This window comes from Heloderma suspectum, chromosome 6 (assembly GCF_057233095.1).
Source record: "Heloderma suspectum isolate Gila_16-S chromosome 6, 16-S_ref, whole genome shotgun sequence".
Lineage (NCBI taxonomy): Eukaryota > Metazoa > Chordata > Lepidosauria > Squamata > Helodermatidae > Heloderma > Heloderma suspectum.
In genome coordinates this window covers 82,473,039-82,544,540 of record NC_139463.1, presented here as the reverse complement: position 1 = coordinate 82,544,540, position 71,502 = coordinate 82,473,039, and the positions used below count along the sequence as shown (strand labels likewise).

Genomic DNA, 71,502 nt, shown 5'->3' with positions numbered 1-71,502 from the left:
ACGTAGACTAAGACATGCCAAAATCAGGAACGCAAATGGCGGTGGCCATGGTGCAAATGGCCATTTGCATACGTGCGTTGTTGTTTTTTTTTAAGTCAGACGTGATAGCCTACGTAAACATTTACGTAGCCTATCACGGCTGACTGCAGGGATGCAAACGCCGCCATTTGCATCCCTGCTAGCCAGCGGCTGGATGCCCAGCTGCTGGCGGAGCCGGCCAGCGGCTCCGCAGAATCCTTGCGGAGCGGAGCCGGCCGGCCAGGATTCCGGGGGGAGGGACAGATCACCTCCCCCCCACCATCAACATAATCCACGAACAGGTAAGTGACTTTCGTACATCCCTACCTGAATTTGATGCGGTTCTCTTCCAGGGCACTTCCCACTATTTGTGAGCTCTATTTAGGGATGTACGAAAAGGACTTACCTTGTCCCCAGCTTTTTTCGTGGTGGGGGGGAGGCGCTTCACTTCTCCCCCGAAGTTCAGGCGAGGGGGGGAGGCATCCCACCTCGCCTGGCCAAAATTCAGGCCAGGGGGGGAGGCACCCCGCCTTGCCCGGCCGAAATTCAGGCCAGGGAGAAGCGCCCCGTCTCCCCGGCCGCGAAACAAAAAGTGAGAAAAAAAAAAACCCATGATAGGCTATGTGACGATTAACGTAGCCTATCACGGCTGACTTTGGAAATCTCGCCGTGATAGGCTATGTTAATCGTTACGTAGCCTATCACGGTGTTTTGTGTTTTTTTTACTTTATTTTGTAATGGCGGCAGCAGCGGCCGGTCGGAAGACCGGCCGCTGCTCCCGCCCCCACCGAACCGCCGCCGATCGCCGCCAGGACCCACCGCCGAGAGGGACATTCGCAGGAGGTAAGTCCCATCCTGGGGGGGTGGCGGAGAATTTCACCGCCAATTTCGGGGGGCCGAATGCATTGCCATTCGGCCTCACCGAGATTCGTGGAGAAATTCTCAGAAATTATCCGCCATCCCTAGCTATTGCGTTCTTTTCCATGATGACAAAAGTCTGGCATTTTCCCTCCTCCCACCATGGAGTAAATGTAAATGAGAGGGTATACTGTTTAAAGTCTCTTTATTGCAAATTAAACAACACCGCCTCCTAGTGGATTTGTAATGAAATACATAGACCTTTTCCAGAAGTTTAGTGTGTGTGTGTTGTTGTTTTTAAAAAACCATGTGGAAAGGACTTGATCTAATCCCACAAAGATTTCGGAAGCAGAAGCCCCAGTAAATGGCAGGATGTTTAGCCTTGTGTGATGAAGCCCTGAGTCCATGATATGTGGAAACAGAGGATTACAAACAAGAACACAGGAAGGAAGATTACATTCTATACATGTTAGCTGCCTTGGGTTCCTTGCAAGAGGACAAACGGTGGGATAGAAATGCAATAAATACATACATGCATGCATGCATGCATGCATACATATATATCTGAATATTGAGGTGGTCTTTGACCGTAATAAAGTTTCATTCTATTCTATTCTATTCATATCTGAATAAGATTTTTGGCTCTGTGAGTGCAGGCACAAATCAGAAGCATTCACACTTAGCTGTTTCAGATAAGTTGCAATTTTACAAGTCAGCTGTTCAACAGAGATGAGATTAAATCCATCCCTATGCTCTTGTACAGCTGATCAGTACAAAGCCCTGGTTGGATTGATGGTGGTGGTAGTGTATGTGTGTGCATTGCTCCTCATCCGGCTGGGCAGATACCTGCTTCTGTACACATATGTCTCATATCTGGACTGGGATGAAGATTGTTCTTCATTTATGAAAATACAGCTTCTTGTTAAACCAAGTAGTAGACAGTTCTCACAAAATGATCCCATATTTCTCAGAAAACAATACAGCATTACGTTTTCCTGGTCTAAGCCAACACTTCCTCATTCTGGATGGGGCTGATAGGAGCTGAAGACCAAAACACCTGATGGGCACCAGGTTGGGGAAGGCTGGTCTAAAAGGATACTTCTACTTAGAACACACTGGACCTTTCCAAAAGACTAGGTTATGATGCTATTGACTAGCTTAAAGTCTCTGAAACACTTCTGGGAATGTTACCTGTCTGGGAAAGCTCTTGGGGTAGAATTCCCAAAGACATATTGTGTATACATATGAAAAACAAATTGGAAGGCCATGCACAACACACAGACAATACTAACAACATGCAAGAGGAAGATTTCTCTTACAGGTATGGAAAAGACTGTTTTATGGGTGAGTGAACAAATCTTCGAGGGCCAAAATGTTAGCTGATATTGAAGAAATGACTCAAAGAGTAAAATACACTAATAAATCTCCCCCTGATTGTGGTATAATTAAATAATGACTTATAAATGAAGTGAGCTTCACTGTCCTTCAGTGTACCTGCAGTTTTCATTCATAAATTGTAAATGGGAACTCAAGAGTATCAATGGGATAGAACTCATGACTAACCTGTCCCAATGATTTCAATGGGACCTATGTTTCACTAGCTGAGGCTGTAGTCCTTTATACTCTTCCCTGGGAGAATTTTTCATTCATCTCAATGAGACTTACTTCTCAGTAGACATGTATAGGATTGCACTGTTGGTCTGGATCCTATCCAAGGTGTTTTAGAGGACAATGAAATTGTCCCCTTATTTTATAAATTGTTCTTTATTTAATTGTCACCTAACATACTGGTTTTACAGCTCTCTGTTCTAACAATTACAGTGCTGTTTGCTTGTGAATGTCTTAATTAGTGTTAATCCATGAGATCCCAGAGAAGGTAGGAAAGGAACAGCAATCCGAAGTTTTGTCCGTATCTGATTTAATTCTTTATTGATGTCATGTGTGTGTGTGTGTGTGTGTGTGTTGCATTGCCACACATGAGGAAGGCATGTGATTTGAACAACTAATTCCAATTATTCTATGTGTTTGTAGTGTGTTTGTCCTTATATTATAGGCGTCCTTATGCAATTGTTTACTGATCAAATAGCCAAAGGCTTTAGGCAGGCAACTATATATTAAAAAGAAATATGAACTATCTAGTTAGGAACCCATTGAAGAGGTAAATATCATATTTGCTAATCCCATACAATATACTTGCTGATGCCTAATGTCCATCCCCCAACATCCAACACAGAGAAAATAGAGCTTCTAAGTGAGTCAGGGGGTGAGTCCACACTTTGGGCTGCTTCACACTGAACTTTTAGCCTGTGATTAACATTGCTCCTTCACAGAGGTTTGTGGGCTCTTTACATGATGGAGTGATCATTCAAGGCATCTCCTGCACTAAATGCCCTTTGTTCCATTTTGAAATCAATCACAGATAATGAGCTATCAAATTACCATGTTGTGTTCCACTTCAGTTTCCTCTGTGAAAAGAGTAAAAGCGGCAAGAAGAGGAGTGAGATCTATGAAAGATAATGGAAGACTCAGGTACGAGGAGAAGGAGGGGGAAGATGGAAAGGGAGTCGTTGTGATCCTGCATTTAAAACAGAAGCAGAAAGCCCTGTTTTAAATACAGGATTTTAGGCTGGTGTAGAGATGCCCTTTGTAAGACAGACACAATGGCTGCAAGAACACTGGTGTGTGTGTGTGTGTGTTCAGGGAGGAGGGGATTCATCAGTGGACATGTAAAAACACCAGTGTCTTTAAACACCAGTATACACGTGTACCCCTTCATGGAGTACTGCCTTGTTGTGGCGAAGGGGCTTGCGTAACTCAGTGAAGCCATAAGCTATGCCATGTAGGGCCACCCAAGATGGACAGGTCATGGCAGAGAGTTCAGACAAAATGTGGTCCACTGGAGAAGGAAATGGCAACCCACTCCAGTATTCTTGCCAAGAAAACCCCATGGAACGTATCACAAGGCTAACAACGTAAGGCTGTGAGAGCTGGACTATACGGAAGGCTGAGTGCTGAAGAATTGATGCCTTCAAACTGTGGTGCTGGAGAAGACTCTTACGAGTCCCCTGGACTGCAAGGAGGTCAAATCAGTCAATCCTAAAGAAAATCAACCCTGAGTGCTCATTGGAAGGACAGATACTGAAGCTGAAGCTCAAATATTTTGGCCACCTAATATGAAGAGAAAACTCACTGGGAAAGACCCTGATGCTGGGAAAGATTGAAGGCAAAAGGGGATGGCAGAGGATGAGATGGCTAGATAGCATCACCGATGCAATGAATATTGAATATGAACTTGAGCACACTCCGGGAGAGAGCGGAGGACAGGAAGGCCTGGTGTGCTATGGTCCATGAGGTCACCAAGAGTCGGACATGACTTAACGACTGAACAACAATACACATGTAAGAATCCCAAGCTCAATTAGGATTTTCAAGGTGTGTGGACACAGGTGTGTAAAGCCTCAGAATCTTACCTCATCTCATCTCTTTATTTGTATGTCTTTATTTCTACAACATTGTACCAACATACAACATAGCAAATCAACGGTAGTAAATTATAGTTTGCAACATATCAAACAACAATAAACAAACCAATATTCAAAAGATACAATATAAGGAGTTACAGATAACAACGTTGGCAGATAAATTAGTACATAACCAATAAACCAGTACAAATAAACTAAACGAATTCACCAACCAAATGCTAAACAGGAAAGAGAATAAAATACAACATAAATCTTTAATAAAACACATTTCCCTACAAGGATAAATAAATCCCCATTCCACACAAGGATTTTCCATAAATAGCCTACATACAGTGGTTGGTAGCCACACCTCTCACTTGCAGCAGCCTTCCTCCCAGCTCTCACCATGGTCTCCTTTCATAGTCCTTTCTCCATTTCTCACCTGGGGAGATAAAAACATATACTCATCTGTCCACCAAGCACCCCTTCCAGCACTTATCTTCAGACAGCAAGCTTTGTCAGGCTCCAAGATGATGGGTGGGGTGAAGCAGGTGGAAATCATCAGCCCCTTGGTGTTAGTCCCTCTAACATGAAATGTTAGTTCACATTTTGTCCACATTTGACACAGACTACACTCATGTGCCACCAGTATGCCCACATTATGGTGTCATAGCGTAAAGCAGCCTTCTCCAACGTGACCTTCCCCACACCCCAATGGTTTGAATTACAACTGACGATTAACCGTGCCAGCTGTGGCTGCTTGGAGTTATAGTCCAAAACATCTGGAGGGCACCACAAGGAGGAAGGCTGGTATAAGGTATTAGGGTTTTTTTATTTATATAGATATGCATAGACAATCAAAATCCATAACAATAAGTACTATCTACAAATATCTACACATGATATTAGTGATATAAATATTTCCAAATGTGCAGTCTTTGCAGGAGGGAAGCTTTTCTACTCTTTAATGCATGTCAAACCTTTCTCTGCTCTGTTTTTTGTTTGTTTTTGTTTGGTTGGTATTTTACTGCAAAATGCTTATATAAGAATTCTTTGGAAACACTGTGGTCAGAGGCAGGATACTTTTATATTTTAAATACTGGAAGCAAACAATGGTACAGGGTGATGGCTGTTGACTTTATCCCTTGTTTGTAACATTAATGGAGGTATGTGTATGGCCAAAGTTGGAAACAAGATACTGGAAGAAATGCACCATTGTTCTGATCTAGGATGGATCTTCTTATATTGTCATCAATTTATTGGTTTGTCCATAATCTGCTGATGCATAGCACAATTTTGATATATTTTCTTGGATGAGACTTTTGATTAACTTATTTTTTGGCCTACAGAAAATTTCATCGTGTTTGGAATCAGACATGAAGGCACAAAACCAAACTGAGATTTCAGAATTCATCATTCTTGGCTTTAAAAATCTGCAGGAGATACATTTCTTGCTCTTCAGTGGGTTCTTGACAATCTATTTATTCACAGTTCTATGGAATACCTTCATTATTATCATGGCAATGGTGGACCAGATGCTCAGAACACCCATGTATTTCTTTCTTGGGAACCTCTCCTTCCTTGACATCTGCTACACTACCACCACTATTCCCCAGATGCTGGATTTCCTTCTCAGAGAGAGAAGTAGCATCTCTTATGTAGGCTGTGTGCTCCAGCTATATTTTTTCTTCTCCTTTGTAGGCGCTGAATGCCTCCTTCTGGCAGTGATGGCTTTTGACCGCTATGTTGCCATTTGCAACCCTCTGCGCTATTCTCTAATCATCAGAAGAGATGTTTGTCTCCAGCTAGCTATTGCATCCTGGGCTGGTGGTTTCCTCAACTCTGCAGTACACACACATTTTGCCTTCCAGTTACCTTTCTGTGGAGATAACCACCTAGATGCTTTCTACTGTGATATCCCACCACTGCTGAAGCTCTCATGTGGAGACATTTCACTCAATCAAAGGCTCTTGCTATCCATTGGCTTGATCATAGCTTGGACACCCCTTTTCTGCATTCTTCTTTCATACACTTACATTATTTCAACTGTCTTGAAGATACATTCTGCAGAAGGGAGGCAAAAAGCTTTCTCCACCTGCTCTTCCCATCTTACTGTGGTTCTTCTCTATTATGGCAGTTGCATTTTCACATACCTGAGACCCATTCCCTCCCAGTCATCAGTGAACGGAAAGTTGATTCCACTGATGTACAGTATCTTGACTCCACTGCTGAATCCTGTTATATATACCTTGCGCAACAAGGATGTGAAGAAAGCTTGGAGAAACATGATGGGAAAAATTTGAATATTCTATGCAATATTCAGTTTTTGGCTGCATCCTAATGTAATCATAAACGAGTTTCATTCCATCCAAAGTTTGTTTTATTTATTTATTTATTTATTTATTTATTTATACACTAGTGTTCGGTCTCAAGGTCTTAATGTATTTTGCATTTAAAATAACATTGTAATGTGTTTCTTAAAACAAATACAAAATATTGAGTTGTCAAAGTCATGTTCATACAAAATGTACAGCTGTCAAAGTTCTCCAGGGCATTTGTTGTCCTGGTCTTATACTACATATTGTATAGTAGCTCATTATCCAGAAACAGTATGATATGAGTGTATACAATTCATTATTTATGTGCTGACTTCCAAAGAGAGCAGCTCAAACTGTGGGTGTCCCCCGACAAATACACTTGTCTTGAATAGGCTGGCCACATTTCAAGTTATGTCTAACCCACTTCAGTCTGTGCCTGACTCAAAATAAGATTTGCACCCCACCTCTGCCTCTTCCCTGTCCTTTCTGCCAGCCCCCACCTTCTTCCAGGCAGAAATAACTTTACCTTGGGGAAAGGTAACTCTTTGTAAACTGCCCAGAGTGCCCTGAGAAATATAATAAATGTATACATATACACACACAAAGGGCAATGGAGGGTTCAGTTAATTTTTACAAAACCTTAAGGGTTCAATAAATTTCCATACATCCTTAACAAAAGGTAATATAGCCAGTTGGGGACAACTATGGCCTCCAACAGGAAGTGGACAGGAAGATCCATGATCAGATCTTCTCCTCCACAGTTCTAGTTCTGTCTGCAGATGCCATCTGGGAGCCATAGGATTGCTGTCTAAACCTGTCATTTGAATACCATTAATTAAGGAGTCTGGCAAGCCTTTCTTAGAATCAAGCTACACAATTACAATTTACGTCCGTGCCACTAGTGAAAAGGCTTCTTCCTTCCTTCCTTCCTTCCTTCCTTCCTTCCTTCCTTCCTTCCTTCCTTTCTTTTTTGCATAGCCATCAATGAGCATCATTGGGAAGGATATGAAGCAGGGCCTCAAATCGTTTTCCGAGTGAGTAGATAGGTTCATATGGGGGAATCCAAATGGGTAGGGATGGCGGAGAATTTCTCCCCGAAACTTCGGGGGGCCAAGCGCCAACGTGTTCGGCCCCCCGAACAAGTTTCGGGGAGAAATTCTCCGCACCCCCCCACCCCCCGCACCCCCCCCCCCGGGATGGGACTTACCTGTGCCGAATGTCCCTCCTGGCGGCGGGTCCGGCCGGCGGCTCAGTGGGTGTTCGTCCGGGGCGGGAGCGGCAGCCGGTCTTTTGACCGGCTGCCACCCCCGCCATTCCAATAAAAGAAAAAAAAAACGCCCCCGTGATAGGCTACGTGATGATTAACGTAGCCTATCACGGCTAGATCTGCAAAGTCAGCCGTGATAGGCTACGTAAATTGTCACGTAGCCTATCACGGGTGACTTAAAAAAAAAAAAAAAGCACGTATGGATAATGGCGGCCCCCATAGGGAGCCGCCATTCCCATTCCTTATTTGATCGCTGTAGTCTACGTAAAGATTTACGTAGACTATGGCGAAAATAAGGGCAATGCAAATAGCGTTGCCCTTATTTTTGCCGTAGTCTACATAAATCTTTACGTAGACTACAGCGACCAAATAAGGAACGCGAATGGCGGCTCCCTATGGGGGCCGCCATTAGCCGTACGTGCTTTTGTTTTTTGTTTTTAAAGTCACCCGTGATAGGCTACGTGATGATTAATGTAGCCTATCACGGCTGACTTTGCAGATCTAGCCGTGATAGGCTACGTTAATCGTCACGTAGCCTATCACGGGGGTGGTTTTTTTTTTTAAAAAAAAAAACTTTGGAGTTCACGGCCGGGCGAGGCGAGGCGCCTCCTCCCCGGTCTGAATTTCGGCTGGGTGAGGCGGGAAGCCTCCCCCCCGGCCTGAATTTCAGCCGGGCAAGGCGGGAAGCCTCCCCCCCCGACCTGAACTTCACGGTGGGAGCAGCGAAGCGCCTCCCCCCCACCGCGAACAAGCTTCAAGGACAGGTAAGTGACTTTCGTCCACCCCTACAAATGGGATTACTGTAACTCACTTTTAGAGGGATGCCCATAAGTTTGGTTCTGAAGCTGCAGTTGGTGCAGACTGCCTGAGTCTGTTGATAATGAGATCGGTTGCATATTGCGCTACTGACGATGCCCAAGATTTGGGAGGTCTGGTCCATCGTGACTTAAAAGAGGGCCTTTGGTATCATAGCGCTCACTCTTTGGAGCTCTCTACCACTACAAATTCTGGGTTTTCGATGCCAACTGAAACCTTTTCCACCTTTTCCACCTTTTCCAACATGTATTCCCAGGAATGTAATCTTGTCCTATGTATGAATACTTGTTTTCTGCATCACTTAGATTTTTTTTAATGTAAATGATTCATAAAGGCAGTTAAATAAAATTAAAATTAAATAAATAAACTCCAAAGGCTGCTGCTGCTTAAGATGCTGAGAGAACATCATGGTGTGTCTCATTTAGGCTTTGTTGCTGGGGCAATGTTTCGCTTTAGATCAGATGTATTATTTCCGCTGCTATTTAGATTGCTTTTTGTGTTTCTCTTTTGTTAGCCCTTAATATGAATTATTATTGGATTGCTTAATCTCAGTGTACATTTATTGAGAGATGTTTAGCCTATTTGTATGACTATTTCAATTTTGTTATGACTTGAAATTGTTAATCAATTATCTGGAAATATAGCTGCTTTTTATTATATATTTTTTTCTGATGTTGCTGCAAGCTGTTTAGGGCATGTTTACTATGGAAAAGTAATATAAATAAACTTACGATGATTGATCTTTAGCATGGGTTGCTGGCACCTATTCAAGCAAGATCAGCATGCCAGTAAAGTGTTAGCCAGGGAAATGGATCTCTGATGCATGTGAAGTGACCCATGTGCAACACCTTCTCCACCACCCCCATGCCCAGCATCATGATTGAACTGGCCCTATGTTTCAGTTGATAGGCAGCTACAATGTATAATCTACAGACCTACCTTGGCAGCAATCCCATGGGTTGGTAGGTGTGCATGCACACATAAAGTTTAGAAGCTGGGCAGATTTTCTAAGAGCCAGCTGGGAAGGAATGAGAGAAGGAGACCCAAGTGCACAGTGAAAGCAAAGAGGTTATCCTTGCTGGTGTCTTCTGGTCTCTGCACCACCACCACCACTTTCATCCAGGTAGTGCTTAGCTGAGATGTGTCAGTGCTCAAAACTACCTGGAAGTCATACAATTGGAGCAGAGAGCCATTTCTACAGTGAATCACTTCTGGCTTCAGTAACAGAGGAGGCAAGGTCCCACACCCAGAAGCCCAGAGGAACAGAGGAGAAACCTGTATGCTGCACCCTTCAGCAAATCATGTTCCACATAGGGATGTTGGAGAAATCCTCCACGGACCCCAATAAGGCTGGATTCTACTGAATCTGCCCCCCCCCAAGTTTGTGGAGGATTGGCTCTCTTACCTCCGCCTCCCTGAAAAGTCCTTGCCAGCTGCATTCTGCCCACTTCCGGCTCTGAGACCCCAGCAATATGGCTGCCATCGCCGTATCGCTGGCTGGACTGACAGACTGCGGACGCAAATGGCGTCTGCTATGCCATTACCATCCCTGGTCTTTGACGTGATAGGCTACATAAAGATTTACGTAGCCTATCACGTCAAAGAGCAGGGACGCGAATGGCGTGTGCTATGCCAGATGCCATTTGCGTCCACTGTACGTCAGTCCAGCCAGTGATACGGCGATGGCAGCCATATCGCTGGGGCTTTGCAGCCTGCCGGCAGCTCCACAGAATCACCGTGGTGCGTAGCCTGCCGGCGAGGATTCCGGGGGGAGGGAAGGATCACCTGCCCCCCTGCAGACCCCCCCTGCCAGAACAGCAGGTAAGTAATTCATATATCCCTGGTTCCAGGAAATAGATAGATAGATAGATAGATAGATAGATAGATAGATAGATGAGAGAGAGAGAGAGAGATGGCAGTGACTACTGCCATCTAAGTTGTTCAAATTGTTTTTAGTTATATGTTGTTTGTGTATATTGTCTGTGTGCTTTTATATAAACAACTTTTAAACTTTTAATATTGTATTTTAATATTGTATTTTAATGTTTTAACTTCTGTAAACTGCCCAGAGAGCGTTGGCTATGGGGTGGTATAGAAATGTAATAAATAAATAAATAATGAGCATCTCATATTTTGCACCCCTGGTCAATCTGTAGGCCATTACTGTTCACCTGGAAATGAATCTAACAGGGAGAACTAATTGGTGACATCGGGATGTCGCTTCTCACCCATGTACTCTTTGTTTTTGAAATTGTGACATCCTCTGAGGAAGAAGTTCCCATAGGGGTGCTAGCAGCATACATAAGGATACAGAATGCCACCATTAGTAGTCACCATAAAATGAATGGTACCAGCATGAAGATTCAAATTTCTGTCTCCGGTAAGGAAGGGACTATTTTATGGACTGGTGAATATGGTCCAACTGGAGATTGGTGATAAATTCGTTCAACTGGGGTTTTGTTTTTGTTTTTTTAATAGATTTGCCTTTAAGGAAGCTGATACAGAGTTGCATTATAGAATCAGCATTTTTGTGAGCTTTGTGATGCAGCTCATCCTGGAAAAAAATATGCACAAATTGCACATATTAGGAAAATGTCTGCACAATTTACATGCATTTGAGGAAAGGGTGCAGAAAACTACATTACAGCAATGTAAAGTAATTGGGGGAGATGCAGACATTTAAAAAGGTGAAGAAAAATGTGCACATTAGGAAAAACCTGTACACAAATGTACGAATTTCCATGCAGACCTTATACAGAAATGGAATGGAATGAGCTTAACCTTAAGTATCCGAGAATCTCAGTGAGATCAAGATTGGCATTTCCATCTATTCCTATGTTCAATATTCTGCAATATTTGCTCCTGTGAGAAAAGGTTAAGAAATTTACTTTAGGAATATCACTCAGACTTATAGTATCTGCCTATTGGGTAGGAAGGAACATAAGAAGAGCCATGCTCGATCAAAACTAGTGCATTCCATCCACATAATCATAAAACTATGCATAGTGTGGAGAATGTGGATAGGGAGACATTTTTCTCCCTCTCTCAAAATACTAGAACCTCGGGTCATCCCATGAAGCTGACTGGGGGGGGGAGATTTAGATGAAAGGAAGTCATTGGATGAAAGGAAGTACTTCTACACCCAGCACAAAGTTAAACTATGGGATTCACTACCACAAGACATAGTGATGGCCACCCATTTGGAAGGCTTTAAAAGGGGGTTAGACAAATTCGTGCAGGAGAAGGCTATCAATGGCTATTCATCCTGATGGCTATACTGATACATGCAGTATCAGAGACTATATGCCTATGGGTGGGAGGGTGCTGTTGCATTCATGTCCTGATTGTGGGTTTCCCGTGGGCTACTGGTTGGCCACTGTGTGAACAGAATGCTGGACTACATGGATCCTTGGTCTGATCCAGCAGGGCTCTTCTTATATTATTAACCAGCTTCGTGTGGGAAGTCCACAACTAAAACATGAGTGCAATAGCATCCTCCTGGTTGTGTTATCCAGCAACTGGCATACATAGGAAGCTGGCATACATAGGAAGCCTCCAATACTGGTTGGAACATATAGCTATCATAACTACTAACCATTGATAAACTTATCCTCCATGAGTTTGTCTAAACCCTTTTTAAAGCCATCCAAATTGGTGGCCATCACTACATCTTGTGGTAGCAAAATCCATACAATGTACTGTGTGAAGAAGTACTTCCTTCTGTCTGTATTGTATCTCCCACCAATCAGTTTCATGGACTGACACTGGGTTCTAGTATTATAAGAAAGGTAAAAAAATGTATATCTCTATTGTGTCTCTCATTGTTGTTGTTGTTCAGTCGTTCAGTCGTGTCCGACTCTTCGTGACCCCATGGACCATAGCACGCCAGGCCTTCCTGTCCTGCGCTCTCTCCCGGAGTGTGCTCAAGTTCATATTCATTGCATCCGTGATGCTATCTAGCCATCTCATCCTCTGCCGTCCCCTTCTCCTTTTGCCTTCAGTCTTTCCCAGCATCAGGGTCTTTTCCAGGGAGTTTTCTCTTCGCATTAGGTGGCCAAAATATTGGAGCTTCAGCTTCATTATCTGTCCTTCCAATGAGCACTCAGGGTTGATTTCCTTTAGGATGGACTGATTTGACCTCCTTGCAGTCCAGGGGACTCGTAAGAGTCTTCTCCAGCACCACAGTTCGAAAGCATCAATTCTTCGGCGCTCAGCCTTCCTTATAGTCCAGCTCTCACAGCCATACATTACTACTGGGAAAACCATAGCTTTGATTAGACAGACCTTTGTCGGCAAGGTGATGTCTCTGCTTCTTACTATGCTGTCTAGGTTGGCCATAGCTTTCCTCCCAAGGAGCAAGCGTCTTTTAATTTCATGGCTACAGTCACCGTCTGCGGTGATCTTGGAGCCCAAGAAAGTAAAATCTGTCACTGCTTCCATTTCTTCCCCTTCTATATGCCAGGAAGTGATGGGGCCAGATGCCATGATCTTAGTTTTTGTAATGTTGAGTTTCAAACCAGCTTTTGCACTCTCCTCTTTCACCCTCAACAAGAGGCTCTTGAGATCCTCTTCGCTTTCTGCCATTAGGGTATCATCTGCATATCGGAGGTTGTTGATAATTCTCCCGGCAATCTTAATTCCGACCTCTGATTCATCCAACCCAGCATTTCTCATGATGTACTCTGCATATAAGTTAAATAAGCAGGGTGACAATATGCAGCCTTGTCGTACTCCTTTCCCAATTTGGAACCAATCGGTTGTTCCATGTCTGGTTCTTACTGTTGCTTCTTGACCCTCGTACAGGTTTCTCAGGAGACAGGTAAGGTGGTCTGGTACTCCCATCACTTTCAGAATTTGCCACAGTTTGTTGTGATCCACACAATCAAAGGCTTTAGCGTAGTCAATGAAGCAGAAATAGACGTTTTTCTGGAATTCTCTTGCTTTCTCCATGATGCAGCGAATGTTGGCGATTTGATCTCTAGTTCCTCTGCCTCTTCGAAACCCAGCTTGTACTTCCGGTAGTTCTCGGTTCGCATACTGCTGAAGCCTAGCTTGTAGGATTTTGAGCATCACCTTGCTGGCATGTGAAATGAGCGCAATGGTGCGGTAGTTTGAACACTCTTTGGCGTTGCCCTTCTTTGGAATTGGAATGTAAACTGACCTTTTCCAGTCTTGTGGCCATTGTTGAGTGTTCCAAATTTGTTGGCATATTGAATGCAGCACTTTAACAGCATCATCTTTTAGGATTTTAAATAGCTCGGCTGGAATACTGTCATCTCCGCTAGCTTTGTTGTTACTAATGCTTCCTAAGGCCCACTTGACTTCACTCTCTAGGATGTCCGGCTCAAGTTCAGTGACCGCACTATCATGGCTATCAGGGACATTCAGATCTTTCCTGTATAGTTCTTCTGTGTATTCTTGCCACCTCTTCTTAATCTCATCTGCTTCTGTTAGGTCCCTGCCTTCTTTGTCCTTTATCATGCCCGTCTTTGCACAAAACGTTCCCTTGAGATCTCCAATTTTCTTGAAGAGATCTCTAGTCTTTCCCATTCTGTTGTTTTCCTCGATTTCTTTGCATTGTTCATTTAAGAAGGCCTTCTTGTCTCTCCTTGCTATTCTCTGGAACTCTGCATTCAGTTGGGTATATCTTCCCCTTTCTCCCTTGCTTTTCGCTTCCCTTCTTTCCTCAGCTACTTGTAAAGCCTCCTCAGACAGCCACTTGGCTTTCTTGCATTTCTTTTTCTTTGGGATGGATTTCGTTGCTGCCTCCTGAACAATGTTACGGACCTCCGTCCATAGTTCCTCAGGCACTCTGTCTATCAGGTCTAATCCCTGAAATCTATTCCTCACCTCCACTGTATATTCATCAGGGATATGATTGAGGTCATACCTGAACGGTTTAGTGGTTTTCCCTACGTTCTTCAATTTCAGCCGAAATTTTGCAAGAAGCAGCTCATGATCTGAGCCACAGTCAGCTCCAGGTCTTGTTTTTACTGACTGTATGGAGCTTCTCCATCTTTGGCTGCAAAGGACATAATCAATCTGATTTCGATATTGACCATCTGGTGACGTCCATGTGTAGAGTCGCCTCTTGTGCTGTTGGAAAAGAGTGTTTGCCATGATCAGCATGTTCTCTTGGCAAAACTTGATTAGCTTTTGTCCTGCTTCATTTTGTACACCAAGGCCATGCCTGCCTGTTATCCCGGTGATTTCTTGACTTCCTACTTTAGCATTCCAATCCCCTATGATGAAGAGGACATCTTTTTTTGGTGTTAGTTCTAGAAGGTGTTGTAGGTCTTCATAGAACCGATCAACCTCAGCTTCTTCGGCCTCAGTGGTTGGGGCATAGACTTGAATTACTGTGATGTTGAATGGTTTGCCTTGGATTCGTACTGAGATCATTCTATCATTTTTAAGATTGTACCCCAGTACTGCTTTTCCCACCCTTTTGTTGACTATGAGTGCTACTCCATTTCTTCTAAGGGATTCTTGCCCACAATAGTAGATATGATGGTCACCTGAATTAAATTCACCCATGCCTGTCCATTTTAGTTCGCTGATTCCCAAGATGTCGATGTTCAATCTTGCCATCTCATGTTTGACCACCTCCAGCTTACCTTGATTCATTGATATGACATTCCAGGTTCCTAACCAATATTGTTCTTTACAGCATCGGATTTTCTTTTCACCGCCAGACACATCCACAGCTGAGTGTCCTTTCGGGTTTGGCCCAGCCGCTTCACTCTTTCTGGCGCTACTTGGAAATACCCTCTGTCTCTCATTACTCATGTTTTTTTCTGAGCTAAAGAGTCTCCCAGAACTGTAGCTTTTCCTCATAGGGGAGTTTCTCCAGTCCCTTTGCTCCACCTTTTCCAACAACTCTACAATATACTTTTTAGGTATGGTGACCAGAACTGTACTCCAAGTGTGGAAGCACACACACTTGGTATCAGAGATAACAATCTAGTTTCTTGGTATTCATCGTATTGTTAATGGTTGTACTAGACAGATAGCATATGCTATTTTCATAAACTACTTGGAATTGATTATTAATGCTACCTATGCTATTCTGTTTTATATGTTATCTTTATATATTATCAATAATGTTTGTATCATATATACGCTTTATTCTAATGATCTCTATATAAGGTGTAATAATGATGTATGTTGTTATTTTGAGGAAATGTATTTGGACTAAGTATAGTACTTACGATAGCACATTTGTTTGGGCAATGAGATTGTTTTTCAGTCGTTAAGTCATGTCTGACTCCTCGTGACCCCATGGACCATAGCACACCAGACGTTCCTGTCCTCTGCTTTCTCCCAGAGCGTGCTCAAGTTCATATTCATTGCCTTGGTTATGCTATCTAGCCATCTCATCCTCTGCCGTCCCCTTCTCCTTTTGCCTTCAATCTTTCCCAGCATCAGGGTCTTTTCCAGAGAGTTTTCTCTTCGCATTAAGTGGCCAAAATATTTGAGCTTCAGCTTCAGTATCTGTCCTTCCAATGAGCACTCAGGGTTGATTTCCTTTAGGATGGACTGATCTGAACTTCTTGCAGTCACGGGGACATGTAAGAGTCTTCTCCAGCACCACAGTTCAAAAGCATCAATTCTTCGGCGCTCAGTATGGTCCAGCTCTCACAGCCATACATTACTACTGGGAAAACCATAGCTTTGATTATACTAACTTTGTCGGCAAGGTGATGTCTAGGTTTGCCATAGCTTTCCTCCCAAGGAGCAAGCATCTTTTAATTTCATGGCTAAAGTCACCATCTGCGGTGATCTTGAAGCCCAAGAAAATAAAATCTGTCACTGCTTCCATTTCTTCCCCTTCTATATGCCAGGAAGTGATGGGGCCAGATGCCATGATCTTAGTTTTTTTTAATGTTGAGTTTCAAACCAGCTTTTGCATCCTTCTCTTTCACCCTCAAAAAGAGGATATTTAGATCCTCTTCACTTTCTGCCATTGGGGTGGTATCATCTGCGTATCTGAGGTTGTGATAATTTGCCCAGCAATCTTAATTCTGACCTGTGATTCATCCAACCCGGCATTGTACTCTGCATATCAGTTAAATAAGCAGGGTGACAATATGCAGCCTTGTCATACTCCTTTCCCAATTTTGAACCACTCGGTTGTTCCATGTCTGGTTCTTACTGTTGCTTCTTGACCCTCATACTGGTTTCTCAGGAGACAGGTAAGGTGGTCTGGTACCCCCATCTCTTTCAGAATTTTCCACAGTTTGTTGTGATCCACACAATCAAAGGTTTTGGAGTAGTCAATGAAATAGCAGAAATAGACATTTTTCTGGAATTCTCTTGCTTTCTCCATGATCCAGCAAAAGTTGGCGATTTGATCTCTAGTTCCTCTGCCTCTTTGAAAGCCAGCTTGTACTTCCGGTAGTTCATGGTTCACATATTGCTGAAGTCTAGCTTGTAGGATTTTGAGCATCACCTTGCTGGCATGTGAAATGAGCGCAATTGTATGGTAGTTTAAACACTCTTTGGCATTGCCCTTCTTTGGGATTGGAATGCATACTGACCTTTTCCAGTCTTGTGGCCACTGTTGAGTGTTCCAGATTTGTTGGCATATTGGTGCAGCACTTTAACAGCATCATCTTCTAGGATTTTAAATAGCTCAGCTGGAAGACTGTCATCTCCGCTAGCTTTGTTGTTACTAATGCTTCCTAAGGCCCACTTGACTTCACTCTCTAGGATGTCCGGCTCAAGTTCAGTGACCGCACTATCATGGCTATCTGGGACATTCAGATCTTTCCTGTATAGTTCTTCTGTGTATTCTTTCCACCTCTTCTTAATCTCATCTGCTTCTGTGAGGTCCCTGCCTTCTTTGTCCTTTATCATGCCCGTCTTTGCACAAAACGTTCCCTTGAGATCTCCAATTTTCTTGAAGAGATCTCTAGTCTTTCCCATTCTATTGTTTTCCTCGATTTCTTTGCATTGTTAATTTAAAAAGGCCTTCTTGTCTCTCCTTGCTATTCTCTGGAACTCTGCATTCAGTTGGATATATCTTCCCCTTTCTCCCTTGCTTTTCGCTCCCCTTCTTTCCTCAGCTACTTGTAAAGCCTCATCAGACAGCCACTCTGCTTTCTTGCATTTCTTTTTCTTTGGGATGGATTGAGTTGCTGCCTCCTGAACAATGTTACGGACCTCCCTCCATAGTTCCTCAGGCACTCTATCAGGTCTAATCTCTTAAATCTGTTCCTCATCTCCACTGTATATTCATCAGGGATATGATTTAGGTCATACCAGAATGGTTTAGTGGTTTTCCCTACGTTCTTCAATTTAAGCTGAAATTTTGCAACAAGATGCTCATGATCTGAGCCACAGTCAGCTCCAGGTCTTGTTTTTACTGACTGTACAGAGCTTCTCCATCTTTGGCTGCAAAGTACATAATCAATCTGATTTCGATATTGACCATCTGGTGATGTCCATGTGTAGAGTCGCTTCTTGTGCTGTTGGAAAAGAGTGTTTGCTGTGATCAGCATGTTCTCTTGGCAAAACTCTAGGGATGTCAGAGAATTTCGCCATAAATCTCGGGGAGGCCGAATGCCAGCACATTCTCCCCCCTGAAATCGGTGGCGAAATGGTCTGCTCCCCCCAGCACATTCAGCCCCCCAAATTTGATGGCAAAATGATCTGCCCGCCCCGCCCCCCTGGGATGGGACTTACCTTGTGCGAATGTCCCTGGTGGTGGTGGCTCCGGCAGCGGTTCGGCCGATGCCATTTCCAGTAAAAAAAAAAAAAGTGATAGGCTACATAAAGATTTATGAAGCCTATCACGGCTAGATTTTTAAAAAATACCGTGATAGGCTACACAAATATTTATGTAGCCTATCACGGCTGAGTAAAACACACACACACACAAAAACACGTGTACGCAAATGGCGGCGCCCATGGGCACCGCCATTTGCGTTCCTTATTTTGGCTAAGGATGGATGAAATTCCCTTACCTGGTCCCGCAGCTGTTTTCGGTGGGGGGGGGAGGCACTCCATTTCTCACCCTGAAATTCTTGGCGGGCGAGGAGGCACCCTGCCCCTCCCGGCTGAAATTCTGGTCAGGGGGGAGCGCCCCGTCTCCCCAACCGTGAAATAAAAAAGTAAATTGTAAAAAAAAAAAAAAAAGTAATATGCTATGTAACGATTTACGTAGCCTATCACGGCTAGATTTTAAAAGTCAGCCATGATAGGCTATGTAAATCTTTACATAGCCTATCATGGCTGACTTTGAAAAAAAAAATAAGCGCGTACGCAAATGGCGGCACCCATGGGTGCCACCATTTGCGTTCCTTATTTTGGGCACGGGTAGTCTACATAAAAATTTATGTAGACTACCCCTGCCCAAATAAGGAATGCAAATGGCAGCACCCATGGGTGCCACCATTTGCGTACGCGCTTTTTTTTTCTCAAAGTCAGCCGTGATAGACTATGTAAAGATTTACGTAGCCTATCATGGCTGACTTTGAAAATCTAGCCGTGATAGGCTACATAAATAGTTACGTAGCCTATCACTTTTTTTTTTTTTTAACTTTACTGGGAAATGGCAGCAGCGGCAGCCGGTCGGAAGACCGGCCACCGAAACGCCGCCGAAACGCCCCCGGGACCTGCCGCCGAGAGGGACATTCGACAGAGGTAAGTCCCATCCCGGGGGGGGTGGGGGGGGTTTCAGAGAATTTCCCCACCAATTTCTGGGGGCCGCCGCCATTTGCATTCCTGGCCAGCCAGGATTCACGGCAGGAGGGACGGGACGCCTCCACCCCGGCCAGAATTTCGTGGGGAGGGACTGAGCACCTCCCCCCACCATGAATCAAATTTCGGGCAAGGTAAGTGACTTTCTTACATCCTTACAAAACTCTATTAGCTTTTGTCCTACTTCCTTTTGTACACCAAGGCCATGCTTGCCTGTTATTCTGGTTATTTCTTGACTTCCTACTTTGGCGTTCCAATCCTCTATGTTGAAAAGGACATCTTTTTTTGGTGTTAGTTCTAGAAGGTGTTGTAGGTCTTCATAGAACCCATCAACCTCAGCTTCTTCAGCCTCAGTGGTTGGGGCATAGACTTGAATTACTGTGACGTTGAATGGTTTGCCTGGATTCATACTGAGATCATTCTATCGTTTTTGAGGTTGTACCCCAGTACTGCTTCTCCCACCCTTTTGTTGACTATGAGTTCTACTCCATTTCTTCTAAGGGATTCTTGCCCACAGTAGTAGATATAATGGTCACCTGAATTAAATTCACTCATGCTTGTCCATTTTCATTCGCTGATTCCCAAGATGTTGATGTTCAATCTTGCCATCTCATGTTTGACCACCTCCTCCAGCTTACCTTGATTCATTGATCTGACATTCCAGGTTCCTAAACAATATTGTTCTTTACAGCATCGGATTTTCTTTTCACCACCAGACACATCCACAGCTGAGTGTCCTTTCGGCTTTTGCCCAGCCGCTTCACTCTTTCTGGTGCTACTTGGATATTCCCTCTGCTCTTCCCCGGTATATTGGACACCTTCCGACCTGAGGGGCTCATCTTCCTGCTTCATATCTTTTAGCCTTGTGATACATTCCATGGGGTTTTCTTGGCAAGAATACTGGAGTGGGTTGCCATTTCCTTCTCCAGTGGACTACATTTGGCCATGACCTGTCTGTCTTGGGTGGCCCTGCACGGCATAGCTTATGGCTTCACTGAGTTACGCAAGCCCCTTCTCCACAACAAGGCAGTGATCCATGAAGGGGTCAATGAGATTATATGTTGTTTAATATGCATGTGAGTATGTGATGTTTCTTTACCATTTATGATCTGAATATTAAAAATAAAATAAAAAATGTTCTAGAAATTAAAGCCAATGCAACACTACTTGATTTTTTCCCCCTGTACAGAAATACTATCATCTTTATGGTTGAGACATGGATTTGCAAAACCAGACTGAATTGACTGAGTTTATTCTTCTGGGCTTCTCAACTCTGGAGGACATCCATAATATACTCCTTGGAGGGTTCTTGATTATCTATTTATTCACTTTGCTGTGGAATACTTTCATCATCATCATTGCTACACTGGACAAAAGGCTCAGAACCCCCATGTATTTCTTCCTTGGCAACCTCTCTTTTCTTGATATCTGCTACACTACCACAACGATCCCCCAGATGCTGGATCATCTGGTCTCAGAGAGAAGCAACATTTCCTACATGGGCTGTGTGTTCCAGCTATATTTGTTCTTCTCCTTTTTGGGCACAGAATGCCTCCTTCTGGCAGTGATGGCATTTGACCGCTATGTTGCCATATGCAACCCTCTGCGCTACACACTCATTGTCAGCAGAAATATTTGCCTCCAACTAGCCACAGCATGCTGGGCTGGTGGTTTCCTCAACTCCGCTGTACACACAGTCTATGCATTCCGGCTGCCTTTCTGTGGTGACAACCGAATTGATGCGTTCTACTGTGACATTCCACCATTGCTGAAGCTGTCATGTGGGGACATCTCCCTAAATCAAATGCTCTTGCTTTATATTGGCTTGCTCATGGCTTGGACACCACTTTTAAGCATCCTTCTTTCATACATTTACATCATTTCTACTATTTTAAGAACATGTTCTTCAGAAGGGAGACAGAAGGCTTTCTCCACCTGCTCTTCCCATCTCACTGTGGTTCTTCTGTACTATGGTAGTGCCATCTTTACCTACTCAAGACCTGTTTCCACTCATTCATCAATTAATGCAAGGCTGGTCCCATTGATGTATAGTATCTTGACACCACTTTTAAATCCTATTATATATACTTTACGCAACAAGGATGTGAAGAAAGCTTGGCAAAGCTTGATAGGGAAAGCATAAATCTTGTAATTAATGTCCGAGTTCTTCTTATATAACACCTTGTATTCTAGGGCCTGGTTCATATAATCATGTTCATCACATGAAGAGGAGTCCAAGATTAAGTGATATTTCTTAATGTGTTAGTGAGCTAGCACTAATATAACATTACAGATATAACTTCTAAGTCACCTCGTGTCACCTCAGATACAATAGTTTGCAATGCAGTCAGTTCCTTTATTTGGCTATCTATTATCTAGTTTTAAGTAATGTAGTAATTATAATTTTCTCTGGGAGAGAGCAGAGGACAGGAAGGCCTGGTGTGCTATGGTCCATGGGGTCAGGAAGAGTTGGACACAACTTAACGACTGAACAACAACAACAAGTGATAGTTTTAAGAGTTGTATATCCATGGATGCATATACATATATACCCTCATTAATCAAAGTGAAGTTTTATTTCTTTTTTATATTGCCTTCTTTCTTTCCCTCCACTCAGGGTAGAGAGTCTAATCATATATATCACTTAAAGGTTGCATCCAGTGCTAGTCTAACTTAAGCAGAGCCCATGCCAAGGCTTGGTTGGGCACCTGCCAAGGGCCCATATCCCAGCAGAGGCCCACTAACAGAAGCCCCACAAACTTGCTCTCCCTTTTCACCATTGCAACCTGTTTGTTCACCTGCCTCTCACTCTGGCTCAGACAACAGTGGTGGTGAGAAGAAGGAGCAGTAGATGCCATTACCTTCTTGCTCCCCTGACTTTCTGCTTCTCAAAGAAACAAGTGGTAGCAATGATGAGAAAGAGGGTGAGGAGCAAGACCAGCTGGTGACAATGGTAGTGAGAAAGTAGACTCACTAAGGGAGGAAGCCCATTGAGGGTGCCTTGCCCAAGGGCCCTGAAAAAGCGGGAGCTGGTACTGAACTGAAGTCCCATTTATTGCCATGGGTATACTCTAAGTAGTACTAACGTAGGATACAAGCATTAAATCAATTTCATAATGTAAATAGTGTTACAAAAAGCTAGTCTCATTTCACTTCCTTAACAGGAAAGGCTTTTGCAGGTATGGGCTATTTGCAGGGCTTGTTTCTTAGTAATGAGAGCATAACGGAGACTTAGGTTTATTGCAATGGGCTTACTGGTCAATTCAGTGTATTTGTTTGAATAAACTGATATTTAGGCAATGCAATGCACATGACACAGAACTGCAAAACAAAAGAAATGACCAAAAATATTGCATCCCGTGTGCGTGCGTGCGTGCGTGTGTGTGTATATATATATATATATATATATATATGATTTTAAAATGCAAGATGTTTTGGCATAAAACACCTGCTTTGGTCACAAGTAAGAGTATGCTACAATACCACTTATAAACTTATCTAGAACCAGTGAGGAACAGGCCAAACCCCAGAGAGGGAAACAAAGATTAAAAATCAGCATCTGTATTCAACAGCCAATCAAGTCACATTAATAAAAATCATGGCTTGTTTAATTTCATCCTTTACATTGGTATCAGGTTTCAGCTAATCAATAAACATTGCCTCCTTAATCTTTCTCCTTTGGAGTCTCTGTTCAATTGCTAGCACAGAGATCCTCACTAAAGTTGCTCTGCCAACATGTTTCTCCCTCATACGAAAGGACCAAGGTCTTGGACATATTTCATTATATTGAATATCACCCAGGTGCTCTTTTTAAGATAGGTCTTACAGTTTCACCCAAATAAAAGGAATAACACTCCAAACACACAATTGCATAAATAACATCTTTACCTGTACACACACCCCTTACCTTCCACACAGATACGGCATCCCCATGTCTAGCATTTGTTATCATTAGGGATGTACGAATCACTTACCTGTTCCAGTCAGAGCATCCGCTGGCGGGGGGGAGGTGCTCCGTCCCTCCCCCCAGAATCCTCGATGGGGGGGTAGGCACTCCATCCCTCCCCCCAGGAATCCTTGACGGCCGGCTCTGCTACGCGGGGATTCCGTGGAGCCACCGGCTGGCTCCGCCAGCAGCCGGACATCCGGCCGCTGGCTAGCAGGGATGCAAATGTACCCTGTATTCAGCCATGATAGGCTAGGTAAAGACTTACGTAGCCTATCACGTCTGGGTTTAAAAAAAACAAACGCGTACGCAAATGGCGGCCGCTACGGCCACCGCCATTTGTGTTCCTTATTTTTGGCCATCTTAGTCTATGTAAATATTTACGTAGACTAAGACGGCGGAAATAAGGAATGCAAATGGCGGCGGCCATAGCCGCCGCCATTTGCATATGCATTTTTTTTTTAAAACCCAGATGTGATAGGCTACATAAATCTTTACGTAGCCTATCACATCTATGTAAAAAAACCAACAACAACAGAAGCAACCAGACTGCAAATGGCGGCGGTGGCAGCCGGTTGAAAGACCAGCTGCCACTGCCACCGCCGCTGCCGCCGAAGCCGCTGCTGGAGCCGCCGCCGTCTGGAACATCTGCCCCAGGTAAGTCTCAGCCCAGGGGGATCTGTGGGGGGCGGGGGGGGTGGCAGGCCATTCCGCCATGGATTTCGGGGGGGCAATGCACTGGCATTTGGCCTCACCGAGATCCGTGGGAGAATTCTCTCACATCCCTAGTTATTACTTATCATACACCTGAGATATGTCAATGTTACTGGGGCAGTACAAACAACATTAGACTGATGTTACAATGATCAGGGATCTTTTGGGCTTCCCATACAGACTAATCCATCACAAATGGAATTTTCAGATCCTTTGGTATATCTCACACTAATAGCTTGAACTGGTAACCTATAACTCTTGACCTCTGCCAGTTTAGCTGCCTTTTGTTTTGATTCCTCAGCATAAGTAATGATATGCACCCCAACAGCTTTCTGAATCCTGTTCTTATTTGTTTGGGCCATTGACCATAGCAAAAATAACAAAGAAAAACAAGAAAAACAATGGCAACACATGAAATAATAAAACCAGACAACAAAATCAATGCAACTCATTTGAGACAGAAGCATGTTAAGCATAGGATTCAGCCTGCCTCATCTCCAAGTATTCAAAACACAAAGTCTGAAGAGTTAGTGTGTGTGTGTGGGGAGTGTCTTTCAAATCCTTGTTATGAATGTGTGGAAGTTGGGCACACAGCCCCCCCCCATCCTCCTCCATGTGTTCATATAGTTTGAAATGGGCTATAATTTTCATTCCTCTAATACCAAATAAAATACCTGTATTATTCAAATAGGTATATTATTGGTAGCCTGAATCCCAAAATGCATTGTATTATGCACCTTTTTTTTCAGTCTCTCTCTCTCTCTCTCTCTCTAATGATTCATGTAAACTGCAAATGTTCACTTGTAATTTTTGAACAATATTATACCCTTAACCATAAACTCTGAAAATTGGTTTTTGATGGCCAAACCTCTATGTTAGCTATAGAAAGACCCCCCTTGCAGAAAGTCCCTCTGCCTGTTTTTTTTTTTTTTGGGGGGGGGTGTCCCTCCTTCCCCATACACACCATAGCACAACCTATTCAGCAGGGTCTCTGTAGTATTTCCAGGGGTCTGGAGGGGCTGCCATGGAAATGAGGGAGTGGGGAATTCCACTTCCGCCAGTGCAGTTGATCCAGTTGAACCCTAAGCTTTCTCATGCAACCCAAATATCCATGTATATTGTACTTGTTCAGTTTGTGTTCATTTCTTCCAATAGCTCACTACCTTATACTTCATTCCTATAATGATGCTATTTACATTTGTGTTTTATAACTTACACTTGTTTGCTTGCATAACAATTAAATAGGCAGAAGATGTGGTGGTAAAGGAGATAAATTGTGCTTGTATATTACCAAATAATAATAATGATGATAATAATGATAATGATAATAAAATGCTCCTAGCTTTAGCTTAGAGATGTTGATGTGGGATTTATTTCAGACAAGAACACCACACACACACACACACACACACGGGGGCGGGGGGGGAGAGAATGACTGAGAGAGAGAGATCATGCACTGTGGTAGTGCGGCCACACTGATTACTGCACAAAATGCCTCAAATTTGCACCTGGGTGGGAATCCCATTTGTCTTTGGGTGATTCCTCAAAATGGTTTTGGGAAATGCCCACACCTGTCCCTCCCCCATGCTTTGAGTCTGACCAGCTAAAGTTGTTGTTGTTGTTGTAGCATGAGTAAATGGGAACTAGAGGGTACCTAAGGTTTTAATATGTAATATACTGAATGGTGATTGCCACAATTTGTTGTTCATCTTGACATCCAAACACTTACTAGCCTTTTGTGATGCAGGTGAGATGTCATGGAATGTTCACCAAGATTCAGATTGCTTTTGGAGAAAGTTTAGGGCTAGGTTTGTTTGTTTGTTTTCCAAATGACTCACCTTCCAGGAAATATATGACAAGGTCTCGTAAGAGTTTGATCTGAAAAGCATTATGTGGACTTTAGAACCAAACAAATAAACAGATAAATAAATGGCTTACTAGTCACTGAGAAATAAAAGTACTTGTTAGATTTCTGGAAGATGTAATTCAGTGTTGGAAGCTTAGACTTGGTGCATAGTTTCCAAGACTGGAGGGTGTAGTCTGAACACACTGGAGGGCTAAGTTTTCTCTCAACCCCCCTGTACCAACAATGTTTAAAGTGATTGAGGAGTTCTGTGTGAATGCCATACAGTATGGAGGAGACCCACTTCAATTTATTCTTCCCCTTCGAAACAAAGGGGGCAATATATCATATGATACAAAATGGTCTTGCAAGCACCTGTCGAGTTGCTTTCTCTGTACAGTCCAGTAAGAAAAAGAAGAGGCAAAGCCACAAAACAGTGCTAAAAATACTGGTAATGTTTAATCACAGATATGAAATGCCCAATTCATTTCAATTCATTTCCTTAGGGGCACTGAAAGAAAAATGATTCCCATGGAGCATCTGGTCCACATTAAGCACCATCATTGTGTTGGAGTGGAGGGGTGTGAATGCGTTCTTCCACCATGTAAGGAGAGCATCTCTCACATACCACCCTCCTACCTTTATTCCTACCATTTACCTGAGTCCATTAGATAGAGAAACCATGCTGTGAGTTTAATGTGATGCCAGGCTGTGAAGAAATGCCCTGCATATAACAGTTATTGTTATGTAATGTTTACTTTGTGTGGCCTCTGTCAGACTACAGTGTATCTGCTTTGTTATCGTCAAAGGCCTGTGTAGTAGTTGCTTAGTGACAAGGGGGAAAGAGAGACAATTTCTTTGAATATTGTTAGATGGAGCCTGGATCAGGTAAATTCAGTTCTGATTGGCTGAGGATTCTAGCTAGGTGGAATTAAAGAGCAGTTGGGAAATGACAGTTAAGATGTGACAGTTGACAGTTGAGTTAGTCAGAGTCAGTATCGGGAGGGAGTCTGTGGTATTCAGAAAGGCAGAAGGTCTGCTGTTTGATGTGTGGTGTTTTGGAGGGACTGGGAGAAAGTGAATAGTATTAGCATGCCAATGAAGAATTGATCAGGACCACAGATCCACGGCGTGCTTCTCAATGCTGCCAATGTAGACATCATTTAATTTAAATGTGATGCCAGCTATATAAAAACAGATGAGAGTGGGGCATGTTTTTCTATCCTGAGATAATGTTTAAACAAGGACTTTTTTTTTCAATAGATATGTATACTTTTATATTGAGCTCATGATATATAATTTAGGCCAAGCTCTGGATCAACTCCATGGGTGATTTTTTTTCTTTTTGAAAACTTTAGAAGCCAGCAGATTTCTAGGGTTCAACTGAGTAGAAGGTAGAGACAGAGAACTGGGAAGAGAAAGCCTGTCCTTACTGGTAGGTTCATATATCTGGCCCCACCTCATCTCTACTTCCTTCTAGGCCAAGTGTGGGAAACCTATTTTGATCCATAGGCTGATTGCTCCCCAGAGCAAGCTAATGGGCCTAATGATATCAAGGGGGTGGCGACCCACCCGAAATTCTGCCCCAACCCATGACATCATCCAATCCACTCCACCTCCTTGTTGCTTTTATTTTGCTCTGCGCAGAGAGAGGCACAGAGCTCTGTGCCTCTCTCTGCACAGAGAAAGCAACTTGACAGGGGCTTGCAAGACCAGGTCCTGCAAGCTCTGGCCAAGTTGGGCACCTCCTTTCCTTGACATTCATGTCGTAGTTGGGCTGAGAGCACCATGGGAAGGGACTCAGCAGCGTGCAGGGGAATCCTGGGAGGGGAAGCGACACACAGTGAAAATCCTTTTGTTATCTCCAGAGATTGGAGGTAACATGGGTTCCTAACCCCAGGATAGGGGGCAGGGCTTAGGGAGCAGAGGGACTTCAAGCAGGCCAGATTGGGGTGGCCCACAGGCTTGATAAGGCCCACAGGCTGGAGGTTGCTCTCCCCTGTCCTAGGCAGTGATTACTTGAGAAATGCAAAAACTGTCTAAAAGACTACAGATTTGAGATTAAGGAAAAGAAGGAGGTGATCAGATATCACACACTATAGCACACACGGAAAGGAAACCTTCAGGTTTTAAGGCATCAGGACCAATGTCCTGTGAAAATACCAATATTTTGTGAAAATACCAATCCAAAATTCAATTTCAGTGAAAATACCCAGGCATTGAATAAACCAATCCCTTATCTTCTCCCATTCAAAAATCCCTCTATCATTGTCCCCATCCCTTACCAGATAATAAATAAATGAAATGCATCCTCTTCAAAATTGTCTTTACCCTCTTCCTGGGCCCAGGTTCAAGAATAGAACCAATGCTTACATCTGCATTAGTATATCCATTTTTTCTTATTAACAATACTTCATACATTTCTTTAGGACTTATTGGGGTGTGAGAAATCCACTGAGTTTACATTGGTTTGGGGGGTGTTGCTGAAAGGGGATTCTCAACTTTTCCTCCGGATTTGCTTTAGCTAGAGGTATCTGTGAATGTCCCACACACCTTGTTCCATTTGTATGATATAAACACCACAAAATTAAAATGCCACCCACCATTCCTGCCCCTTCTTGACCCATGAACATAATGGCAGCCAGCCAGCTGCCATTAACCATCTGTCCAACTTCCTTACTTTTCAGGTTTGACTCAGCATGCTTAGAAGATCACTGGCGAAACAACTGCAACCACCTCCAGCCCTGGATTTCCTCATGACATGGAATGGAATCAATTATCTCCTTTTATTTCTATGGGTGAAGATTACAGGACTAGTATCATTAACCAGGAGCATTTATACTGATACTGCTATTTGGGGACCTTGTCCTTTTTGTTTTGTTTTGTTGAAGATTATGGAACTGCAAAAAGAAGACTGGCGAGGGTGGGGCAAAAGTACCTCTCCTCTGTAGGATCGACTGTGTCTGGGGGAGGCAACATGCTCACACCCACTCCCTTGCATCCCTAGTTACAGCCCTTTTTGCTTTTGCATAGGGAATGAACACCATGGGGGGGGGGGAGGCAGGATAAAGATTTAATAAATAAAAATAAAATGTGAACCAAACAAATTTCCCTGCTGCATCCCTATTTAAAACAGTGTACAATTTAAAAAGAAATCAATAAAATTTCATTTTAAAAAATGGCAAAATACGGACAGCAAGTCATCATATTAAGACAAAAAACAATCCCAATTCTCAGAAAACCTAAAGGAATAAAAATATAGGTTTCATACAGATACATTCATGGAGGAGAATAGGTCTGTGTTTATAAAATAGTGAAATTCTGTTGGGGACAAATTCCCAAAGGCATGTTAGCATAAATAAAGATATCAATGCTGTAATACACAGCACAGTGTCTTACTACCAAGATGAAGTCTGATTTCCATCACAGTTACAGAAAAGGATTCTTCATTTTATGGGTTGGTGAATGTCGCTGAACATTCTACATTTGCTCATGAAAGAAAGTGTTGTAAAATTCACTCACTTTACGAATATGGATCAGAATAATGCTACATGATTATTCGGTTTAATATATAACAAACAGAACAGCAATAACATGCATGTGTATTCAGAAGTCAGCCACACTGAATTTAATTAGACCAGGTAAGTGTATATGGTATTGCAGCATAAATGTATTCATTTCATATTTAAAAGTTATACTAGAGTTTAGAATTCTCACTATGTTTACAATCCAGTTTTAAACATGGTTGTACTGGCCCTATATATAATAATCCTGTCTTTTTCTTTTTCTTTTCTATACAGCAATGTCATCTATTTATTTGAGACATGACAATAAAAAACCAGACTAACTTGACAGAGTTTATTCTTCTGGGCTTTTTACAGTTTGGGGACATCCATCATCTACTCTTTGGTGGGTTCTCTATAATCTATCTATTCACTGTGCTATGGAATACCTTAATCATCATCATGGCATTAACAGACCAGAGGCTCAGAACACCCATGTATTTCTTTCTTGGTAACCTCTCTTTTCTTGATATCTGCTACACTACCACCACCATCCCCCAGATGTTGGCACATCTACTCACAGAGAGAAGCAGCATTTCCTACATGGGCTGTGTGTTTCAGTTATATTTTTTCTTCTCTTTTGTATGCACTGAATGCCTCCTATTAGGAGTGATGGCTTTTGACCAGTATGTTGCCATATGCAACCCTTTGTGCTACACATTAATTGTCAGCAAACGTATTTGCCTGCAGCTGGCCACAGCAACCTGGGCTCTTGGTTTCCTTATCTCCATAGTGCATACAGTCTATGCATTCCAGCTACCTTTTTGTGGAAACAACCGCATTGATGCTTTTTACTGTGACATTCCCCCTCTGCTGAAGTTGTCATGTGGTGACATCTCCTTCAACCAAATGCTCCTGGTGTATATTGGCTTGCTCATAGCTTGGACACCATTTTTCTGCATTGTCTTATCATATGCTTACATCTTTTTAACAGTGCTGAAGATACGTTCCTCAGAAGGGAGACAAAAGGCTTTCTCCACCTGCTTCTCTCATCTCACTGTTGTCCTTCTGTATTACGGTAGCTCCATCTTCACCTACTTGAGACCTGTTTCCACTCATTCATCGGCCAATGCAAGGCTGATCCCGTTGTTGTACCGTGTCATAACCCCACTGTTAAATCCTGTTGTATATACCTTGCGCAACAAGGATGTGAAGAAAGCCTGGGAACGCATGATTGGAAAATCAGAATGCAATTAAGACTGTTCTTCATCTGCATAGAAAAGGTTGATACATAGGACGTGGTTCATACATTCCTGTTTATCATTTGAGGAGGAGGCCAAGATCAAGTGATGATTTGCATTTGTTAATTAGCCAGCAATGATGTAGCACCACAGATCTTTTTGTTGTTTTTTTAATTGCCGAGTGTCACCTCAGGCACAATATTCTTCGGTGCTGTTGGTTCCACATTCTTATTGCCATAATCAAGTGTGGAGCTGTTGTTGTTTTTTAATGAGAATGTACAACTAATGTACATGAATGTGTGAAGCCCTTTTTTGTTACACTCTAATTTGTTTCATACATCTTGATAGTTGGCTTCCTTGTGTTTCCTTCCTAGCATCTTCAAGCCAGGGAGAATAAAGCCTACCTGTCATCTAAAGAAACAAGATATCAAGTAAGAGCACAATCCTATCGAGATAGATGTCAGCCTCTGAACTCAGATGCTGATGCCTCTATCCAATGCAGGTCAGGTGGTGCATAAAGGGGATCCTCTCCTCTGTGCTCTGCCCACACTACATTCTTGGCTAGTTGCGCAATTTCATGTGTCTAGCCAGGGCTGCAGAGAGGAGAAGGGACCAGAGACCCCATAGGAAGCAAGGCAAAGGGGCTTCCACAGTCTCCTCTCCTCCCAATCCCTGGGGACACCCCCTTTTTGCCCTCTCTGTGCTCTGTTTTATGAGCACGAAGGGGTACTCACCGCGGTTCTCCCAGAGCAGGCTAAAATGGGGAGGGGAGTGCAGTTTCCTGGCTCCAAGCTTGGAGCACTGCCTACAAGCTTGGAATGAGTAAACCAAACATCCTATGGTCCTCTAGACAGTGTCTAGTGTCCATAGGCGTGTTCTCTAAGTTGATAGTTCAAATAGATGGCTTCAACCCAAAATCTGAAGTTGCAGGATATTTCAGGAGAAGCCTTTTTACTGGGTCTGTTTCATTCTAATGAGTGAGCACTCTATATGTTTATAATGTCTTATATAGGGATGTTGGAGAATTCCACCATGGACTCCAGTGAGGATGGATTCTTTAGAATCCGGCCCCCCTGGAGTCCATGGAGGAACAGGACAATCCCCCGTGCCACCCCACAGAATCCACCCAGGATGGAGATTACCTGGTGGTGGATGTGGCTCCGGTGGTGGCTCTGGCGGCGGCAGATGCGGTGGTTGCGGCAGCTCCGGCTCGTCTCCTGGCCGCTGCTGGGCTGCTGCGGCCGCAAATGGTGGCTGTTCTAGCGGCTGCCATTTGCGTGGCTGCCTTTTGTCATGATAAGCTATGTAAATACTTATGTAGCCTATCATGGCAAAGAGCAGAGGAGCAAATGGCGACCACTATGCCATTTGTGCCCCTGCTCTTTTCTGTAATAGGCTACGTAAGTATTTATGTAGCCTAGCATGGCAAAAGGCAGCCATGCAAATGGCGTAGTGGCCGCCATTTGTGGCCGCAGCAGCCTGGCAGCAGCTGGAATTCCAGCTGTGGCCAGCCCTGGCTGGTGACTCCATGGAGTTGCCGTGGAGCGGAGCCAGCCAGGGAGGATTCTGGGGGGAGGGACAGAGTACCTCCCCCCCACCATGGATGCCCCAGAACAGAGCCAGGAAAGTGTTTTGTACATCCCTAGTCTTATAATGCCCTCTCAAAGCTCATTTTTTTCTGTCTAAACATGCACAGGATTGGGCCTAAACATCCTTTAGACAGGATTCTGTCTAAACATTGCCCTAGGAAATATCAGCCAACTATCTCAAGCAATTAGCAAGCCAATGGAGTAAATGCAAGACAGAAAATTGAGCAACTCTTTACAATATATTTTTCTAGGGATGTTGAGGAATTCCACCACGGACTCCAGTGAGGCTGAATTCTTTAGAATCTGGCCCCCTGGAGTCCGTGGCAGAATGGACAACCCCCTGCCACCCCCCAAAATCCCGCCCAGAACAGACTTACCTGGCAGCAGCGGCTCCGATGGTGGTGGCGGCTCTGGGTCGTCTTCTGGCTGTTGCCGGGCTGTGGCCACAAATGGTGGCTGCTACACCAGCCGCCATTTGCGTCCCTGCCAGGCCATGATAGGCTATGTAAGTATCTATGTAGCCTTATCATGGCAAAAGGCAGGGATGCAAATGGTAGCCACTACGCCATTTGCATCCCTGTCTTTTGCCATGATAGGCTACATAGATACTTACATAGCCTATTACAGCAAAGAGCAGGGGCGCAAATGGTGTAGCGGCCGCCATTTGCGTCCCTGCCTTTTGCCGTGATAGGCTACGGAGATACTTATAATGTACGTAGATACGTAGATACTTATAAAACCGGGGAGGATTCTGGGGGGGAGGGACGGATCCCCTGCCCCCCACTGCGGATTGCCGGATGGAATGGGGTAAGTGTTTCGCACACCCTTATAATTTTCAGTCTTCCTTCAAAATAGAAAGAACGTAGTGATCTTGAGGCCAAATGAATCCTAGCACATTATGTAATAAATTGCCTGTTTCAGAAAATGTAGAACTTTTTAAAGTGGTCCATTTAAATGGCAAACATTCACCTGTAAATTGTAACAATAATATCACATCCATCTGTTGCAAACAAACTTTGGAAATTTGTTTTTTGGGGGACTGTTGCAAACAAACTTTGGAAATTTGTTTTTTGGGGGAGGGGTGTATTGGGTGGCTATTCAGCCATGCTTATGTGTCATGTATTGAATATATACCTCTCACACTAAATTCACTTATTGAACCCATCTCTACGAGTTTCCAATGGCTCATTATCTTATACTGTATATTATTTTATAACTTATAATTTCTTTTGATTATTAACTTCAATTTAAATTCTTGATTGTGTGCAGGGGAAGATTGGAGGTGGTAAGGGATCTTATTATTGTTTATGTATTGAAAAGATTAAAAGAAGAAACATGTAATTTAGATGCATTTTTCTTAGTTTTAGCATGCAGGGAAATGTTGATGTGGTGTATTTAAGGCAAGAAAATCCCCCATGTATTCAGAGGTAATGCAGTCATACTCATTACTAATCAAAATGTCCATCAAAATGTTTTAATTGGCTTTTACCCAGAAGATAAGAGGGTTTGAGCTCTTTCCAAATCCCAAGCATTTGCACATATGCCTATGTATTTTCATGTAGTCATCCAGTGTTATAAATGGATCTCAGTAGCACTAGCATCATAGCTCTAACTGAATTCACACAGCAGCAGATAAGGTGATGTACCAGTTTCTGGAGCCTAGCACTTTAGATTACACTTCAGAGTTCAGATAAATGAATGCTCCTCCTTACCCCAACCCTCCCAACAAACATACTAGGGATGTTGGAGAGATACTCCACGGACCCCAATGTGAATAGAATCTGCCCCCCCGAAGTCCTCGGAGGATTGGATCTCTTACCTGCACCTCTGAGAGGAATCCTCACTGGCCGGATCCTCCCCACTGGTTGGCTCTGGAGTGGATTGACTGAGGACGCAAATGGCGTCCCGGATGCCATTTGCGGGTGCAGTTACTCCGGCCCACCAGCTATATGGCAATGGCGGCTGTATTGCTGGCACTTTGGAGCAGGCCGGTGGCTCTGTGGACTCGCTGCGGAGCGGAGCCAGCCGGTGAGGATTCCGGGGGGGAGGGACGGATTGCCTCCCGACCCACGGACCCCCACGGATGCAAGCTAAGGGGGTTTCGTACACCCCTAAAACATACACATAAACAAATAATGCATATAGAAAAGTAGATGTCAGGGAGGTGGGACTATTCAATCATGTGTGTTCCCAAATACAGTCTGACTTTACATAATCTACAAACAGATTTGTTTCCTCATCTGCGACTTGTGAGAAGTAGGCCACAGTTTTATAGTGCTTGAAGTCAGGGGTTTTGCTTGTTTGTTTGTTTGCTTGCTTTGGTTTAAGTTAGCAACAGAGCCATTTCTGGTGTTTGGCTTTCCAAACTCAAGCCAGTTAATCATCTTTCCCCTGTCCACACCTAATCTTCATAGCAACATATCCAAAGGGAATATAGAAATGAATAGCTATAAATGTTCCAGATGCGTGTGAGCATATTAATATGTCTCCTCACCTCTTCCACTTGAACCAATTTATTGGTGTAAGCAGTAGAGATAACAGGAGAGAAAGGTCACTGACTGTGTTGGGAGAAATGGAACCTTTCATGTGACCCAAATTGTCCCTCACAAGAGCATTAAGAGAAAGGCTCTTGGTGCAGAATTAAGAGTTGCTGTGACATCAGAAGCCGGTAGACCAATCACTTCTTTATAAACTCTTCTCTAATTTTGAGCGGGGGGGGGGGATTTGAAAATTCAGAGCTTCAACAGGCAGGCAAATATTCCTAACATTTGGTGGCCATCTTACCCGAATAATAAATGTTTGATCCCCTGCCTCAATTTCAGCGTTGCATTTGCTGCTTTGATTTGATCAGAAGAATGTCACACCATACATTGTAGAAGTGCTTTCAGTTGAGGTTTTAATGGCACCATCGCCCTGCCACGTTTACAGAAGTTTACCAGCAGAGAGGAGGGGTCTAGAGGACATAATCTACCCATGACCCTCCCATGTTTTCCTACCACTTCTTCTGCCTTTTTCCTGATTGCAGAAAACCCATTAAGGAGAAAAAAAGATGGCACAATGTCTTCTGATTGCTAGTGCAAACAACCCTCCATCTGGAAACACCCTTAACATCATGACCAGGCATACACGGTGTCCTCCCCACAGACCCCCAGCAGACTACAGTATGGAGATCACACTAGTGTTCTATAGGAATCATGATAAATTTATTTCAATTCATTTGTTTTCAGGATTTACCCAGTTCACAACTTCCAGACTGAACATGGACTTGGACGCCATCTGAGGTTGAGGTCCATACATTTCCGAGCTTCCAATGTGATTTGTGGACCAAATTAAATGTATTCAACAGCTTGCATAGATTTTTAAAATGCATGCAAAATGCTTGAAATCAATGGCAGAATAATGCATAAAATTCAAAGATGTGCACAATTGATGCTTACATTTGGAAGAAATATGCATGACAATGTGCATGGCTTTCATGCAAAAAGAAACACAACAACTAAAGCTTACAATGTCATACTAGGGATGTACAAAAATCACTTACCTGTTCATGGATTATGTTTATGGTGAGGGAGGAGGCGTTCTGTCCCTCCCCCTGGAATCCTGGATGGGGGGGAGGCACTCCATACCTCCCCCCCCCGAATCCTCTGCGGCTGGCTGTGCTACGCGGCAGCTCCACGGAGCAGCCGGCCAGGCCCAGCCAGGCCAGAGCCATCCGCAGCCGGATTTCTGGCTGCAGAGGGCTCTAGGGGGGAAAAAAGAAAGCACATATGCAAATGGCGGTGGCTACGGCCACCGCCATTTGCGTTCCTTATTTTTGATGTCTTAATCTATGTAAATATTTACGTAGACTAAGATGGTGAAAATAAGGGGAACGCAAATAGCGTTTGTAGCCGCCGCCATTTGCATACGCTTTTTTTTTTTTTTACCCAGATGTTTTAGGCTACATAAAAACTTACGTAGCCTATCATTTGTGTGTAAAAAAACAAAAAACAAACAAACTGCAAATGGCAGCGGTGGCAACCGGTCGGAAGACCAGCCACCACAGCCACCGCCGCCGAAGCTGCCGCCGGAGCCGCCACCGCCCGGAAGATCTGCTCCAGGTAAGTCTCGTCCCAGGGGGATCGGCGGGGGGGGGCGGGGGGCAGGCCGTTCTGCCCCAGATTTCGGGGGGCTGAATGCACTGGCATTCGGCCTCCCCAAGATCTGTGGCAGAATTCTCTGCCATCCCTATCTCATACAGACTCGAGCCTGAATGAGCTTCAAGATGGAATTCGAACTTTGGTGAGCTCACGTTTTGCTGATTTGCACATCCCTAGTGTTTGGTGTAATATACCAGCATTACTCATTAGCAAGCAACTGATATGCAGACAAGTCAAAAGTCCTGTCCATACCTTCTGCATGCATGAAATGAGTGTGTGGGAAAGGGGGAAGCAGGGCCTTTTGTGTACCCTGCTGGCCTCGCCTCTGGCTTTCATGTGTACAGCTGAAGTTCTGCAAAGGGGCACCTATGTAGGGGTGTATGAAACCCCACTTACCTGCGTCCATGGGGGGGGTCTTCTGGGGGGGAGGCAATCTGTTCCTCCCCCTGGAGTCCTCGACTGGGTGGGAGGCGATCCGTTCCTTCCCCTCGGAATCGCTCCCCGGCTTCTGGCCATGGCCAGGCTGTGGGTGCAAATGACGTCCAGCATAGGGGACGCCATTTGCGTCCCTACTTTGCTGTTATAGGCTACATAAAGATTTATGTAGCCTATCATGGCCAAAGGGAAGGACGCAAATGGCATCCTCTACACCATTTGCGTGCCTCCCTTTTTGACGTGATAGGCTATGTAAATCTTTATGTAGCCTATCATGGCCAAAGAGAGGCATGCCAATGGTGTCTGCTATGGAGGACGCCATTTGTGGCTGCAGCCCGGATGGCGGCCAGCAGCGGCCGGATCCGGACCCACTGGAGGCAGGTAGGATCCGGTCCACGCAGACTTCGCGGGGTGGCAGGGGGGATTGCTCCGTTCCACCACGGACTCCAGGGGGGCAGATTCCAAAGAATCCAGCCTCACTGGAGTCCGTGGCAGAATTCTCCGCCATCCCTACACCGATGTGCATATAGCCACAGTCCTGGCAAGGGTTCCAAGATTACATGAATGAGGGAACAAGAAGCACTGGACTAGGGGGGAAACCTACAAGCAAGCTCCCTTTGTGGAATCTCTTATTCTAGTAAAGGACTGTTGTTTCAGGATAATGAGATAATAGCAACATTATTACTGCCATGTTGGTAGCTTTCGCCCTAGATAAATCTGATTTATGCTTCCTGTCTTTTATATTCAGGCTAATATCCAAGATCACCCATAGTATTCACCAGATTCTCGCCCACCCTGTTTGTTTGTTATTTTAAAGCATGCCCATTTCTTTTCACCATTGATCAGTATATTTGCTACTCTTTGTTTGGAAAACAGGTTGAGATTCTCATGGGCAGAAAATCCCCAAAGATCCCTTTTGTATCTATGCCAATAAAAGCAATAATTACTGCACTGTAAAAATAACAAATAAAAAAGTAACCACACAGCTAACAAAAGGAGGCTCCCCCGCCCCCGCCATATGGCTTGGTGAAATAGTTTTAGTGGGCCAGATGCAGCTTATTCAGATTGATAATATGGATCAATAATGTTTGTTTTGCATTGCATATATATGCATTAAGAATGACACCATCTTAAATTAAGTGAAACTCATTTACTCTGGAAATTACAAAATAAAAGTCACAGATTATTTCATCTGTGACTATTTCAAGTGCTGCTGAAAGAGAAGTGGGGAATCAACAAGCACAGGCATCTCAGTGTAGTCATTATTATTCAGGAAGTGACCTGGGAACTGGATAAGAAGTCACAGCTTGCTAGTAGGATTAAAACTCTTTTCTTATGGGATTTTCTGCTTCAGATGCCATGATAATTTGGCTTGCCTTGGGTCCTAAGCATCTTGACTGGGAGAGAGGGATGTATTTGCTGCTTGGCCGCTGGGAGCAAAATGTCTTGCACTTGAAATAATGCCTTGAAATAATGTTGTGGGTGAATGTGGGGTCAGTGTCCTGCACTGGCTGGAGAGACACTTCATCAGATTCCTGATAGGACAGGATGAAAGGCAGATGGTACTCACAGCTGTACTAACAACCTGGTGCAAGGTTGTCAGTGGTCTGGCTAGAGTTGTGAGAAGAGAGCACTCAAGGGATGTCATGGCTGTTATGGAGACTTACTTTGTTTCCCCCAGGATTCTCCAGAGTATTCCATACTAGGAACTTTCAAATTCACTTCAAAAAGTGGTGGCAACTCTAGGAACCAGTTAACAGAGATGTGCTTGCAACTGTCTGTGCCCATGTCATTTTCTAAAGTTAGTGCTCAAATGAGGAAGATTTCACCAATAGTAGAACTGCAGGTCTACACTAAAAACAACTTTGGACCAGGGTAAGCAAGGTAAGTCTCTGTGCAGGTTAAATTAATGCCTTTTAAAAAGGATGTCTTTCTGTACTACAACTAGCATCAATTCAATACATAACATGGACCATGCACAGAGACATCCCATTTAAATATTGTTGCCTGGTGGCAACCCTTGTTTTATCCCTTCCTTGTCTGTTTGGGTGTTATCTTTGTCAGTTCCTCTGACATAATAGTTCATGTCTACATTGCATAAGGGCACATAACAAATTACTAGCAGTTCCATGTTTCTTTAAAATATATATATATATTTGCATGCAAGAAGACAAGTCTTCTACCTGAAGGGATTTCAGGGGACTGACCTCTAATTGAAACCATCCCCTTTTTGAAGAGCTGTTCCTGAAAGATAAACCAGAGTCATCCCCACCTCATTTCCAAGCAGAATCTGCTCCCACCAGCCAGCCAAAGAACTGTGACTGGTGGGAGCAGCTCATGATTGCTGGGAGGAGGGGCTGGTTAAAGACTCTTCCTCCTCCTAGTGATCATAATCCATGATTCTGGGATGTGGGGATGAGGTTAAGGTTCCACACCAATCCCATCAACCTGGGTCATGATTCTTAGGAGGAGAAAGAGGCTTCAACCCTCCCCCCCTCTTCCCAGTGATCATGGCTCAAGTCACTGAGATTGTGTGTGTGTGTGTGTGTGTGTGTGTAGGAGGAGGATGTTTTCTGTGGGTGGGTGCACACACACAGGTGCACATGTCACGTCGTGGTTTTCTAGGGGCTAGAAATTGCCCCCCTGAAACCCTGAAGTTGCTCACGCCTGGTCTATATCTTCATTCTAGTTTTGTTTCCTTCTCACTTCAGAACATAGGTGGGTCTTACAGCCTTCTAGATCCTCTGTATTAATTCTAGTGTTAGAGGAGTTGCTCATGGTATAGTTCTCTTCCTCAGTGGAACAACTCTGGTGGAGGGGAATATACATAGAAAGGATAAAGTGTTAAATGCACATTGATTCTGCAGGAAAGATTTTTAAGTTTGGTCATTACAGAACAATAATCTCCTCTGAAAGGGGAGTTATCATACCACTGTCAACTTGTGTGCTTTATCTTGTCTTTAACTCCAGTGTCATCCTATTTACTTTCATCACCATGCATTCATTACACTATTCCCTGCAGAAAACCACATTTTGTTTTGTCCAGACATGGAGGCACAAAATCAAACTGACTTGAGCGAGTTCATCATTCTTGGCTTTAAAAATCTGCAAGAGGTGCATCTTTTGCTCTTCAGTGGGTTCTTCATCACTTACCTGTTCACTGTGCTGTGGAATACCTTCATTGTCATGATGATATTAGTGGACCAGAGGCTCAGAACACCCATGTATTTCTTCCTTGGGAATCTCTCCTTCCTCGACGTCTGCTACACTACCACCACCATCCCACAGATGTTAGCTCACCTCCTCTCAGAGAGATGCAATATCTCCTATGTAGGCTGTGTACTTCAGGTGTATTTTTTCTTCTCCTTTGTGGGAACTGAATGCCTCCTTCTGGCAGTGATGGCTTTTGACCGCTATGTAGCCATATGCAACCCTCTGCGCTACACGCTGATAATTGGCAAAGACATTTGTCTCTGGCTGGCCACAGCCTGCTGGGCTGGTGGTTTCCTCAACTCAGTAGTGCATACCACATTTGCCTTCAACCTACCTTTCTGTGGGAACAACCACCTAGATGCTTTCTACTGTGATATCCCTCCCGTGCTGAAGCTGTCATGTGGAGACACTTCTCTCAACCAAATTCTCTTATTATCCATTGGTCTTTTGATAGCTTGGACCCCATTAGTTTGCATCCTTTTATCATATACTTACATAATTTCAACTGTCTTAAAGATACGGTCTTCGGAAGGGAGACAAAAGGCTTTTTCCACTTGCTCCTCTCACCTCACTGTGGTCCTTTTGTACTATGGTAGCTCCATCTTCACCTACCTGAGTTCAAATAACATTCATTCCTCAAATCATGCCAGGCTCATTCCAGTGATATATAGTGTCTTGACCCCACTTTTAAATCCTATCATATATTCCTTACGCAACAAGGATGTGAGGAATGCCTGGAGAAGTATGATCCAACAGATGTGAATTCAGTGAGAAACAGACATGTATTTCTCAGTCATAAGGTTTATTTCATATATTACTAAACTGGAATGTTTTCAAAATTGTTTTTGAACAATTTTGTTCTTTATATTGAGTAAAGAAATGCATTAAAGTAAATGAAACCACTGAAAAGTACCACATGGATTCCAATTTGTGTATATGATTCACTGTGCACCATTTATTGTTCATAGCGTTTACTGTCAGATTTTGAAATGCAATTTTTAATCATTTTCATTTATGAAGGCTAAGTCAGTGTCCAATGTGCTTGTACATTTGGATGGATAAAATGCCTACTGATGAATATATCAACTACCCAAATTTTGTTCAGCCCTCCTTTTCAAAATGTTTGTTCACCACATGTGAACAAAGCAAAATGTAGCACCATGGACAGAGCAATGTATGTAAGCAAGAGAGAATATGAGAAGAGCCCTCCTGGATCAGACCAAAGGCCTATGAAATCCAGCAACCTATTTCCCACAGAAACAGGTGTCGATTAGGACCAACAAATAGTTCATGAGGGCAATAGCCTTCTCCCACTTCTGTCCCACAGTGGCTGGTATTCAAACGCAAGCTGCTTCTGATCCCAGACTTTACATGTAGCCATTTCTAGCCTTATATTTGATGTGATACCACTAGTAGTCATTGATAGCCTTGTGGCTATCATGACTAGCAGCCTTATATTCCAAGTTATATCAGTTTCCCTCTATCTAATCCTACCAGTGACTGAGGTTAATTAAGTTGCAGCTCCCAATGTCAGGGCTGAACTTCTAGGGATGTTTCTACATTAAGCAAAAACCCCGCAAAAACCCACAGCCTTTCCAGAGCTTCCTGCTTTCGGTTTCTTTGTGGGATTAGGAAGGGCTCCTTTATACAGCAGCCATGGCAGCCATGTGGTTTGAACTGAGAGAGTGCCTTCCTCCCTCCCAGGCAGGTGTGCAAAGGAGGGAGGGGGAGTCTTGTTTCTGTAGCTTAATTTCTGCTGTACTGTTTCCTTGCAGCCCCCAGGAAACCTCTGACTTACTTCTGAGTAGACATAAAATGTAAGATTGTGCCAAAAGTCTGCAGACCTTGGCACACTTATGTAGGAGTAAGCCGCATATAACTCAGTGGGACTTACTTCTGAGTAGACATAAGATCACCCTGTAAGTCTGCAACCCTCGGCACACTTACTTGGGTTTAAGCCTCATTGAACTTAGTAGGGTGCTCTGAAACAACAGAGGACATTGCTTCTGAGATGGTGGGGTGGGGGATCAGTTGTGTCTCCCTTCCTTGCAGGGAGCCATCTTGCCCTCTTCTCCTTCCAACTGAGAAATGCAGAGGCAGGAGACGCAATCAGCAGGCAATTCTTGCCTTCGCTTCTGTCAAATCTCATCCTGACTGCACCCCCAACAACTGAAAACAAATGCCCACATCAGGCAAACAGAGCGATTTCTACCACTATTGGAGAATTTCACAGGGAGGTCATGGCGCCCCTGTTCCATGGGCTGGAAAAATACCACATTTGGGGGAAAACAAGAGATAGGATGCAGGAAACGGCGGGAGACACCCTGGAGCATACCGGCGTCATCTAAAGAGACCACAAACTTCCGAGAGAGAGCCATCTCAATAGCAGGATAAAAACACCATATGATGAACCCCTAGGTTTTTCGTTATTGTTTTTAAGTTGCCAGTAGTGAATGTGCCAAAGACGAGAAGGCCACCCAACCAATTTACAATCTCCTTAGGAGCTTAAGCATCTTCTGGTTAACCCCAAAATGAACTCTGGGTGACTAGAGAAACATTTTATATGGTGGGGTCAGTGATCAAGGGTTATAAGCCTTCTCATGAAAATATTAGGGATGGCGGAGAATTTCTCCCCGAATCTTTGGGGGGCTGAGCGCCAATGCATTTGGCCCCCGAAATCGGCGGTGAAATTCTCCGCTGCCCCCCCGCCACCCCCCGGGATGGGACTTACTGTAGCCGAATGTCCCTCCCAGCGGCGGGTCCCAGCGGCGCTTCGGTGGGCTTTCGGCAGGGGCAGGGGCAGCAGCCGGTCTTTCGACCGGCTGCCGCCGCCGCCATTACAGCTGAAGTAAAAAAAATCAACAACCCCGTGATAGGCTACGTAACGATTAACGTAGCCTATCACGGCTAGATCTCCAAAGTCAGCCATGATAGGCTACGTTAATCGTTACGTAGCCTATCACGGGTGACTTTGAAAAAAAAAAAGCGTGTACGCAAATGGCGGCCCCCATGGGGCGCCACCATTTGCGTTCCTTATTTGGTCCCGGTAGTCTATGTAAAGATTTACGTAGACTACAGCGTAGTCTACATAAAGATTTATGTAGACTACCAGGACCAAATAAGGAACGCTAATGGCGGCGCCCATAGGCCCCCGCCATTTGCGTACGTGCTTTTTTTTTATTCTTCAAAGTCACCCATGATAGGCTACATAACGATTTATGTAGCCTATCACACCTGACTTTGGAAATCTAGCCGTGATAGGCTACGTTAATTGTTACGTAGCCTATCACGGGGGGGAGTTGTTTTGTTTTTTTACAATTTCGCGGCTGGGGAGACGGGGCACTTCTCCCCAGCCTGAATTTTGGCCGGGCGAGGCGGGACGGCTCCCTCCCCTCGCCTGAACTTTAGGGGGAGAAGCGAAGTGCCTCCCCCCCACCGCGAAGAACCCCTACGAAAAGGTAAGTGACTTTCGTACATCCCTAGAAAATATATCAAAAGAAAACTGCAACAAATACACAAGCAGTGTGCTTATGAAGTATTAGGGATGGCGGTAGGGATGTATGAAAGTCACTTGCCTTTCGCGGATTATGTTGATGGTGGGGGGGGAGGTGCTCCGTTCCTCCCCTCCGGAATCATCCGTGGCCGGCTGTGCTCCCCGGCATCTCTGCGGAGCAGCCGGCCAGGCCCAGCCAGGCCAGAGCCATCCGCAGCCGGATTTCTGGCCGCAGAGGGCTCTGGGTAAAAAAAAAAACACAAAAAAACAAAACTGCGTACACAAATGGCAGCGGCTACAGCCGCTGCCATTTGCGTTCCTTAGTTTTGGCCGTCTTAGTCTACGTAAATATTTACGTAGACTAAGATGGCGAAAATAAGGGGAACGCAAATAGCGTAGCGGATGGTATTTGCGTTCTCCTTATTTTCGCCTTCTTAGTCTACGTAAATATTTACGTAGACTAAGACGGCCCAAACTAAGGAACGCAAATGGCAGCGGCCGTAGCCGCCGCCATTTGCGTATGCCTTTTTTTTTTTTTTTACCCAGACTTTTTAGGCTACGTAAAAACTTACATAGGCTATCACGTCTTTGTAAAAAAAACAACAACTGCAAATGGCGGCAGCGGCAGCCGGTTGGAAGACCAGCCGCCACTGCCGAATCCACCACCACCACTGGAGCTGCCCCCACCCGGAAGATCCGTCCCAGGTAAGTCTCATCCCGGGGGGATCCGTTGGGGGGGCGGGGGAGCAGGCCATTCCGCCACAGATTTCGGGGAGGTGAATGCACTGGCATTCAGCCTCACCGTGATCCGTGGTGGAATGCTCTGCCATCCCTAGATGTTCTTTAGAATCCGGCCCTCCGGAGTCCGTGGCACAATAGACTACTCCCCCCCCAAAAAAATCCTCCCCGGATTTTCCTACCTGCTGCTGTCCAGTCCGTCCGGGTCTGTCTGCTGCTGTCCATCCACTGCCCTGGACTGGGGATGCAAATGGCGTCCAGCATAGCCAACGCCATTTGCGTCCCTGCACTTTTTGGTGATAGGCTACGCAAATATTTGCGTAGCCTATCATGGCAAACAGCAGGGACGCAAATGGCGTTGGCTATGCCATTTGTGTCCCTGCTCTTTGCTGTGATAGGCTACATAAATATTTACGTAGCATATCACTGAAAAGTGCAGGGATGCAAATGGCATCCTGGAAAACAAAATCACCGAAAAGCACAGGGACTGAAAAGCACTGAAAAGCACAGGGACACAAATGATGTCGGCTCTGCTGGACACCATTTCTGTCTGCAGCCCTGAAGCAGATGCAAGTCCAGCTGCAGATGGGCCTGGCCGGCGGCTCCGCAGACTCACCATGGAGCGGAGCCAGCCGGGGAGGATTCCAGGGGGAGGGACAAATTGCCTCCCCCACAGCGGGTGCCCCCAGTGGACCGTTAAGTATGTTTCGTACACCCCTATGAAATATATGTTGTGGTCATGAAACTAGAACATATAAACACAAAATCCCCTTTAGATCAGACCAATGAGTTCATCAAGTCCAACATCCTGTGTGTCACAGTGCCTGGCCCCAGCCACATGGTTGTTGCTCTCCAGCAACTGGCACTTGGAGGGAATCTGCCTATGAACCTGGGCGTCCCATAGTTACATATCGGCATTCTGACCAGTAGCCACTGATGGACTTATCTTCCATGAATTTGTCACATCCCTTCTTCAGATCTTAGGACCAAGTTAGACACATTAATGCATCTTTGAATTTAAGAATAATATTTTTTTCCCTTTTATGCAAATAGCACCAGCTGGGTGGATGGGTTGATCAATATCAACAGAACAGAAACAGGTGTAGAGGGAGAATTTCACCCTTTTCTCCCCTGCTCCAGTTCTGAGGAAAACCCATCCTCTGAAACTCACCACCCCTTTGTTTGTTTTACTTTGGAAGGACATCAGCCATTGATGTCAATGGGGATTTCCTCCCAATGCTAAGTCTGATGATTTATTATTTATCTGAAATATCTATGCCCCAATAAATAATCAAAGTTGGCTTACAATATATTTTAAATACAATAAAAACAGATGATCAGCTTGTTAAAACCCTTCACGAGGTAAGTCTTCCTCATGCAGCCTGTCACTGGTGTCTCCTTCCATTACTAGGGTACTCCTACATGAGGCTTTTATTGTGCAATTACTCTGTCTCATTCACATAATTTTGTGGAGGTTCCAGAACCAGATGACATCATCTTTCATTTGTAAGCTAATGATGTATGAGAAACTGGTTTCAGTTCTTTTTTCTTTTCTTTTTACCAGAATTTACCCAGTTTGCACTTCCCGGAACCAAATGGAGACCTGAATGCAATCTGTGGTTGAAATCTATAACATTTCCAAGTTTACGTTGAGATTCACACAACAAAAATACGTTAAAAATGTGTAGATTTGAAAAATACACATGAAAGATGGCAAAAACGTATGCAGAAACCCACTCTATTCAGTGAGAGAAAATGTTAAATAAATCTTAAAATGTGCTCAATTGATGTATACATTTGGAAAAGTGTCCACAAAATATGCAGATTTTCATGTGAAAAGGAGACCCCTCCAAAAAAGCTCATAATCTGACATGAGTCAGAACAATGTTTGAGATGGACTTTAGCAAACCTTAATGAGCTCAGGTTGTACTGATTCACATATCCCTATTGCAATCCGTCTGTGTTTTCCCACCAACACTTTCATCTTTTTTTTCTTACCAAAACACAATCAGCTAAGGAAAGAAAGATGGGGGAACTGCACAATGCCTTTGACTGGAGTTGCTGGAGGGGAGGACAAGGGTTTCTACGTCCCCCCCGACTTTCTCACCAACAGCAGGTCTCAGAGGAATGGCCCTGGCCTGGAAATGGCTGCCAAAGCAGCCAAATATTAAAGCCCCTCACAGGGTGAGGCATCCTCAGGCTGCGACTGCTGCTGTCTCTGCCAGCACCAGGCTCCTGGCAGCAGATTCTATCCGGCACACCTTGAGCATACAATAAGTTCAAGTTAATTGCATTTTCATGTTGCCTATCCCCAAGAAATGCGCAAGTTAACAAGGATGAAAAGAGCTCAAGGGATCTAGCTTGTCTTGAATACTTCAGGAAATGTAAGGGTTTGTCCATACTAGATCAGATCGTAGGAACATATATTTTAACCAAACGTGCCACTACGCAGCAGAGTATTTTGAATTTGATACCAGATTCTGGTGAAGCTGCTGGAGTATGTACAACTGTTGCTGCCAAGTCTGCATAAAAGTATACCAGACCTATCCTGGATGAAACAAACAGCAGTAGGTACGTTATTAATTATGGGTTTGCCTGGTTAAAGTGCAGGTTATTCCTGCCATAACTACACGTGCATTTATGAAGGGGTAATTCCCCAAAGGCAAGAATTATGGCTCCTTTTCAATAGTGTTAGTATCATTACATGCATAAAGAAATAGAGCTAGAAATTACCTCTTTTCAGTGTGCCTATATGCCACTCCTTGATGTTAAAGGTTCTTTTCCTGTTTTATTGTAATGTATGTATTTTATCTGCTTTCTTTTTTTTTTCATTTTTTGAAATTATATTTTATTATTTTTTTATATTTTTATTGTAAATTGCCTTGAGCACTCACTAAGTGGAGGGGCAACTGAAAAATATAAAACATAAATAAATAAATAAATAAAGATAAATAAAGATAGGAACTCTAAAAAAAGTAGAAAATACCGTAGACTTTGCAAGCATGGGAAAATCCCCAAAGGGAAGATTTCCCTGCTGTGTCCACAGAAACAGATGTAATGAAACAAAAATAGATAACTCTAGAATTGTGTATGTGTGTGTTATTCCTCTTTGTTGTTTTTACCTAGTTAACAATGCATTTTCAGAGCTTAGATTGATGGATTTAAGAAAAAAAACATGGGACACAGTTCCTCAGAATTGCTGAATATATTCATTTATTTGGGGTAAATTTTTCAAAGACAAAAGTATCAGTTATAGTTATAGACCATGGGTCGGTGAACAATGGATTACCAAATCATCTCGAAGTGTAACAGAATGTTATATTGCAGGCAGCCTCTGTGGTGGTGCAGTAAGATACCATGTCAGTGTATAGATCAGGATGGTGTGTTGTTTCCTGATTATACAGCAGCGGGTTTTAAGAGTGGTAGCACTGGGCAGTATCCAACAGAGCCATTCTGCAAACTCAAACAATATTAGTGGAGCTCTGCTAAAGCTTTCCATCCTCTCCCCAATGCTATTTAGCATCTATGTGAAGCTGCTGGGGGCTATCATCAGGAGGTTTGGGGTGTGGTATCATCAATATGTAGATGACATGCAGCTCTACCTCTCGTTCAAATCTTCACCAAGGTTGGCCATAGAATCCCTGTCCAAATGTCTGGAGATGGTGAGTGGCTGGATGGGGAGGAATAAGCTGAAGCTCAACCCTGACAAGACCAAGGTACTTTTGGTGGGAGACAAGAGGAGGCTGGGAGATGCTGACCTGGTGTTGAATGGGGTACGGCTACCCTTGAAAGACCAGGTCCGCAGTCTGGGGGTCATTTTGGACTCCCAGCTGTCCATGGAGGCTCAGGTGTCAGCTGTGAGCCGGACAGTGCTGTATCAAATCCATCTGATACGGCAGCTGCGCCCCTTCCTTCCCGACCATCTGCTCCCATCAGCAGTACATGCCTTGGTCTCCTCTCGTTTAGACTACTGCAATGCACTCTACGTAGGGTTACCCTTGAAGATGGTTTGGAAGCTGCAGCTGGTACAGAACATGGCGGCTTGCCTGATTAAAGGCAGCCGCCAGTGAGATCACATCACTCCAGTGCTGAAGGAGTTGCACTGGTTACCAGTTGTTTTCTGGGCCAAATTCAAGGTGTTGGTTTTGACCTTTAAAACCCTATATGGTTCCGGCCCAGCCTATCTTAAGGAGTGCCTCCAGCAACACCAGACAGGCTGCTTAACAAGATCAGCCTCGGATGGCCTTCTTCTCTTTGTCCCATCAGCCAGGACAGCTAGACTGGTGGGGACGAGGGAGAGGGCCTTTTCTGTGATGGCCCCCACTCTCTGAAGTCCCTCCCTAGGGAACTCTGCCATGCCCCCTCTTTAATGAGCTTCCGCCATGCATTAAAAATGTGGTTGTTCAGGCAGGCATTTGGGGTGGGTTAGGGTATTCTAGAAAATGTTTTTATTGTAGAATTTTATTGTTTTAAACTGTTTTATTATATGCTTGTAGATCGCCCAGAGTGGCTGGGTGACCAGCCAGATGGGCGATTTATAAATTTAATAAATAAATAAATAAATAAATAAATAAATACAAAAGTATCAGTTATAGACCATGAATCAGTGAACAATGGATTACTGAATAATCTCAAAGTGTAACAGAATGTTAGAGTGCAGGCAGCCTCTGTGGTGGTGCAGTAAGATACCATGTCAGTGCATAGATCAGGATTGTGTGTTGTTTCCTGATTATACAGCAGTGGGTTTTAAGAGTGGTAGCATTGGGCAGTATCCAACAGTGCCATTCTGCAAACTCAAATAATATTAGTGGAGCTCTGCTAAATCTTTCCATTGTGCAAGCACATAGAAGCAATGGTTGACTCACACATCAAGGCCAGCTGTAACTCAGATCTGTCTCTACATAATTTGACTTCAGTCATTTTTTTTCACCGAAGTGTGCCCCCTAAAATCAATCTCCACCTTTGCTAATTAAAAATAGTCAACAGGTTTCTCTTTTGCTCTCTGCCTACCAACGTGCCTGTGTGTTTCACTCAAGGAAAGAGACATATCTGACTTTCTCTTTTCAGAAATGGGGATGAGCCATTGCATCTTTGTCCTAGGATCCTAGGTGTAATCTGACACATGCAACACCTAGCAGTGATTAATCCATTCAGTCTACAATCTCCTGATGAAGGGTTCCGGAGAACCCAAAAACTTTCACCTTCAAAATGTGTACTGGATACTAGCACCCTACATCTCTATGAAGAAATAGGTAAGTTGTGAGACCTCTGGCTACACAGCAGAACATAGCTATATCATCAACAGAATCAATTGATGCTGGACCATGCCACATCAGATTGAGTCTGGAGGACCTCTGCCTATTTCAGTTCTCGATTAAATGTGTGGCATTGCAAGTGGGGCTTCAGTTACAGTTACACATATCATCACAGGTGAAGTCTGGTGGGGAAGATGTGGATTCAGAATGGGACCTCAGTGAATGAGTTCATTCTCCTTGGCTTCACCAGCCATCCCACACTGAAGCATCTCCTCTTGGTTCTGTCCCTAGCCATGTCTCTCATCACCATGTTTGGAAACAGCCTCATCATCGTCTTGGTCCGGGTTGACTCCCGCCTCCACACGGCCATGTACTTCTTCATCGGGAACCTCTCTTTGCTGGATATATTCTTCACACTGATTACTATCCCTCAGATGCTGGTCCACATGGTCTCTTGGCCCAAGACCATCTCTTTCAACAGATGCATGGCCCAGCTCAACTTAACCCTATGCTGTGGGATGACCGAGTGCTTCATCCTAGCTCTCATGGCCTATGACCGCTATGTGGCCATATGCCAGCCCTTGCGATACCCCACCATCATGAGGATGCAGGTGTGTATGCAGATGGCAGGGGCCTGCTGGCTTGGAGGCTTTCTGAATGCTGCAGCACTGACGGTCATCACCATAAACTTCCCTTTCTGCGGGCCCAACCAGATCAATCATTTCTTTTGTGAAGAGCCAGCTGTGCTGCAATTAGCTTGCATGGACACCTATATGGTGAAAGTCACCATCTTTGCTCTGAGTGTGATTGTGCTCATGCTGCCTTTCACCTTCATTGTGGTCTCCTACATCCACATTGCCAGAGTGGTGCTCAGCATGCACTCAGCTGAGGGCAGGCAACGTGCATTCTCCACCTGTGCCACCCACCTCACTGTTGTCACATTGTTCTACAGCACCATCAGCTTCACTTACTTGCAGCCTCAGTCAGACCAGGCTGCAGACCAGGAGAAGAAAGCTTCAATCTTTTATGCTCTTGTCTCCCCCATGCTGAACCCCATCATCTATAGCTTGAGGAACAAGGATGTTAAAGGGGCATTGGCGAAAGTGATGGGGAAAGTCAGTTGAAATGCACATTCTGTGTATAAGCCCATTTAATTCACACACCTTTGGCTTATGCCATGCTGACCCCTGCCAGTAAATGTCCAAGCTGGTGGTTGGGGGAACTGTTGTGGCCATGTATGTTCTACACTGTTCTGCAACCACATTATGGGCCTGCAAAACCTTTAAACGTACATATTATTGGTTAATTCCTGAATCTCTGTTCCATAGTACAGGTGGTACACTGGGTGCACAAAACCACTTCCTAAATGTGCACTTGGAAGAAGGGTGTACTAGAATTGATACAGCTCCAAATGTTGGGCTTAGAGGGAATCAACCTCCATTGATCTTTGGGCCATTAAATCAAGAACTGGATTATGTGAAAGAATGAGCATATCGTACATGACAGTCTAGCAATAGATTTCTCTTCAGTATTGCTCTTGTGCAGCTCCAACAGGGTTTATGTAGGAGAATTGGGCGGGGGGGGGGAGCTTCTTTGATCATAGTATACAGGAGTTCTTCTCCATGGAGAGGTGTGTTTGGGGAATTTTCTGGCATTAGGGGAACTGCAAGGATTTGATGATTGTTTTGAGGAATTGGTTCTTCTTTAAAAATACTGCCTTCCTAGGTGCCCACCTCACTTCAGCTTGTACATTGGCAAATAACAAAAAGCACACCTGTTACTAAACACTATACATTTCCACTAGCCTGTCCCCACAAGGGAATTGATTTGTAGAAACTAGAAAGCAGTTCCTGGCACCTTTTACTGCTTTGGGGGAGTAGAGAATGTAAAACACCATTTTATCCTTATATCTACCCTGTGAGGTGGGTTAAGCTGAGAATGACATCCCAAGGCTACTCCACACTTTATGTGACAATCCTGTTTGCCATGGCAACACCAGTGTTTCCTGCAGTAGTGTGAAGCAAATATGCATCTAAACTCACACATTAAAAAGCCTTAATTGGCTGCAGCTCCCAGTTAAATGTCCTGGCATGTGTGTCTGCCTTGAACACTTCTGTACTGCAAGAAACAGCAACATAGTCATGGCTCACATAATTTTAGTGTGAAATGTAAAGGGTCTCTCAATGTTAATTTCAATCCAGGTCTCTCTCACCCACTTTTAGCACTTTCTCCCCTACATCACATTCATCCCTACTGGCTCTCACAGAAGGGTGTTGTTGCACTCCTCTCCTGTTTGTGAGCTTCCCATAGGCATCTAGCTGGCCACTGTGTGAACAGAATGCTGGACTAGATAGGCCTTAATCTGATACAGCACAGATATGTTCTGACATACCTGTTTATAACTGTTGTACATGCCAAAAGTAGGGATGTACGAAAGTCACTTACCTTTTTGAAGGGTGACATTCGCGGTGGGGGGGAGGGGCTCCATCCCTCCCCCCCCCGAAATTCTGGCCGGGGGGGAGGCGCTCCGTCTCTCCCCCCCGAATCCTAGCCGGCTGGCTCCGCAAATGGCGGCGGCCATAGCCGCCGCCATTTGCGTCCCTGCAGTCAGCTGTGATAGGCTACAGAAATGTTTACATAGCCTATCATGGCTGATTTAAAAGTAAAAAAACACGCGTACGCAAATGGTGGCGCCCATGGGCGCCGCCATTTGCGTTCCTTATTTTGGCATGTCTTAGTCTACGTAAACATTTACGTAGACTAAGACGGTGAAAATAAGGGGAACGCAAATAGCACAGTGTCTACGCTATTTGCGTTCCCCTTATTTTCGCCGTCTTAGTCTACGTAAATGTTTACATAGACTAAGACGGCGAAAATAAGGGGAACACGAATAGCGTAGCGTCTATGCTATTTGCATTCCCCTTATTTTCACCATCTTAGTCTACGTAAATGTTTACGTAGACTAAGACGTGCCAAAATAAGGAACGCAAATGGCGGCGCCCATGGGCACCGCCATTTGTGTACGCGCGGGGTTTTTTTCCCTTTTAAATCAGCCGTGATAGGCTACGTAAACATTTACATAGCCTATCATGGTGTTTTTTTAAAATCTAGCCATGATAGGCTACGTAAATCTTTATGTAGCCTATCACTTTTTTTGTTTTTTTGTTTTTTTAACTGGAAATGGTGGTGGCGGCAGCCGGTCGGAAGACCGGCCACCGCAGCTGCTGCCGCGCCTCACCACTGCTGAACCGCCGCCGGAGCCGCTGCTGGAACTGCCACTGCCAGGAAGATTCGCTGAAGGTAAGTCCCATCCCGGGGGGGCGGGGGGGCAGACCGTTCCGCCACCGATTTCAGGGGGCCGAATGCGCTGGCATTCGGCCTCCCTGAGATTCGTGGCGAAATTCTCTGACATCCCTAGCCAAAAGTTCAATCCAGCTAAACACAAGATATGATCTTCTAACAAAAACTTCCACTCGCACACTAATGTCTGCTCCTACCTTGCACACAACCTTAATGCCATGAAGCAGCTGGCAAACAATTCTGAAATTGGACACTGTAACATCACTAGTTGAAGAACCTTTCTGGGGTTGATACCTACATTTCAGCTGTCTGTGTCCTTCTCCCTATTTCATGTTTTAGAGCAATTTTATTTCATGGCTAAGGAGGCTTCCAATTTGTGCTCTGGAGTTTGTATCTGTTGTTTCAGTGTTACCAAGGCTTAATTTTTAAATGCATTTAATCAGCACACTACGTTTTTGTAAAAACATAATTAAAACTTGTTTGGGACAATAATTGTGTGGGACTAGACCATGAACCCATCACAACTTTAGAAATGTTCATGTTATGAAAGGGATTTCATTATGTAAACTTCATAGATAAGATGTATCAAAAACCAAACAATCCCCAAACAAAAAAACAAAAAAACCAATAAAAAAACAAAAACAACTACCCTTTGATTTTCCTATCTCTGCTTGTGCAAACCATATGGTACAATGCAAACATTCCAGGAATAAGGCACTCTAGAGGGTTCTATATATTTCTTAACAAAAAAAAATGTATTTGTGCTTGATAAGTTTAATATTTACCATTTCAGAGTAAGACATTTTGTTCGTACTGCCCAGCCAACCTACTACAAATTCCAACTCTTCATTGCTCTGCATTGGTCTCTTGGAGGGAGCAATCCCATGTGGATCAATGGTTGACTCTGACCCTGGGGGCAACCGCCTATCCATTGCAGGGCAGGGGGAGTGGTGAGGAGGGCATCTCCTCCTCGCCCCCCCTACTTTTGCAGCTAGACAGCTGATTTCAACTATCTAGCCATGGGACCTCGGACTGCAGGAAGCAGCAGCTGGGAAACAAACATGTTTAAAAGCTTTCTAAGAATTGTTGTAGAAGCATGCCCCTTTAAACATTTTACCCAATGACATTTTTGAGCTTGTAGCAAAGGAGTGAAGCCTGATGAAGACAGATGTTTTGTTCTCCTAAGGACAAGTGGTAAGTCCTAAAGTTTCTGTGCTTTGGCTTTATAATTATATGATTTCAAGCACTACATATGTAATACTTCTTAAGGAACAGAACTTCAGAGCAGCACACTATAACAATGGGTTTTTGTTGTTGTTTTCAAAATACCTAGCCAGGATTTGGAAGTAATATATTTGTGGTCATCTGAAAGCCAAATGAATCCTTTTACTTTATGTAATATATTGCCTGTGCCAGAAAATGTGGAATGTTTTTAAGTGATCCATTTAAATTGGAAACATTTACCTGTATATTTGAAACAATAACATCACATCCATCTGTTGCAAGCAAACTTCAGATTTTGGGGGGGGGGGTATGTTGGGTGGCTATTCAGCCATGCTTATATATCATGTATTGAATATACCTCACACACTAAATTCACTCATGGAAAACATGTTTACGAGTTTCCACCATCCAATGGTTCATTCTACTGTATAATACTGTATACTGTTTTATGACTTACACTTACTTTTGATTATTAACTTGAATTTAAATTCTTGATTGTGTGCAGAGGAGGATTGGAGGTTGTAAGGGATTTTATTATTGTTTCTATATTTAAAAGAGTAAAACAAGAAACATGTAATTTAGATGCATTTTTCTTAGTGTTTTCTTTTAACATGCTGGGAAATATTGATGTGGTGTATTTAAGGCAAGAAAACCCCACATGCATTCAAAGGTAATGCAGCCATGCTCAATACTAATCAAAGTGTCCATCAGAATGTTTGAATTGGCTTTCACTCAGATGCTAAGAGTCTTTGAGCTCTTTCTAGATCCCAAGCATTTGCACATATGCCTACTGTATGTATTTCCATGTATCCATCCAGTGTTATTGACAGATACCAGCATCATCATGGCTCTAACTTAGTTCACATTAAGAGCAGACAAATTGATATGCCAATTTCTGGAGTCTACCACTTCAGATTACAGGTGGGAGCCCACATAAATGAATCCTCCCAACACATACACAATCAAACAAAGAAAACATGTATAGATGCCAGAGAGAACACTAGTATAGGACAGAGGACATTTCTCTGTGTGTCCCCGAAATGCAGTCTGATTTTAATCTAGAAGCAGATTTGCCTCCTCATCTGCCACTTTGGAAACTAGGCCACAGTGAGATAGTGCTTAGGACTATAGTCAAGTTGCCTTCTTTTTTAGTTATCAATGAAGTAATTTCTGGTGTTGGGCTTTCCATCCCCAACCTGGTTCATCGCGTTCCCCATGTCCACACCAAATCCTCATAACTGCATGTCCAAACGAAATATGAAAACTGATAAGTAGCTATAAATGTTCCAGATGTGTGTGAACATAGGAATGTGTCTGCTCATCTCTTCCCTTTGAACCACTTTATTGGTGTGAGCAGTGGAGATAACAGGAGAGGAAGGTCACTGACTGTGTTGAGAGAAATGGAACCTTTCATGTGACCCAAATTGCGCTTCACAAAAGCAATAAGATAAAGGCCCTTGGTGCAGAATTAAGAGCTGCTGTGACATCAGCAGCCAGTAGACCAATCATTTATTTATGAACTCTCCCCTAGGGTTTTTTTTTTTTGGGGGGGGGGTCATTTGAAAATTCAGAACTTGAATAAACAGGCAAATATTCCCAGCATTTGGTGGCTCTCTCACAAGAGTAACAGATTTTTGATCCCCTACCCCAAATTCAGCTTTGAATTTGCTGCTTTGATTTTTCAGAAAAAAATGTCACGGAATACATTGTACAGGTGCTTCCAGTTGAGGTTTTAATGGCACCATTGCCCTCCCTCATTTAGGGAAGTGTACCAGTGGAGAGGGGGGGTCCAGATGACATCATCTACCCATGTCCCTCCCATGTTCTCTAGGATGTCTGAGAAATTCATTTCAGTTCATTTTCGATCAAGATTTATCCAGTTCACCCTTTCTGGACTGAACACAGACTCAGACGCAATTTGTGGTCGAAATCCGTACATTTCCCAGCTTGCAGTGTGATTTGCAGACCAACTGCATGCATTCAATGGATGTGTGGGAAAGGGGGAAGCAGGGCTGTGCCACTGCTCCCACATCAACATTTTGTGCCCTGCTGGCCTCACCTCTGACCTCCATGTGTAGAACTGAAGTTATGCAATGGGGCACTTATGTGCATGTAGCCAAAGTCCTGGCAAGGGTTCCAAGATTACATGAAAGAGGGAACAAGAAGCACTGGACAAGGGGGGAAACATTTAAGCAAGCCCCCTTTGTGGAATCTCTTATTCTAGTAAGGGGCATAGTTTCAGGACAATTAGATAATATCAGTGTTATTACTGCCATGTTGGTAACTTTTGCCCTAGCTAAATCTGGTTTATGCTTCCTGTCTTTTACCTTTGGACTAATATCTGAGATCCTCCATATTATTCACCAGATCCTTGCCCATCCTATTTCCTTGCTATTTTAAAAGGTGCACATTTCTTTTCACCATTGATCAGTATATTTGCTGCTCTTTTGTTTGGAAAACAGGTTGAAATTCTCATGGGCAGAAAATCCCCAAAGGTCCCTTGTATATCTATGCCTATAAAAGCATTAATTGCTGCACTGAAAAAAATAACAAAGCCTTTTGGACCAAAAGTAACCACACAGCCAACAAAAGCAGTTTTTTTTTGGGGGGGGGGTCTGTATGGCTTGGTGAAATAGTTTTAGTGGACCAGATGCAGCTTATCCAGATTTGATAATATCAAAGGGCCTTTTCTGTGGTGGCCCCCACTCTGTGGAACTCCCTCCCTAGGGAACTCTGCCATGCCACCTCTTTAATGAGCTTCCATCGTGCATTAAAAACGCGGTTGTTCAGGCAGGCACTTGGGGTGGGTTAGGGTATTTTAGAAAATGTTTTAATTGTAGAACTTTATTGTTTTAAACTGTTTTATTATATGCTGTACATCACCCATAGTGGCTGGGTGACCAGCCAGATGGGCGATTAATAAATTTAATAAATAATAACTAATAATAATATGGATCATTAATATGTATTTTGCATTGCATAAGTATACATCCAGAATGGCATCATCTTAAATTAGGTGAAACTCATTTACTCTGGAAATTACAAACTAAAATTCACAGGTTATTTCATCTGTGACTTTCAGAAGAAGTGCTCCTGAAACAGAAGAGGGGAATCAGCAGACACAGGCATCTCAGGGTAATCATTATTATTCAGGGAGTGATTTGGGAACTGGATAAGTGATAGCTTGCTAGGAGGATAAAAAACTCTTTTATTTCCCTGGGTTATTTTTCATTCCAAATATGCTTTGAAACAGTGCCAGCCTTACCATTAGACAGAGTGAGGCAGCCACCACAGGTAGTTCTTTTTGTGTGTGTCATGAATGCATAGGTATGTAATGTATGATTATTGTATTTTTTATGCCAAGAAGTGCTTATGGGATTTTCTGCTTCAGGAGACATAATATTTTGGCTTGACATGGGTCCAAAGCATCTTGACTGGGAGGGAGGGATGTATTTGCTGCTTGGCCACTGGGAGCAAAATTTCTTGTGCTAGTCCTGCTTTGAAACATTGTTTTGGGTGGATGTTTGGTGAGTGTCGTGCACTGGCTGGAGAGTCTCTTCATCAGATTCCTGATGCCTGATAGGACAGGATGAAAGGCAGATGGTACTCACAGCACAGCTGTACTAACAACCTGGTGTAATGCTGTCTGTGGCCTGGCTAGAGTTGTGAGGGGCGAGCACTCGAGGGATGTCATGGCTGTTATGGAGACTTACTTTGTTTCCCCCAGGATTCTCCAGAGTATTCCATACTAAGAACTTTCAAATTCATTCACCTCAAGAAGTGGTGGCACTGGCAACTGTAGGAAATGGTTAACAGAGATGTGCTTGCAACAGTTTATGCCCATGTCATTTTCTAAAGGTAGCGCTCAAATGAAGACGATTCGATTTCACCAATAGTAGAACTGCAGGTCTACATTCAAAACAACTTTGGAGCAGGCAAGGTAACCAAGGTAAGTCAGATCTGTGTAGGTTAAATTAATGCCTTTTAAATAGAATGTTTTTCTGTACTACAACTAACATCAATACAAAACACAGCACAGAGACATTCCATTTAAATATTGTTGCCTGGTGGCAACCCTTGTTTTCTCCCTTCCTTGACTGTTTGGGTGTTATATTTGTCAGTTCCTCTGACATAAAAGTTTATGTCTACATTGCATATAAGGGCACATAACAAATTGAAATTACTAGCAGTTCCATGTTTCTTTAAAAAAAATGCCCTACCCCATGTCTGTCTTGCCTGGCCGCGTGGGGAACATTGTTGGTGGTGGGGGAGAGGAGAGATATTGGTGACCTCAATTGGTGGTTTCTGGTGGTGCCACTGGGTGTGGGAGGGACCCAAGAGGCACTTTTAGTTCTCTGGACCCCTCCAAAATGCCTTTTTGAAGCACAGCTCCCTCCTACTCTCCCTGTATGCAGTGTGGGTTCTGCTGTTTGCTCTTTTGAGGACCAAGTAGGAATTTTTGGATCACAGTCTGATTGGCCGGTGTGGTGGGTCTTTTTGCCCACTTCAGACTGTAGGTGGGGTGGGTGTGTCCTTTATGTGAATTTGGCTCTATCTATCTGCCACTTAAGTCTCTTTGGTCACATTTCTCCAGGTAAGCTGCTAGGGGACAGGCAACGCTGATGAGAACAGGGATGGTGAGCATTCAGAGGCAGTGTTTTGGTGACAGGTGATGCCTGGGGCCTCCTGCCTTTGGTTTGGCAGCCCAATAGAGGAATAAGGGTTACCTGTGAGGCCAACTCACCTCACCCACATGGTGTTTTGCAGCCCAGGAGAGGGTGACAAGAGAAGGCCTACCTCACCCAAAAGGGGTAGCCCTGGAGGGTGGTGAGCTGCGATGCCCATGATAGTGCCTAGCTAGTGGCTGGCACAGATTAGTTGCCTGCCCATGTCGTCCCCTTTGCAGATTGATCAATAAATGTGGTGCAGTTTGATACCCATCACTTGTGTCCGTCTCTTTATTTCCACCTTTCCGCCCGCAAATACTTTTCTATGCCAGGCAACTAGGGTGACTATGTGTTCTCTTGTACAGAGGACAGTCTTCTATCTGAAGAGCTTCCAGAGGACTGACTTCTATTTGAAGCCATCCCCTTTTAAAAGAGCCATTTCTGTTAGAAGTTAAAGAGGAGTCATCCCACTGCACCTCATTTCCAAGCAGAATCTGCTCCCACCAGCCAGTCAAAAAGCTGTTTTGTGGCTGGTGGGAGCGGGTCATGATTGCTGGGAGGAGGGTCTGGTTAAAACCTCTTCCTCCTCCTAGTGATCACAATCCATGATGCTGGGATGGGTGAGGTTAAAGGCTTCTTCCCCACCAATCCCAGCAACCTGGATCATGATAGTTGGGAGGAGGAAGTGGCTTTAACATCCACCTCTGCCCAATGATCATGGCTCAAGTCACTGAGACTGGGCTTTTGTGGGAGGAGGAGGAGGAGGAAGAAGAGGAGGTGGCAGAGGCAGTTTTGCGCGCGTGTGTGTGTGTGTGTGTATGTCACAACATGGGTATGGCTTCTGGGGTGTTCGAGGGGCTAGAAATTGGCCCACTGAAACCTAAAGTTCCTGATGCCTGGTCTATATCTTCATTCTAGTTTTGTTTCCTTCTCACTTCAGAATATAGGTGAGTTTTACAGCCTTCTAGATAATCCTCTGTATTAATTCTAGTGTTATAGGACCTGCTTATGGTATAGTTCTCTTTCTGGGTGGAACAACTCTGGTGGAGGGGAATATACATAGAAAGGTTAAAGTGTTAAATGCACATGATTCTGCAGGAAAGATCCTTGAGTTTGGTCAATACAGAAGGATAAACTCCTCTGAAAGGGAAGTTATCACCCCACTGTCATCTTGTGTGCTTTATCTTTGCTTTAACTCCAGTGTCATCCTATTTACTTTCATCACCATTCATTACACTATTCCCTGCAGAAAACCACATTTTGTTTTGTCCAGACATGGAGGCACAAAATCAAACTGACTTGAGCGGGTTCATCATTCTTGGCTTTAAAAATCTGCAAGAGGTGCATCTTTTGCTCTTCAGTGGGTTCTTCATCACTTACCTGTTCACTGTGCTGTGGAATACCTTCATTGTCATGATGATATTAGTGGACCAGAGGCTCAGAACACCCATGTATTTCTTCCTTGGGAATCTCTCCTTCCTCGACGTCTGCTACACTACCACCACCATCCCACAGATGTTAGCTCACCTCCTCTCAGAGAGATGCAATATCTCCTACGTAGGCTGTGTACTTCAGGTATATTTTTTCTTCTCCTTTGTGGGAACTGAATGCCTCCTTCTGGCAGTGATGGCTTTTGACCACTATGTAGCCATATGCAACCCTCTGCGCTACACGCTGATAATTGGCAAAGACATTTGTCTCTGGCTGGCCACAGCCTGCTGGGCTGGTGGTTTCCTCAACTCAGTAGTGCATACCACATTTGCCTTCCACCTACCTTTCTGTGGGAACAACCACCTAGATGCTTTCTACTGTGATATCCCTCCCGTGCTGAAGCTGTCATGTGGAGACACTTCTCTCAACCAAATTCTCTTATTATCCATTGGTCTTTTGATAGTTTGGACCCCATTAGTTTGCATCCTTTTATCATATACTTACATGATTTCAACTGTCTTAAAGATATGGTCTTCAGAAGGGAGACAAAAGGCTTTTTCCACCTGCTCATCTCACCTCACTGTGGTCTTTTTGTACTATGGTAGCTCCATCTTCACCTACTGGAATTCAAATAATATTCATTCCTCAAATCATGCCAGGCTCATTCCAGTGATATATAGTGTCTTGACCCCACTTTTAAATCCTATCATATATTCCTTACGCAACAAGGATGTGAGGAATGCCTGGAGAAGTATGATTCAACAGATGTGAATTCAGTGAGAAACAGACATGTATTTCTCAGTCATAAAGTTTATTTCACATATTTCTAAACTGGAATGTTTTCAAAATTGTTTGAAACGGTGTCACACATTGAGTGAAAATAATGCATTAAAGTAAATGAAACCACTGAAAAGTACCACATGGATTCCAACTTGTGTATATGATTCACTGTGCACCATTTATTGTTCATAGAATTTACTGTCAGATTTCAAAATGCCGTTTTTTAAAAAATCATTTTCATTTATGAAGGCCATGCCAGTGTGCAACGTTCTTGTACATTTGGATGGATAAAATGCCTACTGATGAATATATCAACTACCCAAATTTTGTTCAGCCCTCCTTTTCAAAATGTTTGTTCACCACATGTATGCAAAGCAAATTATGTAACACCATGGACAGAGCAATGTATATAATCCAGTAAGAACATAAGAGCCCTACCAGATCAGGCCAAAGTTCTGATTTGTTCTGACTGAAACTCAGAGCAGACTCATAATCCATCTGACATTGCAGCCACCAGCCTCTGTCAGGGTTGCCCCTGAGTGCAGTGATTGGCAGAGTAGCTCAGAGTCTGAAGAGTAGCGATGTACGAATCCGCGCTTACCTGGCTCCGCCGGGTTCTGCTGGGGGGGGAGGTGCTCCGTCCATCCCCCCAGAATCCTCGCCGGGGGGGAGGCGCTCCGCGCCTTCCTCTGGAATCCTGGCCAGCTGGCTCTGCTCCGCGGGGATTCCACACAGCCACTGGCTGGCTCCGCCAGCAGCCAGACATCCAGCCGTTGGCTAGCAGGGACGCAAATGGTGGCGGCTGTAGCCGCCGCTGTTTGCGTCCCTGAATTCAGCCATGATAGGCTACGTAAAGACTTACATAGCCTATCATGTCTGTTTTATTTTTTTAAAAAAAATGTGTACGCAAATGGCGGCAGCTACGGCCGAAGCCGCTGCTGGAGCTGCCGCCATCTGGAACATGTGCCCCAGGTAAGTCTCGTCCCGGGGGGGATCCGTGGGGGGGCAGGGGGACAGGCCATTCTGCCATGGAGTTTGGGGGGCCAAATGCACTGGCATTCGGCCTCACTGAGAACCGTGGCGGAATTCTCTGACATCCCTACTGAAGAGGAACCACAAAATGTGAGGGAGGAAATTTCCCAGGCATGGACAGAGATGTATAGGCCTACTCCTCGAGCTTCAAAGGCACAGCTGGATAGAGAAGGCCCCTCTTCACTAGGGTTGGCGGTGAATTTCTCCCCGAAACTTCAGGGGGCCGAGCGCCAACGTGTTCGGCCCCCCGAACAAGTTTCGGGGAGAAATTCTCCGCCCCCCCCAGGATGGGACTTACCTTTGCCGAATGTCCCTCCCGGCGGCGGGTCCGGCTGGCGGTTCGGCGGGTCTTCGTCCGGGGTGGGAGCAGCAGCCGGTCTTTCGACCGGCTGCCGCCATTCCTATAAAAGAAAAAAAAACGCTATTTGCGTTGCCCTTATTTTCGCCGTAGTCTACATAAAGATTTACGTAGACTACAGCGACCAAATAAGGAACGCGAATGGCGGCTCCCTATGGGGGCTGCCATTATCCGTACGCACTTTTTTTTTTTAAAGTCACCCGTGATAGGCTATGTGACGATTTATGTAGCCTATCACGGCTGACTTTGCAGATCTAGCCGTGATAGGCTACGTTAACCGTCACGTAGCCTATCACGGGGGTGTGTTTTTTTTTTTAACTTTTTAGTTCGCGGCCGGGCGAGGCGAGGCACCTCCTCCCCGGCCTGAATTTCGGCCGGGCGAGGCGGGAAGTCTCCCCCCCCGGCCTGAACTTCGCGGGGGGAGCAGCGAAGCGCCTCCCCCCCCACCGCGAAAAGCTTCTAGGACAGGTAAGTGGGTTTCGTGCACCCCTACTCTTCACCCATCCCTGTGAGAGATAGGGAACAGGGAGAAGGGGGGCTGGCAGAGCCTGAATTCTTAGATGCTAGACACAGAGACAAGAGAGAAATGGCAGGGGTGGAGCAATTTGCCCAATTGGTCCAGCGGGAACAGCTGCACTTAAATGTCCTCATGGGATAGAGGCAGATCCCCCCCCTTAGTTAGGACAGCAAGCTTGCCTGTTCCTCAGACGGTGCAACTTTCATAGTTTTCCTTTGATCTCCCTGTCCCTGAAGGTATTGCCTTTGTAGACTGTGGGTCACTGACAATTAGCATCTGAATGACCCATTGAATTAAGTGGATTAAAAAGCCTTGGCACTGAAGCCTCTTGTCTGTGTTTTCATTTGGCTTCTGAAGTTTTACAGCAGGGGCAAAGGGAAACATGACAGCCTCTGCTGCATGGGCATAGTGCTCACCATCAGCAGTGCTCACCATTAGCCATTAGCTCAATTTCTTTATTCCTACCTAAAGTTTTTGTTTTTGCTGCTGCAACAGCAGCAGCAACTGTGTTAGAAGCCAGGCCACCATTTTGCATCCTTCACAATGTCCTTGTCCTAGTATTGGTCCCAGTTGTTGGAGGGGCAGGGGGATGGTGGCTGCCCCACAACAATGGTGAAGAAAGTTTATAGAATATTTAGCAAAATGGCCTCCTTTTTCTAGGGTGTTTGTGGGACTGGGGGAGAAAAACAAACAAAAACAAAACAGAAATCATCTCATTAAAAAAAATATATCATTTGAAAAATTTTGGCTTGTTTCTAGGGATGGCGGAGAATTTCTCCCCGAAACTTCGGGGGGCCGAGCGCCAACGTGTTCGGCCCCCCAAACAAGTTTCGGGGAGAAATCCTCCGCCCCCCGCCCGCCCCCCGCCCCCCCGGGACGGGACTTACCTTCCCTGAATGTCCCTCCCGGCGGCGGGTCCGGCTGGCGGTTCGTCCGGTGTTCGAGTGGGGCGGGAGCGGCAGCCGGTCTTTCGACCGGCTGCCGCCCCCGCCATTGCAATGAAAGAAAAAAAAAAAACATCCCCTGATAGGCTACGTGACGATTAACGTAGCCTATCACGGCAAGATTTGCAAAGTCAGCCGTGATAGGCTACATGAATCGTCACGTAGCCTATCACGGGTGACTTAAAAAAAAAAAAAAGTGTGTACGGATAATGGCGGCCCCCATAGGCTGACTTTCCAGATCTAGCCGTGATAGGCTACGTGAATCGTCACATAGCCTATCAGGGGACTTTTTTTTTTTTTTTACTTTCGTGTTCGCGGCCGGGCGAGGCGGGAAGCCTCCTCCCCGGCCTGAATTTCGGCCGGGCGAGGCAGGAAGCCTCCCCCCCTGGCCTGAATTTCGGCCGGGCGAGGCGGGAAGCCTCCCCCCCCGGCCTGAACTTCGCAGGGGGAGCAGCGAAGCGCTCCCCCCCACCGCGAAAAAGCTGCGAGGAAAGGTAAGTGACTTTCGTTCACCCCTACTTGGTTCTTGTTGATATGCAGCTCCACACCCTGCACTATACAGGGATGTTTCAGAAGCGAAGAAGGGGAAAAGGTCACCCTTTCTCTTCAGACTCACACTTTATATCAGTCTGGCAGCTTGTCCCAAACCTAAGCCCTTTTGTATTAGGGTTTGTTTGTTTGTTTGTTTGTTATATTCAGGAGTGTAGTGGCAAATTCAGAAGTGCAGCGTCCCCTCATGACAGTTACTGTCATGCCCCCTTCTAATGTTGTACAACCTTGTAAGATACAACCTTGTTGTATAACCTTGTAATGTTGTAACAACCTTGCCTTCAACTGGAATCCAAAAACAGTGCAGCCAAGAGTAAGGCAGGGGAATTTTAATTGGACGTCTGGGAAAAAATGCAGGGGTGATAAAATCTTTTTCACTCACTCACTCACTCACTCACTCACACACAAACGTTTTAGGTTTCCAAAATATGATGGAAGCCTCACCCTCTCAACTTAGCCCTCATGGACAAAGATCCCTTCTCATTAAAACAGCCCCCTTACATGCTCCCTTAGCATCCCAACATTACCCATTTGCCTTTCCTAAGTTCCTTCATTATATCTCTCCCAACCCACAACAGAAATATCCACACACCCAGCTGGATTGAAACACACACACACACACACACACAGTGGTGTAGTGGTAAATTTGGAAACACAGGAGCTTATTATGGCAGCTGTGTCAATCCATATCTAGGGATGTACGAATCCCTTACCTTGTTGCATTGTGGGTAGGGATAGATGAAACACTTACCTTCCGTTCCGTTCTGTTTCTGTGGGTGGGGGAGGCACTCCGGAATCTTCAAGGGGGGGAGGCGATCCAGTCCTCCCCCCCAGAATCCTACCCAGCCGGCTCCGCTCTGCGGCCAAGCCGCAGAGCTGCCAGCCAGCTCCGGCTGCCTGCAGCCAGACATCCGGCCACTGGGCAGCCCTGCAGGGATGCAAATGGTGGCTGTCATAGCATTTGCATCCCTGTATTTAGCCGTGATGGGCTATGCAAGTATTTACATAGCCTATCACAGCAGGGGGAAAAAAACCCTGTGTACGCAAATGGCGTCCCCACATTAGCTGTGATAGGCTACGTAAGTATTTATGTAGCCTATCACGGCTATGAAGAGGAGGAAGCGAATGGCAGCCACAGGATGGCCACCTTTCGCAAAGCAGCATGGATGGGAGCAGGTAAGTGGTCCATTTTGCACACCTTTTGTGGGTTGGGGGGGTGGGGGCTTCGTTCCGTGATGGATCTTGGGGTGCCGAATGCACTGGCATTCGGCCTCATTGAGATCCGTTGCAGAATTCTCGGACATCCCTAGTTGTGGGGCTTCCGCGATGGGGGGGTGCTCCATCCCTCCCCCAGGAATCCTCCCTGGCTGACTGCACGGAGCTGCCGGCCAGGGCCAGCCACAGCCGGACTTCCAGCTGCTGCCGGGCTGCTGTGGCGGGCCACAAATGGTGGCTGCTATGCCAGCTGCCATTTGTGTCCCTTCCAGCCATGATAGGCTATGTAAGTATTTATGTAGCCTATCACGGCCTAATGCAGCCATGCAAATGGCGGCCACTATGACGGCTGCCATTTCTGGCCGCAGCAGCCTGGCAGTGGCCAGAAGATGAGCCAGAGCCACCGCTGCCGCATCCGCATCTGCCACCAGGTAGGCTCTGTCCCAGGGGGATTCTGTGGGCTGGCAGCGGGGATTGCTCCGTTCTGCCACAGACTCCGGGGGGCTGGATTCTAAAGAATCCAGCCTCACTGGAGTGTGTGGTGGAATTCTCCAACATCCCTATCCATATGAACAAACCATTTCTAGGAGTTTTCTTCTCCACCAGGAACATGTCTTTGCTAAAGTGAATAGGTCTTAATTGCCCACTCCAGACCAAGTCATCCCAAATACTTTGCATTCCAACATGGAACAATATATTGTTGCCTGGAAAATTCATTCCCCCCACAGCTATAGTGATGATCGCAGCTAAGCTCAGAAGGAACAGGGAATTCTGAGGGGGGTGGCAGATGACATCAGAGTTCCTGCTAATGCAAAAGTGCCGGGGCTGCATCCCTGCGAGCCCTGCCTCCACTATACCACTGGCTTTATAAAACAGAAGAAGAATGTTTCAGGATGTTCAGACAGAAAGAAAGAAAGAAAGAAAGAAAGAAAGAAAGAAAGAAAGAGGTATCCATGTTCATTCCCCCCACTTGCAACCTCCCTGCCCCAAGTGAGCCCCCAAAGTGCAACAAGTTACCTGTTCTAGGCTGGCTGGGGTCTAAATAGGAGCACTCCTACTAATTATGGAGATACCCTGTGGATCCTCCATTTTAAATCCTCATCTGCTATAATCTATACTGCTTTGCTCTAATAACAATACTGTGAAATAAATTAGGCTGGGAGATGGTGACAGCCAAGGGACTTCCAATCACTGCCAAGGCTAAGCAGGACTTTGAATCTGGATTCTGGTCCACATATGATTGCACATTCATATGTGCAATCTTGAGTGGAAAAGGAAGCATTAATCTGAATATATGATTCAGTCATTGCAGTTATAATACAACACAAATAATAATCGCCTCAAAACGCCCTGGATCCTAAGCTAAGTTAACTCAAGGACCTTCATGGAAGAAAAGTTTCCTGTCCCCTTCTCCCCCAGCCACCTACCCACACCCTATTCCACATTGTTCAGGAGCCCTCCCCACCTTTTGGCAAGGCTTTTTTAAAAAAATATTTTATTTTATTTTATTTTTATAAGTAAAATAATCACTACCAACAATATAATCAGAATCTTCAGTTTCCAACAATACAGTATTCTAAAAAGAAAAAAAGAAAAAAAGGATGATAGCAAAAGAAGGAAGAGAAAAAACAAACAAAACAGAATTATATTAAACCACAATAAGAACAAACCAAATATCCTTTTTGCCAAGGTTTTTTTAGGGTAACAGGTAGCTGGAGGGAGGAGTAGTAGTTGGGGAATGTTCTTTCTGTGAAACTCCCAAAGTTGATTTTTCTTAGGGTCCAATGCTTTTTAATGGAGTCAGTTCACACATTCAGGTACTAGCCAACAAGTGCTGCATAATTAATAGTGCAATCCTACTTACTCACAAGTAAGCCTCGCTGATTTCACTGGGATTTGCTCTTTAGCAAGTATGCATGGGATTGCAGCCTTAGTGATATAGTACATGCACCTATATAACAACCCTTATACTGCCAAAATTGAACTCCAAACCTCTATTCTCTGTACCACTGAGTTTTAAAAATACACAATTTATATATGGATTAATGTCTTTCTGAGGGGATACTATTCCCTACTGCTTTAGCCAGGGCTCCTTTTACTTCCTTGTTCCTTAAGCTGTATATGATAGGGTTGAGCATGGGAGTAACCACTGCATAGAAGATAGAAACCATCTTGTCTTGGTTGGGTGAAGTATTGGCTTTAGGGCTCATGTAAGCAAAGATTGCTGTGCCATAGCAGAGGGTCACCACAGTCAGGTGAGAGGTACATGTGGAGAAGGCTTTCTGTCGACCTTCCGAAGAGCGGATGCACAGGATGGCACGGATTATATACACGTAGGAGAGCATCACCACGATACAGGGCATCAGCAGGACAAAGACCCCCGCCACTACAATGACAATCTCATTGACAAAAGTGTCTGAACAAGCCACCTTGATAACAGCTAGGAGTTCACAGGCGAAGTGGTTGATGGTATTGAAGCTGCAGAAGCGAAGGTGCATGGTGAACACAGTCTGCACCATAGCATTGAGGAAGCCACCCATCCAAGAAGCCAACACCATCTGGATGCACACCCGCCTGCTCATGATTGCCATGTAATGCAAGGGATGGCAGACAGCCACATACCTATCATAAGCCATGGCTGCCAACAGGAGAAACTCAATGCCGCCCAAGGACAAAGAGATGTAGAGTTGAGCCATGCAACAATTAAAAGAGATGATCTTGTGACTTGTCAGGAAATGGACCAACAACTGAGGCACCACACTAGTTGTGTAGCAGATGTCCAGGAAGGACAAATTGCTCAGGAAAAAGTACATGGGTGTGCTGAGCCGTGGGTCAATGCGGATGGCTATGATGATGAGCACGTTGCCTGCCAAGGTAACAAGGTACATGGAGAGGAATGTTACAAAGAGGCATAGGTTGGTTCCTCGCTCTCTGGAGAATCCCACAAACACAAACTCTCTGACATTGGTCTGATTATGTTGTCCCATCATGTAGATATGGTTGGAGCTGAGAAAAAGAAATCAGAATTGATGTGTGAAATGTAATTAGGGATGTACGAAAATCACTTACCTTTCGCGTATTATGCTGATGGTGGGGGGGGGAGGTGCTCTGTCCCTCCCCCTGGAATCCTGGATGGGGGGGAGGCGCTCCGTTCCTCCCCCCCCCGGAATCCTGGCCAGCCGGCTGTGCTCCGCAGCAATTCTGCGGAGCCGCCAGCCAGCTCCGCCAGCAGCCGGACATCTGGCCGCTGGCTATCAGGGACGCAAATGGCGGCGACTGTAGCCACTGCTGTTTGCGTCCCTGCAGTCAGCCTTGATAGGCTATATAAATGTTTAAGTAGCCTATCACGGCTGACTTAAAAAAAAAAAACCACGCGTACGCAAATGGCGGCGTCCATGGCCGCCGCCGTTTGCGTTCCTTATTTTGGCACGTCTTAGTCTACGTAAACATTTACGTAGACTAAGACGGCGAAAATAAGTAGACGCTATGCTATTTGCGTTCCCCTTATTTTCGCTGTCTTAGTCTACGTAAATGTTTACGTAGACTAAGACATGCCAAAATAAGGAACGCAAATGGTGGCAGCCATGGCCGCCGCCATTTGCGTATGCGCGCTTTTTTGGTTTTTTTTTAAAGTCAGCCGTGATAGGCTACATAAAGATTTACGTAGCCTATCACAGTGTTTTTTTTTAATCTAGCCGTGATAGGCTACGTAAATCTTTACGTAGCCTATCACATGTTTTTTTTTTTTTTTAACTGGAAATGGTGGTGGCGCCAGCCGGTCGGAAGACCGGCTGCCGCTGCCGCTGCCGAACCACCACCGGAGCCGCTGCGAGAGCTGCTGCCGCCAGGAAGATCCACCCAAATTAAGTCCCATCCCGGGGGGTTGGCGGGGGGGTGGGCCATTCCGCCACCGATTTCGGAGGGCCAAATGCGCTGGCATTCGGCCTCCCCGAGATCCATGGCGGAACTTTCGTACATCTGTAGAAATGTTCAGACCCAGGCCAAGTTCTGGAAAGAAGAAAATGGCTTTGAATGTTTTCAATGGGATTGACTTTGTATTATGTAAGAGGCAGCTAGGAGGTTATTTATTGGCGAGCACCAATGATATTAACTACTTACCTCCCCATAGACCCTGGGGTTGTTTAACAACTTTTCTTTAACATTTGCATATTTTTTTTTATTGACTAGGTGAAGGTGAATAGATAATAGATGGGAGAGAGAGAGATGGATGAACATAAATATGCCACTTGAAAATAAGTCTGAAGTGGGAACCTTGATAGCTGAATCAGTGTTCCAGTTGCTAGCATGTGTTCAAATTGTTTTCATGTGTAACACCAGTTGCAAAACTGGGTTCACACTGCTGATGGAGAACCCATTGTGACCAGTGGTCTAATGTTTTCATCCTGTTTGTTGATCTATTATGGGGAGGGGGGCAACATGCAAATGAAAGCATGCACAGCAATCCCCCCACAACTGGACATCTGTGCTTGGGATTGTTTGGAACTTGCAGCTGGAATTAGTCAACACCATCAACTAGGAGCCATGCTAGTCCCCCGTAATAATTCCTGACTCCTTTGTATAATGCTCACATGCTTTATAAGATTCCAAAATAGTGCCATATATCCTTCATTCCTCACACCTATGTAAACAGAAAAGACTGATACCCATTAGCCCCCTGCTTGCTTGTTTCTAGGATCTACAGTGTGGCAAAAACTAGACTTTAGTTTCTGTTTAGTGTGAAAGAGAAGATGCCAACCAATGATAAAAAGAAGGCTGAACTCCTCTTAATTCCTCGTATATTTCCATTTTTACCACCAGCAAGAAGGGTAGCAAGACAGTAATACTGAGAAGAATGAGAACATGCGGACACAGACATCAGAGGACCAAGTTCACAAATATAAGATAATATAAATGAATTACAAGCAAACTTATTTAAATAGTGGAATAGCCCATTTTAACTGGAAAAGCCCCTTCAGCAGATTGGGACTGGGAATTTTTCAGTTAAAACTGGGCTGCTGGGATACTGCTAAATAGAATTGGCCCATAAAAGCATTCCTCAGCAGGCTAATCAATGTGGGTTACCTGAAAGTAGAACATTTGGCAACCACAGTACCAGAAGATTGGAGAAGAGAATTACAGATCAGTTACCCTCACACCATAATGAAAATAAGGACCATTTAAAATGATATCATAGAATAGTCATAGAATAGTAAGATGGGCAGGGGCCTATAAGAACATCGAGTCCAACCCTATATCAATGCCTCGGAAGGAAGTAATAAAATAGCCAGTATGCAATCACCTAGAGGAGTTGTAGGTGATCAGTAAAATGAAGTATGAATTTGCCCCAAATAACGCCAATAGCTCAACATTGGTCAGGTAGTTCTGTGAGAGACAGATTAAAACAACAAATACGTTACAAAAACTACCACTAAAAAGAAAGGTCAGTCAATAAACCTGCAAAGCAGAAGGTAAAAAAGAAGTAATAAACAAGCTGCAATTAAAAAGCAAGAACCCAAACAAACACATGCAAAACCCCACCAAATACATTGTTTGTTAATAATCTGGGCATATAAATGTTTTATTCTGGCAACTAAAAGTCATCAAAGAAGATGCCAAGAGGGTGGGAGTTATTCCTCACCTGAATATTGCTGGCTTCTTGATCTCCTCACTTCCCTTTGCATACTGCTTACAGTGAATTTTTTTTCACCACTCTGAAACAGCAGTAGTTTCAACAACAATTTCAGAGGTAAGGTCCTTTAGTTCTGTACCATCCACACTGCCAATTCACTTTACCCCTTACTGAGTTGGCAATACAGGTAGTATTGGAGCAAAGACAAAGTACTTTAATACTGATATTACTGCTGGAGTAAATGAATGCTGTTTGAGACTTAGGTGCATATGAACAATAAGAAACCTTTTAGTTGCCCTGTCAGG

The 71,502-nt window shown here is 44.4% G+C and overlaps 7 protein-coding genes across 7 annotated transcripts; 6 read left to right on the top strand and 1 right to left on the bottom strand.

Annotated features, from left to right (window-relative positions):
• The first annotated feature begins 5,713 nt into the window (after positions 1–5,713).
• On the top strand, positions 5,714–6,640 carry LOC146341510 (olfactory receptor 5V1-like). The gene has a single exon (XM_084808363.1). The coding sequence runs from the start codon at positions 5,714–5,716 to the stop codon at positions 6,638–6,640; it is 927 nt and encodes a 308-aa protein (XP_084664489.1).
• A 14,018-nt stretch (positions 6,641–20,658) lies between these two features.
• LOC146341509 (olfactory receptor 5V1-like) lies at positions 20,659–21,585 on the top strand. The gene has a single exon (XM_084807502.1). It carries the CDS (start codon positions 20,659–20,661, stop codon positions 21,583–21,585), a length of 927 nt encoding a protein of 308 aa, XP_084663628.1.
• Positions 21,586–29,769: 8,184 nt separating this feature from the next.
• Positions 29,770–30,705, top strand: LOC146341508 (olfactory receptor 5V1-like). The gene has a single exon (XM_084807501.1). The coding sequence runs from the start codon at positions 29,770–29,772 to the stop codon at positions 30,703–30,705; it is 936 nt and encodes a 311-aa protein (XP_084663627.1).
• Positions 30,706–38,572: 7,867 nt separating this feature from the next.
• LOC146341507 (olfactory receptor 5V1-like) lies at positions 38,573–40,969 on the top strand. Its single transcript, XM_084808362.1, has 2 exons — positions 38,573–38,736; positions 39,875–40,969. The coding sequence occupies exon 2, from the start codon at positions 39,901–39,903 to the stop codon at positions 40,825–40,827; it is 927 nt and encodes a 308-aa protein (XP_084664488.1). The 5' UTR covers positions 38,573–38,736; positions 39,875–39,900; the 3' UTR covers positions 40,828–40,969.
• Positions 40,970–49,745: 8,776 nt separating this feature from the next.
• On the top strand, positions 49,746–50,675 carry LOC146341506 (olfactory receptor 2B6-like). Its single transcript, XM_084807500.1, has one exon. The coding sequence runs from the start codon at positions 49,746–49,748 to the stop codon at positions 50,673–50,675; it is 930 nt and encodes a 309-aa protein (XP_084663626.1).
• Positions 50,676–60,017: 9,342 nt separating this feature from the next.
• Positions 60,018–60,944, top strand: LOC146341505 (olfactory receptor 5V1-like). Its single transcript, XM_084808361.1, has one exon. The coding sequence runs from the start codon at positions 60,018–60,020 to the stop codon at positions 60,942–60,944; it is 927 nt and encodes a 308-aa protein (XP_084664487.1).
• Positions 60,945–67,610: 6,666 nt separating this feature from the next.
• LOC146341504 (olfactory receptor-like protein OLF3) lies at positions 67,611–68,555 on the bottom strand. Its single transcript, XM_084807499.1, has one exon. The coding sequence runs from the start codon at positions 68,553–68,555 to the stop codon at positions 67,611–67,613; it is 945 nt and encodes a 314-aa protein (XP_084663625.1).
• Between the last annotated feature and the right edge of the window lie 2,947 nt (positions 68,556–71,502).

Excerpts from the sequence above, each read along its gene's own strand:
- LOC146341510 (XM_084808363.1), top strand. The coding sequence starts at position 5,714 with ATGAAGGCACAAAACCAAACTGAGATTTCAGAATTCATCATTCTTGGC.
- LOC146341509 (XM_084807502.1), top strand. The coding sequence starts at position 20,659 with ATGGATTTGCAAAACCAGACTGAATTGACTGAGTTTATTCTTCTGGGC.
- LOC146341508 (XM_084807501.1), top strand. The coding sequence starts at position 29,770 with ATGACAATAAAAAACCAGACTAACTTGACAGAGTTTATTCTTCTGGGC.
- LOC146341507 (XM_084808362.1), top strand. The coding sequence starts at position 39,901 with ATGGAGGCACAAAATCAAACTGACTTGAGCGAGTTCATCATTCTTGGC.
- LOC146341506 (XM_084807500.1), top strand. The coding sequence starts at position 49,746 with ATGTGGATTCAGAATGGGACCTCAGTGAATGAGTTCATTCTCCTTGGC.
- LOC146341505 (XM_084808361.1), top strand. The coding sequence starts at position 60,018 with ATGGAGGCACAAAATCAAACTGACTTGAGCGGGTTCATCATTCTTGGC.
- LOC146341504 (XM_084807499.1), bottom strand. The coding sequence starts at position 68,555 with ATGGGACAACATAATCAGACCAATGTCAGAGAGTTTGTGTTTGTGGGA.